Source organism: Chaetodon auriga, unplaced genomic scaffold, assembly GCF_051107435.1.
Source record: "Chaetodon auriga isolate fChaAug3 unplaced genomic scaffold, fChaAug3.hap1 Scaffold_214, whole genome shotgun sequence".
Lineage (NCBI taxonomy): Eukaryota > Metazoa > Chordata > Actinopteri > Chaetodontiformes > Chaetodontidae > Chaetodon > Chaetodon auriga.
This window is the reverse complement of record NW_027481984.1, coordinates 457,304-529,392: the sequence shown is the minus strand read 5'-3', so window position 1 is coordinate 529,392 and position 72,089 is coordinate 457,304.

The window sequence follows — 72,089 nt, the reverse complement described above, 5'->3', positions numbered from 1 at the left end:
TCGGATACATAATCCCCTTCATTACCCGTGCCAAAGTCCTGGTCCAGGCTTTGTGGGCTACAGAAAGACAGTGGGACGAGCCCATCGCAGACGAGCTGCTTCCAGTGTGGCAGGCATGGGAAGGTGAGCTCCCTCAGTTGCAGAACATAGTTCTCCCCCGTTGTTATGTTCCAGCAGCTGCCGACAACGACTCATCAGTGAGGCAGATTCACATCTTCTGTGATGCCTCGGAGAAGGCGTACGGATCAGTCGCCTACCTGCGAGTGGAGGATCCAGAGGGACGCATCACCGTGTCATTCATCATGGCCAGGTCGCGGGTCGCACCCAGGCGACAACAGACAATGCCCCGACTGGAATTATGCGCCACACTCACAGGAGCTCAGCTGGCCAAGGTGTTACAGACCGAACTGACTTTGTCCATCCAATCCGTGGTGCTGTGGTCTGATTCAACAACCGTACTGAGCTGGATACAGTCGGAGTCCAACCAGTACAAAGTATTCGTTGGTAAAAGAGTTACTGAAATACTGGACCTCACCACACCCGGATCATGGAGATACATCAACACCGACTTGAATCCTGCTGATGATATCACTCGCGGGAAGACTCTCGAACTATCCCAGCCAAGTAGTTGGAGTCAAGGGCCTTCGTTTCTGTATCAGTCCCCAGATCACTGGCCAGTGAATCCCTCAGTACACACAGAAGAACCTGACGAGTTGAAAGCCCAAACCTTCTGTGGTCACATCTCCATCACCAGCAGCGATGAGCCTGATCCTGCTAAATACAGTACATGGACTGAACTACTGCAGGCTACCTACCAGTCCCTTCACGGGGCGGCCACTCCAGCTATGTCCGCCGCTGACCATATTGAGATGGAGACTACTCTGCTGAGAAGGATACAATCCGACAGCTTCCCGGAGGAACTAAAGGCACTTAAACAGGGTAAACCAGTCCGTTCAGGCAGCCGCCTAAGTGCTCTCAGCCCCGAATACGATCAAGTACTAGGCCTCATCCGAGTTGGTAGTCGCCTACGTAAAGCAGAGAGCCTGCTGGGAGACAGCCTTCACCCTGTGGTTATCAGCCCTGATCACCCAATCACACAGCTCCTAGTGAAGGACTACGACCACCGTCTGCACCACGCTGGCCCTGAGAGAATCTTCGCAGAGATTCGTAGAAATTACTGGATCCTACGTGGTCGCCAGGTCATTAAGAAGCATCAGAAACACTGTGCAGAATGCTGTTTGTGGCGAAGCACCCCTGTAGCACCAAAGATGGCCGACCTGCCGGCAGCACAGCTCCAGATCGACAAACCCCCATTCTGGTCCACGGGGGTCGACTGCTTTGGGCCCTATACAGTGAAGATCAGAAGGAGGCATGAGAAACGCTGGGGCATTATATTTAAATGTCTTACATCAAGATGTGTCCACCTCGATCTGTTGCCACACATGGACACAGATTCGTTCCTACTGGCCTTACGTCGGTTTATCTCAAGACGAGGCAAGCCATACGAGATCTTATGCGACCGAGGCACCAACTTCCGAGGGGGAGAGTGAGAGCTTAAAGAATCACTGGAAGACCTCAAGCCATCATTAAAGCAGCAGTTGGCCGACCAAAGCATCACATTCAAGTTCAATCCTCCTCTTTCACCCCACTTCGGTGGCGCGTGGGAGAGGGAGGTAAGATCAGTCAAAGCCTCTCTCCAAGTTGTGCTGCGGGACCAAGTTGTATCAGAGGAGGTGCTGTCAACTGTCCTCGTGGAGGTAGAGGGTATATTAACTCCAAGCCCCTGGGATACTCCTCTTCTGACCTGGCTGACCCCGATCCCGTAACGCCTAACTTGCTGCCGATGGGCGGTATGACGCATCGCTTCCACAAGCCGCATATGGTTCCAGTGATTTTCTAGGCCGCCGCCGTTGGAGGCATAGCCAGGTCCTAGCAGACCGGTTCTGGAGCCAATTCACCCGCCAGTACCTTCCTGACCTTCAGCGTTGCCAGAAGTGGAGGACCCCTACGGCTAACCTTGCAGCAGACCAAGTGGTTATGGTAGTGGATCCCCAGCTTCCTAGGGCACTCTGGCCCATAGGAAAGGTCACCAAAGTTCACCCCGACGACGATGGGACAGTTCGTTCGGCGGATGTCAACATTAAAGGGACAGTTTACACTCGTCCGGTTACCAAGCTGGTACCACTCCCCAAGATGCCTGAAGATGACACGGTCACCAGGGTCTCTTAACAACAGCAGGGACTTCCTACCGGTGATATTCAGTATGACACGTTACATATGTCAGTTGTAATTCAGGTTTTGCTAACATTACTGCCACTGTAGGTTAATTATTATTAATACTGTTATTACTGTTGTCTTTGCAGACATCACAAACCACACACACATACAAATGCTACAGTGTCCTGTTTATTTGGAAACAAGTCAATAAAGCCATCAAAGGGAGAGAAGTTGCTGCGTCTTCCCTGACCAGAGGATTAGGCCAGCTTATGCACAGCCAGCGTATCATCACCGAAGCTGTTCCCTTACAGAGTCTGTTCTGACCTGACACGAAGGGGCCCCAGTCGTTGTGTCTGTCTCCGGTCTGCTCTGCAGTCCAACAGGGTAACCAGGTCGTACCACCGCGCTGAATCATTTTTGGACGAGATGTTTCAGGGGTCTGGATTTCCGGTGATGGTAACGGGCACAGAGTGGCTTCTGATGGTTATTTAAACCAGACAGGTGGATTGAGGCTGGCTACAGGTCTTCGGTGATGAGAGTTGCCAACAGTATGGCAAAACATTAGATGAATAATAAAATTGAGAGTCTCTTCGATGACCGGTTGAAAATGTCTCCAAAATTATTATTCCGTAACTAGAACTTTGGAAAAATTGTGCAGCTTAAGGTGGCGGGCAAAAATTTAGTTTTCATGAAAAAAAGACTTGAAAAGAGTGTATTCTGAATAACGAAATCAAGCTACTCAGCGTAACTATGAGCAGCAACAAAAGAGAGGACAACGAAACAAGACAAATAACTGGGAAATCAGAGAAGACTCATGAAAGACTTAAAAGAAACCAAAGACTGAGCAAAAGAAAAACGAAGACTTAAAAAGAAACTAAAGACTGAGCGTCCGCAGCACACTGCAGCCAGTATACTTGCTCAAGGGCGTGTCAATAGACTGTCACGCATGTGGGATGGTTCACAGGCGAGCGATGTGATTTCACCTTATAGAGCAAGAATTAACTAATGATTCGTACGAGTGACTCGTCTGCTTCTCACTATGGTCAATCACATATATTCTAAATGATCAATTTTCAAAGACATTTCGACATGCGTTAGACAATTCTTATAAATAATGACAACATTCAACAATAATCATTAATCATGATAACATTTTCTAATACTCATCCATGTACATGATGTGTAAGGGTATAACTAACTTAATATAACAAAGAAATAAAAAAAAGGCAGACTATATTTGCCAAAATGATTATCACTACTATCGTTACTACTAATAACTGTCTCATGTCAAGCATATACAACCTAACCGCTATGAACCTCTAGATGGCAGTATGGTTCCATTGTAGAAACTCAGACAAACTTCTTAGGAGAATTAAAATCACAGTTTTGTCATTTTATAAGCTAGAAACACAAGAAAAACATTGATAGCATACAGATTATGGGTTTAATACTGTAAGAAGATCCAAAGGTAACTCAAAAATATAGATTTCGTTTTCCTGGTGTGATAGAAAAGAGGCACACAGTCATACAAAAGTCTGCTTCAGGAATGTCTAATTTACAACCTATCAGCAGTATCTGATTTTGGAGATTCTTCTGAGGCCTGGCACTTATACATCCAGACGGTTTTGTTGTCTGTATCTGTTGTGGAGGTGTAAAGAAGAATTAAGATAAGATAAGATAGACTTTATTTATCCCACAATGGGGGGAAATTCACATGTTACAGCAGCAAAAAGACAGAGTGCAAGAAGTCAGAGGACAAGAAGACCAGAAAATATTGCAGTGTTATATACCCTATGGTAATTTACAATATAAACAATACGTACACACTTATTTACTTATACGTACTACTCATTTAGAAATGACGATTGCAGATGAAAAACAGGAGAAATGTGAGATGTGATCAGTACAACTTGCATTTGAGTTGATGTTATTGTGCATTGTTATACAGTCTGAGGTCTGTGGGCAGGAATGACCTGCGGTAGCGCTACTTCCTGCACTGGGGATGTAAAAGTCTTGTGCTGAAGGAGCTGCTCAAGGTCCTCACAGTGTGGTGCAGGGGGTGGGAGGAGTTGTCCATGATGGATGTCAGGTTGGCTAACATCCTTCTGTCCACCACCTCCTCGATGAGTCCCGTGGGCAGCCCAGGACAGAACTGGCTCTCTTAACCAGTTTGTTCAGTCTCTTCCTGTCTCTGTCAGTGCTGCCCCCTCCCCAGCACACTATGGCATAAAACACTGCAGTGTGCTGGGGAGGGGGCAGCACTGCCAGAGACAGGAAGAGACTGAACAGCATCTCCATGGGAGACACTCTAGGTGAAAGGTAACCTTTGAAGTTGACCTGTCTGTATCTCCTGCTTTTCTGAAGGAATCTGGAAAGGTGTTCCTCAGCCAGACATCTTGTCTCTCTCTGAATTCAGGCTGCCCTGTAAACAGTTCAAATAGTCAATAGCTCTTAAAAGTTGGGAAGCTTTATGACTCCATTTCTCCTGAAGTAACGGGGGGAAAGAGAGGGTCAGTTATAGGTCAGTTCTGCTACATTGGACACCAAGTCTACTAATGGCATTATTTGAATACAAAGGCTATGAAGGCTCTCTCTCTCTCTCTCACTCTCTCTCTCTCTCTCTCTCTCTCTCTCTCGAAATGCGCAATATAGGTGGCAGGTAGCTTATATTTGCTACTGGTGCCGCTTGCAGACAAAAATGTCTCAAATGTCCACAGACGGACACTTTTGCCTGGAGGGGAAGGCTGAGAGATTTCATTGGACTAACCCATTGTCCTTCAAGAAAATCAAGTAATGCGCCGCGTTTTGTGTCTTAAATATGTTTCGCTTTTGAAATGTTCCCTGTAGAAATCAAATGTTTATTTTTGTGCCTCTGACACTGAGGTCATATGATGTTGACACCAGAGATGTTCACAAGTCTTTTTTTGCAAGTCCAAGTCAAGTCTCAAGTCTTTGGTCACGAGTCCAAGTCAAGTCTCAAGTCTTTGTGGGGTGAGACTTGGTCAAGTCTCAAGTCTTTGGTCATGAGTCCAAGTCAAGTCTTAAGTCTCTAGAAAATAAATCTCTCATGTCTCTTGTTTTAATGAGCCTTCTATCATCTGCTGCTATTCGGTCTACTAAGAATACTGCACAGCTATATCTAAGAAATTCAAAGTATCTACTGTATTATTATCCCTCCTTTATCTATTAGCATTAAGTATCAGTACTGATTAGTTGTTTGTTATATGATCACTTTAAACAGGGTACTGCAATGCAACATGAAGAAAAGACACAATGAATGATTTCCTTTAAAGGAGACTGTATTCTTCCAACATGAACATACAGTTACATTATATCTTTCCCCCTATTGTGCAGGCTCAGTCGGACCATAATAAGAACAAAAATATAGAAAATGTTACACCTCACCCAGTCAAAAGCATTGTAGGAATGTAGATAAATAATGTTGCCCAATAAACATCATGTTAACATCGCTCCATGCAAATAAGTGTGACAAGCAAACTAACATTCGCTCATCTATTCAAATATTCGGTTACAAAGCTGGTAGCAAGCTAAGTTAAACATAGCTGATGCTGAGCTAAACATGTTTGCTAAATGTCCATATGCGGTAATGTGACTTATCCGGGTGAGTTTTCAGGTGCCTGATAAAATTTGATGTAGTTGATCCAGCATCCTTAATCTTGGGACCTCAGACTTTGCAGTCAGCGCTTCTTTTGTTGGTTCCGTCTTGTTTGAAGTTTTTATAACCAAACGTAATTACAAAGGGTAGGAGCAGGAGCTGCGGGTGTGTTGGTTGCCATAGTGTCATCTGAGGTAGTAATGTATGTATTGATCTATTCATTTATTTCATTACTTGCGCCATTGTACTGGGAAAAGCGCTGCATAAGATCTAGCTTTAAGATATTATTTTGACTATTTTTTTTTAATAATAATTAGGGGTGGGACTTTAACGCGTTAATTACGATTAATTAATTACAAAGAAAAAAACGCGTCAAAAAAATTAACGCATTTAATCGCAGTTTGCACTCCAGACAACACGGAACGTTTGTAAGTGCACGAGTTCCTGGTCCACCGATCACACTGATGCACAAAACGCGTCAGAGCTAGGGTCATTTCTCTATACCAAGTACACCAAGTTCGGAGTTACGAACTTGGCAGTTCGGACTTACGAACTTGGCAGTTCGGACTTAACAAGTTGGACCTGGGAGTACAGTCTCTCCAGGACGGAAGGACGCAGGACGGTCATTCTGCAATAGGGAAGGCAGCGTACTTGATGACGTCACCATTGCAGCTCGTCTGCCGGTTATCTCCGAAAACTTTGGAGCAAATTTTAAACTACGCGCTATTGTGATAAATTGACTACAGATTTTAAGTTTTAACATCCACTTTCTCACATAAAATAATCTTAAAATTCATTCCGTACTACTAAAACAGTAGTATTTCGAGACTTGTAACTTTACAGTTGTGAGTCCTCTCCTCCGCTATCGTTGCTACGAAATGCATTCTGGGATACGTGGCTGCCCAAGTCCAAGATAAGAGCGTGGTTTTGTGCAAATTGTGCAAAAAAGAATTTGCCTACCACTAAAGCACATTAAGCCTAAGGTACCACCTGAATGCAAAGCATGTTGCAGTGAGCACAGAAACCGCCGGAGCTGTTAGTGCTAGCAGTCCTGGTCCGAGTATAAGCAAGTGGTGCCGGCAACCCACACTGGAGCAAATGAAGCAAAATGTGGCTTCTTGTGGCAAATATTGTTATACCATTAAACTGCCATTAATTGAGATTAATTAATCACAAAGCCTCTAATTAATTAGATTAATTTTTTTAATCGAGTCCCACCCCTAATAATAATGTAATTATTTACTTCTGTATTGCTTTTTTTCATTAGCCTCCTCACATTGTGGAACGACATGGAGCGAAACACAGTGATCCAGGATCCCTTTCATCTGAGGAGGGTGTGAGCCACTGCTCATCTTACTTGATCATACCTGTGGCTGCGTCGGATGGAACAGATGAGCTTCATGAGATCTCTACAAAATACACATTCTACAGAAAAACATTCAAGTGTGAATGTTTTTGAATGACAGCATGGCCAATCTGACTTCCTTTGCAGTTACTGTGACAAAAACAACATATGTTCGTTATGCTTATCTTGCTCATATATTGTGATTTGGAGAGCAAAAATAAATGATCACCATTTAAGATTCAGCTGTTGCTACGTGTCAAACTGTCTAATAAGGACAATTCCACTTTAGAAACACTCAAATGTGAATGTTTTTGAAAGACAACATGGTTTCATTAGACTTCTATTTCAGTTGCTGTGAAAAATACAAATGTTCATTTTGTGCTCCTGTCTCTCATATGTAGTGATTTAGACTGTAAAATCAAATGAGCGTCACCATTTAACGTTCATTTGTTTTTATGTGTCAAACTGTCTTAGAATGACAATTCCACTTTCGAAACATTCAACTGTGAATGTTAATGAAGGACAACATGTTTTAATTTGACTTCCTTCACAGTTTCTGTGAAAAATACCAGTGTTGATGTAGTGCTTCTGTCGCTCGTGTAGTGTGATGTTGACTGTGAAATCAAATGAGCGTCACTATTTAAGATTCATGTGTTTTTATGTGTCACACTGTCTCAGAATGACAATTCCACTTTAGAAACATTCACCTGTGAATGTTTATGACAGACATCATGTTTCATGTTCATTTTGTGCTCCTGTCGCTCATATGTAATGATTTTGACTGTAAAATCAAATCAGCGTCACTATTTAAGATTCATGTGTTTTTATGTGCCACACTGTCTCAGAATGACAATTCCACCTGAGAAACACTCAAATGTGAATGTTTATGAAGGACAATATGTTTTAATTTGACTTCCTTCACAGTTAATGTGAAAAATACAAGTGTTGATGTTGTGCTCCTGTCACTCATGTAGTATGATGTTGACTGTAAAATCAAATGAGCGTCACCATTTAAGATTCATTTGTTTTTATGTCTCATACTGGCTCAGACTGACACTTGCACTTGAGAAACAATCAAATGTTAACGATTTTAAAGCACAGCATTATTTAATTTGACTACTTATTCAGATACTGTGAAAAGTATGACAAGTGTTCAGTTTGTGCTCGTCTCACTCATGTAGTGTGATGTTGACTGTGAAATCAATTGAGTGTCACCATTTAAGATTCATGTGTTTTTATGTCTCACACTGTCTCAGAATGACAATTCCACCTGAGAAACACTCAAATGTGAATGTGTATGAAGGACAGCATTACTTAATTTGACATCTTTTTCAGATGCTGTGAAAAGTACGATAAATGTTCAATTTGTTCTCCTGTCGCTCATGTAGTGTGATTCTGACTGTAAAATCAAAGGAGCGTCACCATTTAAGATTCATTTGTTTTTATGTGTCACACTGTCTAAGAAAGACAATTCCACTTTAGAAACACTCAAATGTGAATGTGTATGAAGGACAGCATTATTTCATTTGACTTCTTTTTCAGATACTGTGAAAAGAACGACAAATGTTCAGTTTGTGCGTGTCTCGCTCATGTAGTGTGATTTTGACTGTAAAATCAAATGAGCGTCACTATTTAAGATTCATTTGTTTTGATGTGTCACGCTGTCTCAGAATGACAATTCCACTTTAGAAAAACTCAAATGTGAATGTTTATGAAGGACAATATGTTTTAATTTGATTTCTTTTTCAGATACTGTGAAAAGTACGACAAATGTTCAGTTTGTGCATGGCTCGCTCATGTAGTTTGATTTTGACTGTAAAATCAAATGAGCGTCACCATTTAAGATTCATTTGTTTTTATGTGTCACACTGTCTCAGAATGAAAATTCCACTCTGGAAACATTCTGTAGGGGAATTACAGAATCAGAATCAGAATCAGAAAAAGCTTTATTGCCAAGTACGCTTTTACACATATGAGGAATTTTTTCTGGTGAAATTGGTGCATGACACATCTACTAAAATAAGAGCATAAAATATAACAATTTAAATATATATACATAAGTCTGTTTTTTGTCGCTGCTATTTACCGGAAACACAGCCTGTTTTTCAGAAAGAAGTCCAAGTTAATGTAACGCATAGAGTTATATTATATCAATCGATGTGACAGAACGAGTCCGAGGTGGGATGTGAAGAGTGTCAGGGGGGGTTCCGGGCCTTGTTGGTAAGGCTGACAGCAGACAGGAAAAAACTGTTCTTGTGGCGTGAGGTTTTGGTCCTGATGGACCGCAGCCTCCTGCCAGAGGGGAGTGACTCAAAGAGTTTGTTTCCGGGGTGAGAGGGATCAGCCACAATCTTTTCTGCACGCCTCAGGGTCCTGGAGGCGTACAGGTCCTGAAGAGATGGGAGATTGCAGCCAATCACCTTCTCTGCAGACCGAATGACATGCTGCAGTCTGCCCTTGTCCTTGGCGGTGACAGCAGCGTACCAGACAGTGATGGAGGAGGTGAGGATGGACTCAATGATGGCTGTGTAGAAGTGCACCATCATTGTCTTTGGCAGGCTGAATTTCTTCAGCTGCCGTAGGAAGTACATCCTCTGCTGTGCTTTCCTGATGAGGGAGCTGATGTTCGGCTCCCATTTGAGGTCCTGGGAGATGATAGTTCCCAGGAAGCGGAAAGACTCCAGTGTCAATAGTGGAGTCACAGAGGGTGATGGGGGCGGGTGAGGCTGGGTTCTTCCTGTAGTCCACAACCATCTCCACTGTCTTTAGAGCATTGAGCTCCAGGTTGTTCTGATTGCACCAGGTCACCAGATGGTCAGCCTCCCACCTGTAGGCGGACTCGTCGCCATCAGAGATGAGTCCGATGAGGGTGGTGTCGTCCGCAAACTTCAGGAGCTTGACAGACTGGTGATTGGAGGTGCAGCTGTTCGTGTACAGGGAGAAGAGCAGAGGAGAAAGAACACAGCCCTGGGGGGATCCGGTGCTGATGGTCTTAGCGTCGGAGAAGTGTTTCCCCAGCTTCACGCACTGTTTCCTGTCAGACAGGAAGTCTGTAATCCACCTGCAGGTGGAGTCAGGCACGCTCATCTGGGAGAGCTTCTCCTGAAGCAGAGTTGGGACAATGGTGTTGAAGGCAGAGCTGAAATCCACAAACAGGATCCTAGCGTAGGTTCCTGCGGAGTCCAGGTGCTGGAGGATGAAGTGGAGGGCCAAGTTGACTGCATCGTCTACAGACCTGTTGGTTCTGTAGGCAAACTGCAGGGGGTCCAGGAGAGGGTCAGTGATGTCTCTGATGTGTGAGAGCACAAGGCGCTCAAAGGACTTCATGACCACAGAGGTCAGGGCGACGGGTCTGAAGTCATTAAGTCCTGTGGTCCTTGGCTTCTTGGGAACAGGGATGATGGTTGAAGACTTGAAGCAGGCTGGCACGTGACATGTCTCCAATGAAGTGTTAAAAATGTCTGTGAATGCTGGAGACAGCTGATCAGCGCAGTGCTTCAAGGCAGATGGGGAGACAGAATCCGGTCCAGCTGCTTTCCGGGGGTTCTGTCTCCTGAAGAGTCTGTTGACGTCCCTTTCATGGATGGAAAGAGTCGTCACTGAGGTGGGTGGGGATGGGGGGGGGGGCTTTAAGGTGGGCATTGGTGGAGATGACTGGAGCTGGAGCTGTTCAGAGGTGTCGTGGGGGATGGTTGCTGGACTGTCCCTTTGTCTTTCAAAGCGGCAGTAGAACTGGTTCAGGTCGTTGGCTAGGCGTCGATCGTTGATGGAGTGGGGGGCTTTAGGCTTGTAGTTAGTGATCTGCCTGAGCCCTTTCCAGACAGACGCAGAGTCGTTAGCTGAGAATTGGTGTTGGAGCTTCTCAGAGTACAGCCATTTAGCCTCTTTCACCGCCTTGCTAAACTTGTACTTCGACTCTTTGTATCTGTCTTTGTCCCCACTCCTGAAGGCCTCTTCCTTTGCCAACCTTAGCTGCCTGAGTTGGGCTGTGAACCAGGGTTTGTCATTGTTGTAACTCACCCTGGTGTGTGATGGAACACAGCAGTCCTCACAGAAGCTGATGTAGGACGTCACAGTCTCCGTGTACTCATCCAGACTGTTGGTAGCAGTCCTGAACACATCCCAGTCAGTGGAGTCCAAACACGCCTGGAGATCCTCCACAGCCTCACTGGTCCACTTCCTTGATGTCCTCACTACAGGTTTGCAGAGCTTTAGTTTCTGCCTGTACGCAGGAATCAGGTGTACAATGACGTGGTCAGAGTGGCCCAGTGCAGCACGGGGGATGACGTGATAAGCATCGCTGACGGTGGTGTAACAGTGATCCAGAATATTCTCCTGTCTGGTCGGGCATTTGATAAACTGTCTGTATTTAGGGAGTTCGTGGGTGAGGTTACCTTTGTTAAAGTCGCCAAGGACAATAACTAAGGAGTCCGGGTTGGTCCGCTCCACACGCAGTATCTGGTCCGCGAGCATACGCTGTGCGTCCTGCACGTTGGCTTGTGGCGGGATGTAAACGCCGACCAGAATGAATGAAGCGAACTCGCGGGGTGAATAAAAAGGCTTACAGTTAATGGTGAAAGATTCCAGGTCAGGAGAACAGTGCTACTGGATCACTGTCACGTCGTTGCACCAGCCACTGTTGATGTAGAAACAGATTCCTCCACCTTTAGTTTTGCCGGAAAGTTCCATGTCTCTGTCCGCGCGGTGGAGTTGGAAGCCAGCCAGCTGCAGCGCAGAGTCCGGTATTAATCCACAGAGCCACGTCTCGATGAAGCTCAAAACCGCAGATGAAGAAAAGTCCCTGTTTTTACCCAACAGCAGTTGCAATTCCTCCAGTTTGTTGGGCAGTGAACGCACGTAAGAGAGAAATATTCCCGGTAACGCTGTACGTAGTCCGCGCTGGCGAAGGCGCACGAGCGCGCCGGCCCGTTTTCCTCTCCTCCGGCGTTTCACTGCGTGAGCAAGGGTGAGCACACCTTTGACCAGTATGTCCAAAATTTCCACTGTTGGGAGCATAAATTTAGGAAATAAATCCTCTGGTGTTGTTCCCCTGATGTTCATGAGCTCTTCTCTGGTGAAAGAGCTCCGGGTACCGTCACAAAAAACAGGGTTAAAACACAAAACAAAACAACGCGCACCAACACACTGAGGCAGCCGTCCACGGCGCCATCTTGATCTATACCTTTAAATTAATGTTGCATTCGTTAATAAATACCGGGCACCAACCTTCCTCAGCTCAGAAGGATTTTGTATATCGTGTCTTGTAATGCTGATGTAGTGAACGTGGTTGAATGAACCAACAGTAGATCAGTCTGACAATCTAAGGCGTAAACTCTCAGTACAGGGATTGCTTATATCCAGCTCAAAAGGGCACCGTCTGACAACGACTTGTATGCAAAAGATTATTAAACACAATAATGAAATGAATATGAATCATGGATAATGCAATAGATTATATGGATGAGGTGAATTAACACAAACACTGCACAGAGGAACTTATGGCAAGAGAATGGTAAAATGAGTTTGGCGATAGTGAGAAGTGGGTTTTTAAAGGGGAAAGGGTACGCGAATATGAAGTTAATTTGTTGAATGAACAATTAAGAGAATTTAAACAAATTGACAATATCTCAACCTCACGGACCAACTCTTATTCACAACCGCTTAAGTATGCCTACTTTGTAAGCGACGTTCCTAGATGTCTGCCCCGAACTGACACGAAGAGGCTCCGCGTCGTCGTCCATCACTCTGATCTGCACAGCGGTCTGCCAGACGAATCAAGCGAACCACTGTTGAGAGCCAGTGTTGGACAGTGATGTCTCGGGAGCTGAGGGTCTTCGGTGTTGGTTACAGACGAGGAATGGCTTCCGATGGTTATTTAACCCGGACCAGCTGGTCAGCAGCAGGCTACAGGTCTTCGGTGCAGTCAGTTAGTAGTTGGCCGTTTGGCAAGGCTTTTGATTTCTAATAATAAGATTGAGAAACTCTTCGATGGCCAGTCGAAAATGTCTTCAAAATTATTATTACGTGACTAGACTTTAACAACAAAAATAGGAATTATGCGGCTTGGCGTGGCGAGCAAAAATGAAAGTTTCACGAAGATTAGAAAAGTGCGTTTTCTGCAGAATTAAATCAGGCCACTGTGTAGTTGTGAGCAGCAACAAAAAGACTGAGAAAACGACGGAGCGGAAAAATACTTGAAAACTAAAGAACAGAAATTAACACAAACTAAGACAAAACAAGACGAAAGAAAAACAAAACTAGACTAGAAGAAAGAAGAAACTAAAAACTCAACTAGCGTCCGTTGCGCGTGGCTAACTTTATCATCGCTCCAGGGCGTGTCTAATCAATAGGACGTCATGCATGTGGGATGGTTCACAGACGCGCAACATGATTTCATTTCACAGAGCGAGAATTAATTAATGATTCATACGAGGGCTCATCTGCTTCTCACTATGGTCAATCGAATATATTTTAAATGATCAATTTTCAGTGGCACAACAACAACATGCGTGTTCACTACATTCATTCATTCATCTTCTTTACCCGCGCATCCCATTTCGGGGTTGCGGGGGGCTGGAGCCTATCCCAGCTAGCAATGGGGGAGAGGCGGGGTACACCCTGAACCGGTCGCCAGCCGATCGCAGGGCAACATAGACAGACACACAGACAGACAACTCACACACTCACACTCACACCTACGGACAATTTGGAGACCAATTAACCTAACGAGCATGTTTTTGGTCTGTGGGAGGAAGCTGGAGTGCCCGGAGAGAACCCACACATGCCTGTTCACTACATGCATTAGACAATTCTTATGAATAACGACAACATTAAACAATGAACATGGTGACATTTTCTAATACTAATCCTAATAAACATGATGACTAAGGGTATAACAACTTTAATATGATGAAGGAATAAAGACTATATTTGCCGAAATGATTATCGCTATTATGGTAACTTATTAATAAATGTCTTCCGCTGAGCACCTTCAGCCTAACCGCTATGAACCTCTAGATGGCAGTATGGTTACATGGTAGAAACTCAGAGAAAACCTTTGAAATAGTTAAATTCACAGTTTCGTCATCCTGTAAGTTAGAAAAACCAGGAAAGCATTGTTATTGTACAGATCACGAGCTTAGCAATGTTATAACATCTACAGTTAAATCAAACATTGAGATTTGGTTAATTTGGTAGGTTAAGCAAAAAGGCACACAGACATAAAGAACAGTTTGCTTCAGGAATGTCTAATTTACAACCCATCAGCATTATCTGATTTGAAGATTCCTTTGAGACATGGCATTTGTCCATCCAGGCAGTTTTATTGTCCTTAACTCCCATGGGCTATCAAGAAAGAGTTAGCACCTCCATGAGAACGTCTTGACCAGATGTAAATTAGAAGTAAAAGTGGTATCAGTGACTCTTGTTGCCCTGAAAGAGTGTGAGAAGATGTCTCTAAACCAGACATCCTGTCTCTGCCTGGGTTCACACCTTCCTGTGAACCTTCCAGATGGTCAATAACTCTTAAAAGTCTGATTGTTTTATCACTACACTTCTCCTGAGCAATGCAAAGAGGGGAGAAGAGGGTCAGCGACAGACCAGTTCTGCTACAATTCAACTGTGAATGTTTATGAAGGACAATATGTTTTAATTTGACTTCTTTTTCAGATGCTGTGAAAAGTACAACAAGTGTTCAGTTTGTGCGTCTCGCTCATGTAGTGTGATTTTGACTGTAAAATCAAATGAGCGTTACGATTTAAGATTTATGTGTTTTTATGTGCCACACTGTCTCAGAATGACAATTCCACCTGAGAAACACTCAAATGTGAATGTTTATGAAGGACAATATGTTTTAATTTGAGTTCCTTCACAGTTAATGTGAAAAATACAAGTGTTGATGTTGTGCTCCTGTCACTCATGTAGTACGATTTTGACTGTAAAATCAAATGAGCATCACCATTTAAAATTCATTTGCTTTTATGTGTCACACTGTCTCAGAATGACAATTCCACTTTAGAAACACTCAAATGTGAATGTTTATGAAGGACAGCATTATTTTATTTGACTTCTTTTTCAGGTACTCTGAAAAGTACGACAAGTGTTCAGTTTGTGCGTGTCTCGCTCATGTAGTGTGATTTTGACTCTAAATTCAAATGAGCATCACCATTTAAGATTCATTTGTTTTTATGTGTCACACTGTCTCAGAATGACAATTCCACTTGAGAAACACTCAAATGTGAATGTGTATGAAGGCCACCATTACTTAATTTGACGTCTTTTTCAGATACTGTGAAAAGTACAAGTGTTCAGTTTGTGCTTGTCTCTCTCATGCAGTGTTCAATTCCACTTTGGAAACATTCAACTGTGAATGTTTATGAAGGACAACATGTTTTAATTTGACTTCCTTCACAGTTAATGTGAAAAATACAAGTGTTGATGTTATGCTCCTATCACTCATGTAGTACGATGTTGACTGTAAAATCAAATGAGCGTCACCATTTAAGATTCATTTGTTTTTATGTGTCACACTGTTTCAGAATGACAATTCCACTTTAGAAACACTCAAATGTGAATGTTTATGGAGGACAGCATTATTTAATTAGACTTCTTTTTCAAGTACTCTGAAAAATTCGACAAGTGTTCAGTTTGTGCGTGTCTCGCTCATGTAGTGTGATTTTGACTTTAAATCAAATGAGCGTCACCAATTAAGATTCATTTGTTTTTATGTGTCACACTGTCTCAGAAAGACAACTCCACTTTGGAAACATTCAACTGTGAATGTTTATGAAGGACAACATGTTTTAATTTGACTTCCTTCACAGTCAATGTGAAAAATACAAGTGTTGATGTTGTGCTCCTGTCACTCATGTGGTATGATTTTGACTGTAAAATCAAATGAGCGTCACCATTTAAAATTCATTTGTTTGTATGTGTCACACTTTCTCAGAATGACAATTCCACTTTTGAAACATTCAACTGTGAATGTTTATGAAGAACAACATGTTTTAATTTGACTTCCTTCACAGTTAATGTGAAAAATACAAGTGTTGATGTTCTGCTCCTATCACTCATGTAGTACGATGTTGACTGTAAAATCAAATGAGCGTCACCATTTAAGATTCATTTGTTTTTATGTGTCACACTGTGTCAGAATGACAATTCCACTTTAGAAAAATTCAAACGTGAATGTGTATGAAGGCCACCATTACTTAATTTGACGTCTTTTTCAGATACTGTGAAAAGTATGACAAATGTTCAATTTGTGCTTTTCTCGCTCTTGTAGTGTGATTTTGACAGTAAAATCAAATGATCGTCACCATTTAAGATTAATTTGTTTTTATGTGTCACACTGTGTCGGAATGACAATTCCACATTAGAAAGACTCAAATGTGAATGTTTATGAAGGACAATATGTTTTAATTTGACTTCTTTTTCAGATGCTGTGAAAAGTACAAGTGTTCAGTTTGTGCGTCTCGCTCATGTAGTGTGATTTAGCTTCATGAGATCTCTACAAAATACACATTCTACAGAAAAACATTCAAGTGTGAATGTTTTTGAATGACAGCATGGCCAATCTGACTTCCTTTGCAGTTACTGTGACAAAAACAACATATGTTCGTTATGCTTATCTTGCTCATATATTGTGATTTGGAGAGCAAAAATAAATGATCACCATTTAAGATTCAGCTGTTGCTACGTGTCAAACTGTCTAATAAGGACAATTCCACTTTAGAAACACTCAAATGTGAATGTTTTTGAAAGACAACATGGTTTCATTAGACTTCTATTTCAGTTGCTGTGAAAAATACAAATGTTCATTTTGTGCTCCTGTCTCTCATATGTAGTGATTTAGACTGTAAAATCAAATGAGCGTCACCATTTAACGTTCATTTGTTTTTATGTGTCAAACTGTCTTAGAATGACAATTCCACTTTCGAAACATTCAACTGTGAATGTTAATGAAGGACAACATGTTTTAATTTGACTTCCTTCACAGTTTCTGTGAAAAATACCAGTGTTGATGTAGTGCTTCTGTCGCTCGTGTAGTGTGATGTTGACTGTGAAATCAAATGAGCGTCACTATTTAAGATTCATGTGTTTTTATGTGTCACACTGTCTCAGAATGACAATTCCACTTTAGAAACATTCACCTGTGAATGTTTATGACAGACATCATGTTTCATGTTCATTTTGTGCTCCTGTCGCTCATATGTAATGATTTTGACTGTAAAATCAAATCAGCGTCACTATTTAAGATTCATGTGTTTTTATGTGCCACACTGTCTCAGAATGACAATTCCACCTGAGAAACACTCAAATGTGAATGTTTATGAAGGACAATATGTTTTAATTTGACTTCCTTCACAGTTAATGTGAAAAATACAAGTGTTGATGTTGTGCTCCTGTCACTCATGTAGTATGATGTTGACTGTAAAATCAAATGAGCGTCACCATTTAAGATTCATTTGTTTTTATGTCTCATACTGGCTCAGACTGACACTTGCACTTGAGAAACAATCAAATGTTAACGATTTTAAAGCACAGCATTATTTAATTTGACTACTTATTCAGATACTGTGAAAAGTATGACAAGTGTTCAGTTTGTGCTCGTCTCACTCATGTAGTGTGATGTTGACTGTGAAATCAATTGAGTGTCACCATTTAAGATTCATGTGTTTTTATGTCTCACACTGTCTCAGAATGACAATTCCACCTGAGAAACACTCAAATGTGAATGTGTATGAAGGACAGCATTACTTAATTTGACATCTTTTTCAGATGCTGTGAAAAGTACGATAAATGTTCAATTTGTTCTCCTGTCGCTCATGTAGTGTGATTCTGACTGTAAAATCAAAGGAGCGTCACCATTTAAGATTCATTTGTTTTTATGTGTCACACTGTCTAAGAAAGACAATTCCACTTTAGAAACACTCAAATGTGAATGTGTATGAAGGACAGCATTATTTCATTTGACTTCTTTTTCAGATACTGTGAAAAGAACGACAAATGTTCAGTTTGTGCGTGTCTCGCTCATGTAGTGTGATTTTGACTGTAAAATCAAATGAGCGTCACTATTTAAGATTCATTTGTTTTGATGTGTCACGCTGTCTCAGAATGACAATTCCACTTTAGAAAAACTCAAATGTGAATGTTTATGAAGGACAATATGTTTTAATTTGATTTCTTTTTCAGATACTGTGAAAAGTACGACAAATGTTCAGTTTGTGCATGGCTCGCTCATGTAGTTTGATTTTGACTGTAAAATCAAATGAGCGTCACCATTTAAGATTCATTTGTTTTTATGTGTCACACTGTCTCAGAATGAAAATTCCACTCTGGAAACATTCTGTAGGGGAATTACAGAATCAGAATCAGAATCAGAAAAAGCTTTATTGCCAAGTACGCTTTTACACATATGAGGAATTTTTTCTGGTGAAATTGGTGCATGACACATCTACTAAAATAAGAGCATAAAATATAACAATTTAAATATATATACATAAGTCTGTTTTTTGTCGCTGCTATTTACCGGAAACACAGCCTGTTTTTCAGAAAGAAGTCCAAGTTAATGTAACGCATAGAGTTATATTATATCAATCGATGTGACAGAACGAGTCCGAGGTGGGATGTGAAGAGTGTCAGGGGGGGTTCCGGGCCTTGTTGGTAAGGCTGACAGCAGACAGGAAAAAACTGTTCTTGTGGCGTGAGGTTTTGGTCCTGATGGACCGCAGCCTCCTGCCAGAGGGGAGTGACTCAAAGAGTTTGTTTCCGGGGTGAGAGGGATCAGCCACAATCTTTTCTGCACGCCTCAGGGTCCTGGAGGCGTACAGGTCCTGAAGAGATGGGAGATTGCAGCCAATCACCTTCTCTGCAGACCGAATGACATGCTGCAGTCTGCCCTTGTCCTTGGCGGTGACAGCAGCGTACCAGACAGTGATGGAGGAGGTGAGGATGGACTCAATGATGGCTGTGTAGAAGTGCACCATCATTGTCTTTGGCAGGCTGAATTTCTTCAGCTGCCGTAGGAAGTACATCCTCTGCTGTGCTTTCCTGATGAGGGAGCTGATGTTCGGCTCCCATTTGAGGTCCTGGGAGATGATAGTTCCCAGGAAGCGGAAAGACTCCAGTGTCAATAGTGGAGTCACAGAGGGTGATGGGGGCGGGTGAGGCTGGGTTCTTCCTGTAGTCCACAACCATCTCCACTGTCTTTAGAGCATTGAGCTCCAGGTTGTTCTGATTGCACCAGGTCACCAGATGGTCAGCCTCCCACCTGTAGGCGGACTCGTCGCCATCAGAGATGAGTCCGATGAGGGTGGTGTCGTCCGCAAACTTCAGGAGCTTGACAGACTGGTGATTGGAGGTGCAGCTGTTCGTGTACAGGGAGAAGAGCAGAGGAGAAAGAACACAGCCCTGGGGGGATCCGGTGCTGATGGTCTTAGCGTCGGAGAAGTGTTTCCCCAGCTTCACGCACTGTTTCCTGTCAGACAGGAAGTCTGTAATCCACCTGCAGGTGGAGTCAGGCACGCTCATCTGGGAGAGCTTCTCCTGAAGCAGAGTTGGGACAATGGTGTTGAAGGCAGAGCTGAAATCCACAAACAGGATCCTAGCGTAGGTTCCTGCGGAGTCCAGGTGCTGGAGGATGAAGTGGAGGGCCAAGTTGACTGCATCGTCTACAGACCTGTTGGTTCTGTAGGCAAACTGCAGGGGGTCCAGGAGAGGGTCAGTGATGTCTCTGATGTGTGAGAGCACAAGGCGCTCAAAGGACTTCATGACCACAGAGGTCAGGGCGACGGGTCTGAAGTCATTAAGTCCTGTGGTCCTTGGCTTCTTGGGAACAGGGATGATGGTTGAAGACTTGAAGCAGGCTGGCACGTGACATGTCTCCAATGAAGTGTTAAAAATGTCTGTGAATGCTGGAGACAGCTGATCAGCGCAGTGCTTCAAGGCAGATGGGGAGACAGAATCCGGTCCAGCTGCTTTCCGGGGGTTCTGTCTCCTGAAGAGTCTGTTGACGTCCCTTTCATGGATGGAAAGAGTCGTCACTGAGGTGGGTGGGGATGGGGGGGGGGCTTTAAGGTGGGCATTGGTGGAGATGACTGGAGCTGGAGCTGCTCAGAGGTGTCGTGGGGGATGGTTGCTGGACTGTCCCTTTGTCTTTCAAAGCGGCAGTAGAACTGGTTCAGGTCGTTGGCTAGGCGTCGATCGTTGATGGAGTGGGGGGCTTTAGGCTTGTAGTTAGTGATCTGCCTGAGCCCTTTCCAGACAGACGCAGAGTCGTTAGCTGAGAATTGGTGTTGGAGCTTCTCAGAGTACAGCCATTTAGCCTCTTTCACCGCCTTGCTAAACTTGTACTTCGACTCTTTGTATCTGTCTTTGTCCCCACTCCTGAAGGCCTCTTCCTTTGCCAACCTTAGCTGCCTGAGTTGGGCTGTGAACCAGGGTTTGTCATTGTTGTAACTCACCCTGGTGTGTGATGGAACACAGCAGTCCTCACAGAAGCTGATGTAGGACGTCACAGTCTCCGTGTACTCATCCAGACTGTTGGTAGCAGTCCTGAACACATCCCAGTCAGTGGAGTCCAAACACGCCTGGAGATCCTCCACAGCCTCACTGGTCCACTTCCTTGATGTCCTCACTACAGGTTTGCAGAGCTTTAGTTTCTGCCTGTACGCAGGAATCAGGTGTACAATGACGTGGTCAGAGTGGCCCAGTGCAGCACGGGGGATGACGTGATAAGCATCGCTGACGGTGGTGTAACAGTGATCCAGAATATTCTCCTGTCTGGTCGGGCATTTGATAAACTGTCTGTATTTAGGGAGTTCGTGGGTGAGGTTACCTTTGTTAAAGTCGCCAAGGACAATAACTAAGGAGTCCGGGTTGGTCCGCTCCACACGCAGTATCTGGTCCGCGAGCATACGCTGTGCGTCCTGCACGTTGGCTTGTGGCGGGATGTAAACGCCGACCAGAATGAATGAAGCGAACTCGCGGGGTGAATAAAAAGGCTTACAGTTAATGGTGAAAGATTCCAGGTCAGGAGAACAGTGCTACTGGATCACTGTCACGTCGTTGCACCAGCCACTGTTGATGTAGAAACAGATTCCTCCACCTTTAGTTTTGCCGGAAAGTTCCATGTCTCTGTCCGCGCGGTGGAGTTGGAAGCCAGCCAGCTGCAGCGCAGAGTCCGGTATTAATCCACAGAGCCACGTCTCGATGAAGCTCAAAACCGCAGATGAAGAAAAGTCCCTGTTTTTACCCAACAGCAGTTGCAATTCCTCCAGTTTGTTGGGCAGTGAACGCACGTAAGAGAGAAATATTCCCGGTAACGCTGTACGTAGTCCGCGCTGGCGAAGGCGCACGAGCGCGCCGGCCCGTTTTCCTCTCCTCCGGCGTTTCACTGCGTGAGCAAGGGTGAGCACACCTTTGACCAGTATGTCCAAAATTTCCACTGTTGGGAGCATAAATTTAGGAAATAAATCCTCTGGTGTTGTTCCCCTGATGTTCATGAGCTCTTCTCTGGTGAAAGAGCTCCGGGTACCGTCACAAAAAACAGGGTTAAAACACAAAACAAAACAACGCGCACCAACACACTGAGGCAGCCGTCCACGGCGCCATCTTGATCTATACCTTTAAATTAATGTTGCATTCGTTAATAAATACCGGGCACCAACCTTCCTCAGCTCAGAAGGATTTTGTATATCGTGTCTTGTAATGCTGATGTAGTGAACGTGGTTGAATGAACCAACAGTAGATCAGTCTGACAATCTAAGGCGTAAACTCTCAGTACAGGGATTGCTTATATCCAGCTCAAAAGGGCACCGTCTGACAACGACTTGTATGCAAAAGATTATTAAACACAATAATGAAATGAATATGAATCATGGATAATGCAATAGATTATATGGATGAGGTGAATTAACACAAACACTGCACAGAGGAACTTATGGCAAGAGAATGGTAAAATGAGTTTGGCGATAGTGAGAAGTGGGTTTTTAAAGGGGAAAGGGTACGCGAATATGAAGTTAATTTGTTGAATGAACAATTAAGAGAATTTAAACAAATTGACAATATCTCAACCTCACGGACCAACTCTTATTCACAACCGCTTAAGTATGCCTACTTTGTAAGCGACGTTCCTAGATGTCTGCCCCGAACTGACACGAAGAGGCTCCGCGTCGTCGTCCATCACTCTGATCTGCACAGCGGTCTGCCAGACGAATCAAGCGAACCACTGTTGAGAGCCAGTGTTGGACAGTGATGTCTCGGGAGCTGAGGGTCTTCGGTGTTGGTTACAGACGAGGAATGGCTTCCGATGGTTATTTAACCCGGACCAGCTGGTCAGCAGCAGGCTACAGGTCTTCGGTGCAGTCAGTTAGTAGTTGGCCGTTTGGCAAGGCTTTTGATTTCTAATAATAAGATTGAGAAACTCTTCGATGGCCAGTCGAAAATGTCTTCAAAATTATTATTACGTGACTAGACTTTAACAACAAAAATAGGAATTATGCGGCTTGGCGTGGCGAGCAAAAATGAAAGTTTCACGAAGATTAGAAAAGTGCGTTTTCTGCAGAATTAAATCAGGCCACTGTGTAGTTGTGAGCAGCAACAAAAAGACTGAGAAAACGACGGAGCGGAAAAATACTTGAAAACTAAAGAACAGAAATTAACACAAACTAAGACAAAACAAGACGAAAGAAAAACAAAACTAGACTAGAAGAAAGAAGAAACTAAAAACTCAACTAGCGTCCGTTGCGCGTGGCTAACTTTATCATCGCTCCAGGGCGTGTCTAATCAATAGGACGTCATGCATGTGGGATGGTTCACAGACGCGCAACATGATTTCATTTCACAGAGCGAGAATTAATTAATGATTCATACGAGGGCTCATCTGCTTCTCACTATGGTCAATCGAATATATTTTAAATGATCAATTTTCAGTGGCACAACAACAACATGCGTGTTCACTACATTCATTCATTCATCTTCTTTACCCGCGCATCCCATTTCGGGGTTGCGGGGGGCTGGAGCCTATCCCAGCTAGCAATGGGGGAGAGGCGGGGTACACCCTGAACCGGTCGCCAGCCGATCGCAGGGCAACATAGACAGACACACAGACAGACAACTCACACACTCACACTCACACCTACGGACAATTTGGAGACCAATTAACCTAACGAGCATGTTTTTGGTCTGTGGGAGGAAGCTGGAGTGCCCGGAGAGAACCCACACATGCCTGTTCACTACATGCATTAGACAATTCTTATGAATAACGACAACATTAAACAATGAACATGGTGACATTTTCTAATACTAATCCTAATAAACATGATGACTAAGGGTATAACAACTTTAATATGATGAAGGAATAAAGACTATATTTGCCGAAATGATTATCGCTATTATGGTAACTTATTAATAAATGTCTTCCGCTGAGCACCTTCAGCCTAACCGCTATGAACCTCTAGATGGCAGTATGGTTACATGGTAGAAACTCAGAGAAAACCTTTGAAATAGTTAAATTCACAGTTTCGTCATCCTGTAAGTTAGAAAAACCAGGAAAGCATTGTTATTGTACAGATCACGAGCTTAGCAATGTTATAACATCTACAGTTAAATCAAACATTGAGATTTGGTTAATTTGGTAGGTTAAGCAAAAAGGCACACAGACATAAAGAACAGTTTGCTTCAGGAATGTCTAATTTACAACCCATCAGCATTATCTGATTTGAAGATTCCTTTGAGACATGGCATTTGTCCATCCAGGCAGTTTTATTGTCCTTAACTCCCATGGGCTATCAAGAAAGAGTTAGCACCTCCATGAGAACGTCTTGACCAGATGTAAATTAGAAGTAAAAGTGGTATCAGTGACTCTTGTTGCCCTGAAAGAGTGTGAGAAGATGTCTCTAAACCAGACATCCTGTCTCTGCCTGGGTTCACACCTTCCTGTGAACCTTCCAGATGGTCAATAACTCTTAAAAGTCTGATTGTTTTATCACTACACTTCTCCTGAGCAATGCAAAGAGGGGAGAAGAGGGTCAGCGACAGACCAGTTCTGCTACAATTCAACTGTGAATGTTTATGAAGGACAATATGTTTTAATTTGACTTCTTTTTCAGATGCTGTGAAAAGTACAACAAGTGTTCAGTTTGTGCGTCTCGCTCATGTAGTGTGATTTTGACTGTAAAATCAAATGAGCGTTACGATTTAAGATTTATGTGTTTTTATGTGCCACACTGTCTCAGAATGACAATTCCACCTGAGAAACACTCAAATGTGAATGTTTATGAAGGACAATATGTTTTAATTTGAGTTCCTTCACAGTTAATGTGAAAAATACAAGTGTTGATGTTGTGCTCCTGTCACTCATGTAGTACGATTTTGACTGTAAAATCAAATGAGCATCACCATTTAAAATTCATTTGCTTTTATGTGTCACACTGTCTCAGAATGACAATTCCACTTTAGAAACACTCAAATGTGAATGTTTATGAAGGACAGCATTATTTTATTTGACTTCTTTTTCAGGTACTCTGAAAAGTACGACAAGTGTTCAGTTTGTGCGTGTCTCGCTCATGTAGTGTGATTTTGACTCTAAATTCAAATGAGCATCACCATTTAAGATTCATTTGTTTTTATGTGTCACACTGTCTCAGAATGACAATTCCACTTGAGAAACACTCAAATGTGAATGTGTATGAAGGCCACCATTACTTAATTTGACGTCTTTTTCAGATACTGTGAAAAGTACAAGTGTTCAGTTTGTGCTTGTCTCTCTCATGCAGTGTTCAATTCCACTTTGGAAACATTCAACTGTGAATGTTTATGAAGGACAACATGTTTTAATTTGACTTCCTTCACAGTTAATGTGAAAAATACAAGTGTTGATGTTATGCTCCTATCACTCATGTAGTACGATGTTGACTGTAAAATCAAATGAGCGTCACCATTTAAGATTCATTTGTTTTTATGTGTCACACTGTTTCAGAATGACAATTCCACTTTAGAAACACTCAAATGTGAATGTTTATGGAGGACAGCATTATTTAATTAGACTTCTTTTTCAAGTACTCTGAAAAATTCGACAAGTGTTCAGTTTGTGCGTGTCTCGCTCATGTAGTGTGATTTTGACTTTAAATCAAATGAGCGTCACCAATTAAGATTCATTTGTTTTTATGTGTCACACTGTCTCAGAAAGACAACTCCACTTTGGAAACATTCAACTGTGAATGTTTATGAAGGACAACATGTTTTAATTTGACTTCCTTCACAGTCAATGTGAAAAATACAAGTGTTGATGTTGTGCTCCTGTCACTCATGTGGTATGATTTTGACTGTAAAATCAAATGAGCGTCACCATTTAAAATTCATTTGTTTGTATGTGTCACACTTTCTCAGAATGACAATTCCACTTTTGAAACATTCAACTGTGAATGTTTATGAAGAACAACATGTTTTAATTTGACTTCCTTCACAGTTAATGTGAAAAATACAAGTGTTGATGTTCTGCTCCTATCACTCATGTAGTACGATGTTGACTGTAAAATCAAATGAGCGTCACCATTTAAGATTCATTTGTTTTTATGTGTCACACTGTGTCAGAATGACAATTCCACTTTAGAAAAATTCAAACGTGAATGTGTATGAAGGCCACCATTACTTAATTTGACGTCTTTTTCAGATACTGTGAAAAGTATGACAAATGTTCAATTTGTGCTTTTCTCGCTCTTGTAGTGTGATTTTGACAGTAAAATCAAATGATCGTCACCATTTAAGATTAATTTGTTTTTATGTGTCACACTGTGTCGGAATGACAATTCCACATTAGAAAGACTCAAATGTGAATGTTTATGAAGGACAATATGTTTTAATTTGACTTCTTTTTCAGATGCTGTGAAAAGTACAACAAGTGTTCAGTTTGTGCGTCTCGCTCATGTAGTGTGATTTTGACTGTAAAATCAAATTATGTGTTTTTATGTGCCACACTGTCTCAGAATGACAATTCCACCTGAGAAATACTCAAATGTGAATGTTTATGAAGGACAATATGTTTTAATTTGACTTCCTTCACAGTTAATGTGAAAAATACAAGTGTTGATGTTGTGCTCCTGTCACTCATGTAGTACGATTTTGACTGTAAAATCAAATGAGCATCACCATTTAAAATTCATTTGCTTTTATGTGTCACACTGTCTCAGAATGACAATTCCACTTTAGAAACACTCAAATGTGAATGTTTATGAAGGACAGCATTATTTTATTTGACTTCTTTTTCAGGTACTCTGAAAAGTACGACAAGTGTTCAGTTTGTGCGTGTCTCGCTCATGTAGTGTGATTTTGACTCTAAATTCAAATGAGCGTCACCATTTAAGATTCATTTGTTTTTATGTGTCACACTGTCTCAGAATGACAATTCCACTTGAGAAACACTCAAATGTGAATGTTTATGAAGGACAACATGTTTTAATTTGACTTCTTTTTCAGATGCTGTGAAAAGTACGACAAGTGTTCAGTTTGTGCGTGTCTCGCTCATGTAGTGTGATTTTGACAGTAAAATCAAATGAGCGTCACCATTTAAGATTCATTTGTTTTTATGTGTCACACAGTCTCAGAATGACAATTCCACTTTTGAAACATTCAACTGTGAATGTTTATGAAGAACAACATGTTTTAATTTGACTTCCTTCACAGTTAATGTGAAAAATACAAGTGTTGATGTTATGCTCCTATCACTCATGTAGTACGATGTTGACTGTAAAATCAAATGAGCGTCACCATTTAAGATTCATTTGTTTTTATGTGTCACACTGTGTCAGAATGACAATTCCACTTTAGAAAAATTCAAATGTGAATGTGTATGAAGGCCACCATTACTTAATTTGACGTCTTTTTCAGATCCTGTGAAAAGTATGACAAATGTTCAATTTGTGCTTTTCTCGCTCTTGTAGTGTGATTTTGACAGTAAAATCAAATGATCGTCACCATTTAAGATTAATTTGTTTTTATGTGTCACAGTCTCAGAATGACAATTCCACCTGAGAAACACTCAAATGTGAATGTTAATAAAGGACAGCATTATTTAATTTGACTTCTTTTTCAGATACTCTGAAAAGTACGACAAGTGTTCAGTATGTACGTGGCTCGCTCATGTAGCGTGATTTTGACTGTAAAATCAAATGAGCGTCACCATTTAAGATTCATTTGTTTTTATGTGTCACACAGTCTCAGAATGACAATTCCACTTTTGAAACATTCAACTGTGAATGTTTATGAAGAACAACATGTTTTAATTTGACTTCCTTCACAGTTAATGTGAAAAATACAAGTGTTGATGTTATGCTCCTATCACTCATGTAGTACGATGTTGACTGTAAAATCAAATGAGCGTCACCATTTAAGATTCATTTGTTTTTATGTGTCACACTGTGTCAGAATGACAATTCCACTTTAGAAAAATTCAAATGTGAATGTGTATGAAGGCCACCATTACTTAATTTGACGTCTTTTTCAGATATTGTGAAAAGTATGACAAATGTTCAATTTGTGCTTTTCTCGCTCTTGTAGTGTGATTTTGACAGTAATATCAAATGATCGTCACCATTTAAGATTAATTTGTTTTTATGTGTCACAGTCTCAGAATGACAATTCCACCTGAGAAACACTCAAATGTGAATGTTAATAAAGGACAGCATTATTTAATTTGACTTCTTTTTCAGATACTCTGAAAAGTACGACAAGTGTTCAGTATGTACGTGGCTCGCTCATGTAGCGTGATTTTGACTGTAAAATCAAATGAGCGTCACCATTTAAGATTCATTTGTTTTTATGTGTCACACAGTCTCAGAATGACAATTCCACTTTTGAAACATTCAACTGTGAATGTTTATGAAGAACAACATGTTTTAATTTGACTTCCTTCACAGTTAATGTGAAAAATACAAGTGTTGATGTTATGCTCCTATCACTCATGTAGTACGATGTTGACTGTAAAATCAAATGAGCGTCACCATTTAAGATTCATTTGTTTTTATGTGTCACACTGTGTCAGAATGACAATTCCACTTTAGAAACCCTCAAATGTTTATAGAGGACAACGTGTTTTAATTTGACTTCTTTTTCAGATACTGTGAAAAGTACAAGTGTTCAGTTTGTGCTTGTCTCTCTCATGCAGTGTTCAATTCCACTTTGGAAACATTCAACTGTGAATGTTTATGAAGGACAACATGTTTTAATTTGACTTCCTTCACAGTTAATGTGAAAAATACAAGTGTTGATGTTATGCTCCTATCACTGATGTAGTACGATGTTGACTGTAAAATCAAATGAGCGTCACCATTTAAGATTCATTTGTTTTTATGTGTCACACTGTTTCAGAATGACAATTCCACTTTAGAAACACTCAAATGTGAATGTTTATGGAGGACAGCATTATTTAATTTGACTTATTTTTCAAGTACTCTGAAAAATTCGACAAGTGTTCAGTTTGTGCGTGTCTCGCTCATGTAGTGTGATTTTGACTTTAAATCAAATGAGCGTCACCAATTAAGATTCATTTGTTTTTATGTGTCACACTGTCTCAGAAAGACAACTCCACTTTGGAAACATTCAACTGTGAATGTTTATGAAGGACAACATGTTTTAATTTGACTTCCTTCACAGTCAATGTGAAAAATACAAGTGTTGATGTTGTGCTCCTGTCACTCATGTGGTATGATTTTGACTGTAAAATCAAATGAGCGTCACCATTTAAAATTCATTTGTTTGTATGTGTCACACTTTCTCAGAATGACAATTCCAATTTTGAAACATTCAACTGTGAATGTTTATGAAGAACAACATGTTTTAATTTGACTTCCTTCACAGTTAATGTGAAAAATACAAGTGTTGATGTTATGCTCCTATCACTCATGTAGTACGATGTTGACTGTAAAATCAAATGAGCGTCACCATTTAAGATTCATTTGTTTTTATGTGTCACACTGTGTCAGAATGACAATTCCACTTAAGAAAAATTCAAACGTGAATGTGTATGAAGGCCACCATTACTTAATTTGACGTCTTTTTCAGATACTGTGAAAAGTATGACAAATGTTCAATTTGTGCTTTTCTCGCTCTTGTAGTGTGATTTTGACAGTAAAATCAAATGATCGTCACCATTTAAGATTAATTTGTTTTTATGTGTCACACTGTGTCGGAATTACAATTCCACATTAGAAAGACTCAAATGTGAATGTTTATGAAGGACAATATGTTTTAATTTGACTTCTTTTTCAGATGCTGTGAAAAGTACAACAAGTGTTCAGTTTGTGCGTCTCGCTCATGTAGTGTGATTTTGACTGTAAAATCAAATGAGCGTTACGATTTCAAATTTATGTGTTTTTATGTGCCACACTGTCTCAGAATGACAATTCCACCTGAGAAACACTCAAATGTGAATGTTTATGAAGGACAATATGTTTTAATTTGACTTCCTTCACAGTTAATGTGAAAAATACAAGTGTTGATGTTGTGCTCCTGTCACTCATGTAGTACGATTTTGACTGTAAAATCAAATGAGCATCACCATTTAAAATTCATTTGCTTTTATGTGTCACACTGTCTCAGAATGACAATTCCACTTTAGAAACACTCAAATGTGAATGTTTATGAAGGACAGCATTATTTTATTTGACTTCTTTTTCAGGTACTCTGAAAAGTACGACAAGTGTTCAGTTTGTGCGTGTCTCGCTCATGTAGTGTGATTTTGACTGTAAAATCAAATGAGCGTCACCATTTTAGATTCATTTGTTTTTATGTGTCACACAGTCTCAGAATGACAATTCCACTTTTGAAACATTCAACTGTGAATGTTTATGAAGAACAACATGTTTTAATTTGACTTCCTTCACAGTTAATGTGAAAAATACAAGTGTTGATGTTTTGCTCCTATCACTCATGTAGTACGATGTTGACTGTAAAATGAAATGAGCGTCACCATTTAAGATTCATTTGTTTTTATGTGTCACACTGTGTCAGAATGACAATTCCACTTTAGAAAAATTCAAATGTGAATGTGTATGAAGGCCACCATTACTTAATTTGACGTCTTTTTCAGATACTGTGAAAAGTATGACAAATGTTCAATTTGTGCTTTTCTCGCTCTTGTAGTGTGATTTTGACAGTAAAATCAAATGATCGTCACCATTTAAGATTAATTTGTTTTTATGTGTCACACTGTCTCAGAATGACAATTCCACTTGAGAAACACTCAAATGTGAATGTTAATAAAGGACAGCATTATTTAATTTGACTTCTTTTTCAGATACTCTGAAAAGTACGACAAGTGTTCAGTTTGTACGTGGCTCGCTCATGTAGCGTGATTTTGACTGTAAAATCAAATGAGCGTCACCATTTAAGATTCATTTCTTTTTATGTGTCACACTGTGTCAGAATGACAATTCCACTTTAGAAACCCTCAAATGTTTATAGAGGACAACATGTTTTAATTTGACTTCTTTTTCAGATACTGTGAAAAGTACAAGTGTTCAGTTTGTGCTTGTCTCTCTCATGCAGTGTTCAATTCCACTTTGGAAACATTCAACTGTGAATGTTTATGAAGGACAACATGTTTTAATTTGACTTCCTTCACAGTTAATGTGAAAAATACAAGTGTTGATGTTATGCTCCTATCACTGATGTAGTACGATGTTGACTGTAAAATCAAATGAGCGTCACCATTTAAGATTCATTTGTTTTTATGTGTCACACTGTTTCAGAATGACAATTCCACTTTAGAAACACTCAAATGTGAATGTTTATGGAGGACAGCATTATTTAATTAGACTTCTTTTTCAAGTACTCTGAAAAATTCGACAAGTGTTCAGTTTGTGCGTGTCTCGCTCATGTAGTGTGATTTTGACTTTAAATCAAATGAGCGTCACCAATTAAGATTCATTTGTTTTTATGTGTCACACTGTCTCAGAAAGACAACTCCACTTTGGAAACATTCAACTGTGAATGTTTATGAAGGACAACATGTTTTAATTTGACTTCCTTCACAGTTAATGTGAAAAATACAAGTGTTGATGTTATGCTCCTATCACTCATGTAGTACGATGTTGACTGTAAAATCAAATGAGCGTCACCATTTAAGATTCATTTGTTTTTATGTGTCACACTGTGTCAGAATGACAATTCCACTTTAGAAAAATTCAAACGTGAATGTGTATGAAGGCCACCATTACTTAATTTGACGTCTTTTTCAGATACTGTGAAAAGTATGACAAATGTTCAATTTGTGCTTTTCTCGCTCTTGTAGTGTGATTTTGACAGTAAAATCAAATGATCGTCACCATTTAAGATTAATTTGTTTTTATGTGTCACACTGTCTCAGAATGACAATTCCACTTGAGAAACACTCAAATGTGAATGTTAATAAAGGACAGCATTATTTAATTTGACTTCTTTTTCAGATACTCTGAAAAGTACGACAAGTGTTCAGTTTGTACGTGGCTCGCTCATGTAGCGTGATTTTGACTGTAAAATCAAATGAGCGTCACCATTTAAGATTCATTTGTTTTTATGTGTCACACAGTCTCAGAATGACAATTCCACTTTTGAAACATTCAACTGTGAATGTTTATGAAGAACAACATGTTTTAATTTGACTTCCTTCACAGTTAATGTGAAAAATACAAGTGTTGATGTTATGCTCCTATCACTCATGTAGTACGATGTTGACTGTAAAATCAAATGAGCGTCACCATTTAAGATTCATTTGTTTTTATGTGTCACACTGTGTCAGAATGACAATTCCACTTTAGAAACCCTCAAATGTTTATAGAGGACAACGTGTTTTAATTTGACTTCTTTTTCAGATACTGTGAAAAGTACAAGTGTTCAGTTTGTGCTTGTCTCTCTCATGCAGTGTTCAATTCCACTTTGGAAACATTCAACTGTGAATGTTTATGAAGGACAACATGTTTTAATTTGACTTCCTTCACAGTTAATGTGAAAAATACAAGTGTTGATGTTATGCTCCTATCACTGATGTAGTACGATGTTGACTGTAAAATCAAATGAGCGTCACCATTTAAGATTCATTTGTTTTTATGTGTCACACTGTTTCAGAATGACAATTCCACTTTAGAAACACTCAAATGTGAATGTTTATGGAGGACAGCATTATTTAATTTGACTTATTTTTCAAGTACTCTGAAAAATTCGACAAGTGTTCAGTTTGTGCGTGTCTCGCTCATGTAGTGTGATTTTGACTTTAAATCAAATGAGCGTCACCAATTAAGATTCATTTGTTTTTATGTGTCACACTGTCTCAGAAAGACAACTCCACTTTGGAAACATTCAACTGTGAATGTTTATGAAGGACAACATGTTTTAATTTGACTTCCTTCACAGTCAATGTGAAAAATACAAGTGTTGATGTTGTGCTCCTGTCACTCATGTGGTATGATTTTGACTGTAAAATCAAATGAGCGTCACCATTTAAAATTCATTTGTTTGTATGTGTCACACTTTCTCAGAATGACAATTCCAATTTTGAAACATTCAACTGTGAATGTTTATGAAGAACAACATGTTTTAATTTGACTTCCTTCACAGTTAATGTGAAAAATACAAGTGTTGATGTTATGCTCCTATCACTCATGTAGTACGATGTTGACTGTAAAATCAAATGAGCGTCACCATTTAAGATTCATTTGTTTTTATGTGTCACACTGTGTCAGAATGACAATTCCACTTAAGAAAAATTCAAACGTGAATGTGTATGAAGGCCACCATTACTTAATTTGACGTCTTTTTCAGATACTGTGAAAAGTATGACAAATGTTCAATTTGTGCTTTTCTCGCTCTTGTAGTGTGATTTTGACAGTAAAATCAAATGATCGTCACCATTTAAGATTAATTTGTTTTTATGTGTCACACTGTGTCGGAATTACAATTCCACATTAGAAAGACTCAAATGTGAATGTTTATGAAGGACAATATGTTTTAATTTGACTTCTTTTTCAGATGCTGTGAAAAGTACAACAAGTGTTCAGTTTGTGCGTCTCGCTCATGTAGTGTGATTTTGACTGTAAAATCAAATGAGCGTTACGATTTCAAATTTATGTGTTTTTATGTGCCACACTGTCTCAGAATGACAATTCCACCTGAGAAACACTCAAATGTGAATGTTTATGAAGGACAATATGTTTTAATTTGACTTCCTTCACAGTTAATGTGAAAAATACAAGTGTTGATGTTGTGCTCCTGTCACTCATGTAGTACGATTTTGACTGTAAAATCAAATGAGCATCACCATTTAAAATTCATTTGCTTTTATGTGTCACACTGTCTCAGAATGACAATTCCACTTTAGAAACACTCAAATGTGAATGTTTATGAAGGACAGCATTATTTTATTTGACTTCTTTTTCAGGTACTCTGAAAAGTACGACAAGTGTTCAGTTTGTGCGTGTCTCGCTCATGTAGTGTGATTTTGACTGTAAAATCAAATGAGCGTCACCATTTTAGATTCATTTGTTTTTATGTGTCACACAGTCTCAGAATGACAATTCCACTTTTGAAACATTCAACTGTGAATGTTTATGAAGAACAACATGTTTTAATTTGACTTCCTTCACAGTTAATGTGAAAAATACAAGTGTTGATGTTTTGCTCCTATCACTCATGTAGTACGATGTTGACTGTAAAATGAAATGAGCGTCACCATTTAAGATTCATTTGTTTTTATGTGTCACACTGTGTCAGAATGACAATTCCACTTTAGAAAAATTCAAATGTGAATGTGTATGAAGGCCACCATTACTTAATTTGACGTCTTTTTCAGATACTGTGAAAAGTATGACAAATGTTCAATTTGTGCTTTTCTCGCTCTTGTAGTGTGATTTTGACAGTAAAATCAAATGATCGTCACCATTTAAGATTAATTTGTTTTTATGTGTCACACTGTCTCAGAATGACAATTCCACTTGAGAAACACTCAAATGTGAATGTTAATAAAGGACAGCATTATTTAATTTGACTTCTTTTTCAGATACTCTGAAAAGTACGACAAGTGTTCAGTTTGTACGTGGCTCGCTCATGTAGCGTGATTTTGACTGTAAAATCAAATGAGCGTCACCATTTAAGATTCATTTCTTTTTATGTGTCACACTGTGTCAGAATGACAATTCCACTTTAGAAACCCTCAAATGTTTATAGAGGACAACATGTTTTAATTTGACTTCTTTTTCAGATACTGTGAAAAGTACAAGTGTTCAGTTTGTGCTTGTCTCTCTCATGCAGTGTTCAATTCCACTTTGGAAACATTCAACTGTGAATGTTTATGAAGGACAACATGTTTTAATTTGACTTCCTTCACAGTTAATGTGAAAAATACAAGTGTTGATGTTATGCTCCTATCACTGATGTAGTACGATGTTGACTGTAAAATCAAATGAGCGTCACCATTTAAGATTCATTTGTTTTTATGTGTCACACTGTTTCAGAATGACAATTCCACTTTAGAAACACTCAAATGTGAATGTTTATGGAGGACAGCATTATTTAATTAGACTTCTTTTTCAAGTACTCTGAAAAATTCGACAAGTGTTCAGTTTGTGCGTGTCTCGCTCATGTAGTGTGATTTTGACTTTAAATCAAATGAGCGTCACCAATTAAGATTCATTTGTTTTTATGTGTCACACTGTCTCAGAAAGACAACTCCACTTTGGAAACATTCAACTGTGAATGTTTATGAAGGACAACATGTTTTAATTTGACTTCCTTCACAGTTAATGTGAAAAACACAAGTGTTGATGTTATGCTCCTATCACTCATGTAGTACGATGTTGACTGTAAAATCAAATGAGCGTCACCATTTAAGATTCATTTGTTTTTATGTGTCACACTGTGTCAGAATGACAATTCCACTTTAGAAAAATTCAAACGTGAATGTGTATGAAGGCCACCATTACTTAATTTGACGTCTTTTTCAGATACTGTGAAAAGTATGACAAATGTTCAATTTGTGCTTTTCTCGCTCTTGTAGTGTGATTTTGACAGTAAAATCAAATGATCGTCACCATTTAAGATTAATTTGTTTTTATGTGTCACACTGTCTCAGAATGACAATTCCACTTGAGAAACACTCAAATGTGAATGTTAATAAAGGACAGCATTATTTAATTTGACTTCTTTTTCAGATACTCTGAAAAGTACGACAAGTGTTCAGTTTGTACGTGGCTCGCTCATGTAGCGTGATTTTGACTGTAAAATCAAATGAGCGTCACCATTTAAGATTCATTTCTTTTTATGTGTCACACTGTGTCAGAATGACAATTCCACTTTAGAAACCCTCAAATGTTTATAGAGGACAACATGTTTTAATTTGACTTCTTTTTCAGATACTGTGAAAAGTACAAGTGTTCAGTTTGTGCTTGTCTCTCTCATGCAGTGTTCAATTCCACTTTGGAAACATTCAACTGTGAATGTTTATGAAGGACAACATGTTTTAATTTGACTTCCTTCACAGTTAATGTGAAAAATACAAGTGTTGATGTTATGCTCCTATCACTGATGTAGTACGATGTTGACTGTAAAATCAAATTAGCGTCACCATTTAAGATTCATTTGTTTTTATGTGTCACACTGTTTCAGAATGACAATTCCACTTTAGAAACACTCAAATGTGAATGTTTATGGAGGACAGCATTATTTAATTAGACTTCTTTTTCAAGTACTCTGAAAAATTCGACAAGTGTTCAGTTTGTGCGTGTCTCGCTCATGTAGTGTGATTTTGACTTTAAATCAAATGAGCGTCACCAATTAAGATTCATTTGTTTTTATGTGTCACACTGTCTCAGAAAGACAACTCCACTTTGGAAACATTCAACTGTGAATGTTTATGAAGGACAACATGTTTTAATTTGACTTCCTTCACAGTTAATGTGAAAAATACAAGTGTTGATGTTATGCTCCTATCACTCATGTAGTACGATGTTGACTGTAAAATCAAATGAGCGTCACCATTTAAGATTCATTTGTTTTTATGTGTCACACTGTGTCAGAATGACAATTCCACTTTAGAAAAATTCAAACGTGAATGTGTATGAAGGCCACCATTACTTAATTTGACGTCTTTTTCAGATACTGTGAAAAGTATGACAAATGTTCAATTTGTGCTTTTCTCGCTCTTGTAGTGTGATTTTGACAGTAAAATCAAATGATCGTCACCATTTAAGATTAATTTGTTTTTATGTGTCACACTGTCTCAGAATGACAATTCCACATTAGAAAGACTCAAATGTGAATGTTTATGAAGGACAATATGTTTTAATTTGACTTCTTTTTCAGATACTGTGAAAAGTACGACAAATGTTCAGTTTGTGCTTGTCTCGCTCATGTAGTGTGATTTTGACTGTAAAATCAAATGAGCGTCACCATTTAAGATTCATTTGTTTGTATATGTCACACTGTCTCAGAATGACATCTCCACTTGAGAAACATTCAATTGTGATTGTTTATGAAGGACAACAGGTTTTAATTTGACTTCCATCACAGTTTCTGTGAAAAATACAAGTGTTGATGTTGTGCTCCTGTCACTCACATGTAGTGATATTGACCGTAAAATCAAATGAGCGTCACCATTTAAGATTCATTTGTTTGTACGTGTCACACTGTCTCAGAATGGCAATTCCACTTTAGAAACGTTCAACTGTGAATGTTTATGAAGGACAACATGTTTAAATTTGACTTCCGTCCCAGTTAATGTAAAAATACAAGTGTTGATGTTGTGCTCCTGTCACTCATGTAGTATGATTTTGACTGTATAATCAAATGAGCGTCACCATTTAAGATTCATTTATTTTTATGTGTCACACTGTCTCAGAATGACAATTCCACTTTAGAAACACTCAAATCTGAATGTGTATGAAGGACAGCATTATTTCATTTGACTTCTGTTTCAGATACTGTGAAAAGTATGACAAAATGTTCAGTTTATGCGTGTCTCGCTCATGTCGTGTGATTTTGACGGTGAAATCAAATGAGCGTCACCATTTCAGATTCATTTGTTTTTATGTGTCACACTGTGTCGGAATTACAATTCCACATTAGAAAGACTCAAATGTGAATGTTTATGAAGGACAATATGTTTTAATTTGACTTCTTTTTCAGATGCTGTGAAAAGTACAACAAGTGTTCAGTTTGTGCGTCTCGCTCATGTAGTGTGATTTTGACTGTAAAATCAAATGAGCGTTACGATTTCAAATTTATGTGTTTTTATGTGCCACACTGTCTCAGAATGACAATTCCACCTGAGAAACACTCAAATGTGAATGTTTATGAAGGACAATATGTTTTAATTTGACTTCCTTCACAGTTAATGTGAAAAATACAAGTGTTGATGTTGTGCTCCTGTCACTCATGTAGTACGATTTTGACTGTAAAATCAAATGATCATCACCATTTAAAATTCATTTGCTTTTATGTGTCACACTGTCTCAGAATGACAATTCCACTTTAGAAACACTCAAATGTGAATGTTTATGAAGGACAGCATTATTTTATTTGACTTCTTTTTCAGGTACTCTGAAAAGTACGACAAGTGTTCAGTTTGTGCGTGTCTCGCTCATGTAGTGTGATTTTGGCTGTAAAATCAAATGAGCGTCACCATTTTAGATTCATTTGTTTTTATGTGTCACACAGTCTCAGAATGACAATTCCACTTTTGAAACATTCAACTGTGAATGTTTATGAAGAACAACATGTTTTAATTTGACTTCCTTCACAGTTAATGTGAAAAATACAAGTGTTGATGTTTTGCTCCTATTACTCATGTAGTACGATGTTGACTGTAAAATGAAATGAGCGTCACCATTTAAGATTCATTTGTTTTTATGTGTCACACTGTGTCAGAATGACAATTCCATTTTAGAAAAATTCAAATGTGAATGTGTATGAAGGCCACCATTACTTAATTTGACGTCTTTTTCAGATACTGTGAAAAGTATGACAAATGTTCAATTTGTGCTTTTCTCGCTCTTGTAGTGTGATTTTGACAGTAAAATCAAATGATCGTCACCATTTAAGATTAATTTGTTTTTATGTGTCACACTGTCTCAGAATGACAATTCCACTTGAGAAACACTCAAATGTGAATGTTAATAAAGGACAGCATTATTTAATTTGACTTCTTTTTCAGATACTCTGAAAAGTACGACAAGTGTTCAGTTTGTACGTGGCTCGCTCATGTAGCGTGATTTTGACTGTAAAATCAAATGAGCGTCACCATTTAAGATTCATTTCTTTTTATGTGTCACACTGTGTCAGAATGACAATTCCACTTTAGAAACCCTCAAATGTTTATAGAGGACAACATGTTTTAATTTGACTTCTTTTTCAGATACTGTGAAAAGTACAAGTGTTCAGTTTGTGCTTGTCTCTCTCATGCAGTGTTCAATTCCACTTTGGAAACATTCAACTGTGAATGTTTATGAAGGACAACATGTTTTAATTTGACTTCCTTCACAGTTAATGTGAAAAATACAAGTGTTGATGTTATGCTCCTATCACTGATGTAGTACGATGTTGACTGTAAAATCAAATGAGCGTCACCATTTAAGATTCATTTGTTTTTATGTGTCACACTGTTTCAGAATGACAATTCCACTTTAGAAACACTCAAATGTGAATGTTTATGGAGGACAGCATTATTTAATTAGACTTCTTTTTCAAGTACTCTGAAAAATTCGACAAGTGTTCAGTTTGTGCGTGTCTCGCTCATGTAGTGTGATTTTGACTTTAAATCAAATGAGCGTCACCAATTAAGATTCATTTGTTTTTATGTGTCACACTGTCTCAGAAAGACAACTCCACTTTGGAAACATTCAACTGTGAATGTTTATGAAGGACAACATGTTTTAATTTGACTTCCTTCACAGTTAATGTGAAAAATACAAGTGTTGATGTTATGCTCCTATCACTCATGTAGTACGATGTTGACTGTAAAATCAAATGAGCGTCACCATTTAAGATTCATTTGTTTTTATGTGTCACACTGTGTCAGAATGACAATTCCACTTTAGAAAAATTCAAACGTGAATGTGTATGAAGGCCACCATTACTTAATTTGACGTCTTTTTCAGATACTGTGAAAAGTATGACAAATGTTCAATTTGTGCTTTTCTCGCTCTTGTAGTGTGATTTTGACAGTAAAATCAAATGATCGTCACCATTTAAGATTAATTTGTTTTTATGTGTCACACTGTCTCAGAATGACAATTCCACATTAGAAAGACTCAAATGTGAATGTTTATGAAGGACAATATGTTTTAATTTGACTTCTTTTTCAGATACTGTGAAAAGTACGACAAATGTTCAGTTTGTGCTTGTCTCGCTCATGTAGTGTGATTTTGACTGTAAAATCAAATGAGCGTCACCATTTAAGATTCATTTGTTTGTATATGTCACACTGTCTCAGAATGACATCTCCACTTGAGAAACATTCAATTGTGATTGTTTATGAAGGACAACAGGTTTTAATTTGACTTCCATCACAGTTTCTGTGAAAAATACAAGTGTTGATGTTGTGCTCCTGTCACTCACATGTAGTGATATTGACCGTAAAATCAAATGAGCGTCACCATTTAAGATTCATTTGTTTGTACGTGTCACACTGTCTCAGAATGGCAATTCCACTTTAGAAACGTTCAACTGTGAATGTTTATGAAGGACAACATGTTTAAATTTGACTTCCGTCCCAGTTAATGTAAAAATACAAGTGTTGATGTTGTGCTCCTGTCACTCATGTAGTATGATTTTGACTGTATAATCAAATGAGCGTCACCATTTAAGATTCATTTATTTTTATGTGTCACACTGTCTCAGAATGACAATTCCACTTTAGAAACACTCAAATCTGAATGTGTATGAAGGACAGCATTATTTCATTTGACTTCTGTTTCAGATACTGTGAAAAGTATGACAAAATGTTCAGTTTATGCGTGTCTCGCTCATGTCGTGTGATTTTGACGGTGAAATCAAATGAGCGTCACCATTTCAGATTCATTTGTTTTTATGTGTCACACTGTGTCGGAATTACAATTCCACATTAGAAAGACTCAAATGTGAATGTTTATGAAGGACAATATGTTTTAATTTGACTTCTTTTTCAGATGCTGTGAAAAGTACAACAAGTGTTCAGTTTGTGCGTCTCGCTCATGTAGTGTGATTTTGACTGTAAAATCAAATGAGCGTTACGATTTCAAATTTATGTGTTTTTATGTGCCACACTGTCTCAGAATGACAATTCCACCTGAGAAACACTCAAATGTGAATGTTTATGAAGGACAATATGTTTTAATTTGACTTCCTTCACAGTTAATGTGAAAAATACAAGTGTTGATGTTGTGCTCCTGTCACTCATGTAGTACGATTTTGACTGTAAAATCAAATGATCATCACCATTTAAAATTCATTTGCTTTTATGTGTCACACTGTCTCAGAATGACAATTCCACTTTAGAAACACTCAAATGTGAATGTTTATGAAGGACAGCATTATTTTATTTGACTTCTTTTTCAGGTACTCTGAAAAGTACGACAAGTGTTCAGTTTGTGCGTGTCTCGCTCATGTAGTGTGATTTTGGCTGTAAAATCAAATGAGCGTCACCATTTTAGATTCATTTGTTTTTATGTGTCACACAGTCTCAGAATGACAATTCCACTTTTGAAACATTCAACTGTGAATGTTTATGAAGAACAACATGTTTTAATTTGACTTCCTTCACAGTTAATGTGAAAAATACAAGTGTTGATGTTTTGCTCCTATTACTCATGTAGTACGATGTTGACTGTAAAATGAAATGAGCGTCACCATTTAAGATTCATTTGTTTTTATGTGTCACACTGTGTCAGAATGACAATTCCATTTTAGAAAAATTCAAATGTGAATGTGTATGAAGGCCACCATTACTTAATTTGACGTCTTTTTCAGATACTGTGAAAAGTATGACAAATGTTCAATTTGTGCTTTTCTCGCTCTTGTAGTGTGATTTTGACAGTAAAATCAAATGATCGTCACCATTTAAGATTAATTTGTTTTTATGTGTCACACTGTCTCAGAATGACAATTCCACTTGAGAAACACTCAAATGTGAATGTTAATAAAGGACAGCATTATTTAATTTGACTTCTTTTTCAGATACTCTGAAAAGTACGACAAGTGTTCAGTTTGTACGTGGCTCGCTCATGTAGCGTGATTTTGACTGTAAAATCAAATGAGCGTCACCATTTAAGATTCATTTCTTTTTATGTGTCACACTGTGTCAGAATGACAATTCCACTTTAGAAACCCTCAAATGTTTATAGAGGACAACATGTTTTAATTTGACTTCTTTTTCAGATACTGTGAAAAGTACAAGTGTTCAGTTTGTGCTTGTCTCTCTCATGCAGTGTTCAATTCCACTTTGGAAACATTCAACTGTGAATGTTTATGAAGGACAACATGTTTTAATTTGACTTCCTTCACAGTTAATGTGAAAAATACAAGTGTTGATGTTATGCTCCTATCACTGATGTAGTACGATGTTGACTGTAAAATCAAATGAGCGTCACCATTTAAGATTCATTTGTTTTTATGTGTCACACTGTTTCAGAATGACAATTCCACTTTAGAAACACTCAAATGTGAATGTTTATGGAGGACAGCATTATTTAATTAGACTTCTTTTTCAAGTACTCTGAAAAATTCGACAAGTGTTCAGTTTGTGCGTGTCTCGCTCATGTAGTGTGATTTTGACTTTAAATCAAATGAGCGTCACCAATTAAGATTCATTTGTTTTTATGTGTCACACTGTCTCAGAAAGACAACTCCACTTTGGAAACATTCAACTGTGAATGTTTATGAAGGACAACATGTTTTAATTTGACTTCCTTCACAGTTAATGTGAAAAATACAAGTGTTGATGTTATGCTCCTATCACTCATGTAGTACGATGTTGACTGTAAAATCAAATGAGCGTCACCATTTAAGATTCATTTGTTTTTATGTGTCACACTGTGTCAGAATGACAATTCCACTTTAGAAAAATTCAAACGTGAATGTGTATGAAGGCCACCATTACTTAATTTGACGTCTTTTTCAGATACTGTGAAAAGTATGACAAATGTTCAATTTGTGCTTTTCTCGCTCTTGTAGTGTGATTTTGACAGTAAAATCAAATGATCGTCACCATTTAAGATTAATTTGTTTTTATGTGTCACACTGTCTCAGAATGACAATTCCACATTAGAAAGACTCAAATGTGAATGTTTATGAAGGACAATATGTTTTAATTTGACTTCTTTTTCAGATACTGTGAAAAGTACGACAAATGTTCAGTTTGTGCTTGTCTCGCTCATGTAGTGTGATTTTGACTGTAAAATCAAATGAGCGTCACCATTTAAGATTCATTTGTTTGTATATGTCACACTGTCTCAGAATGACATCTCCACTTGAGAAACATTCAATTGTGATTGTTTATGAAGGACAACAGGTTTTAATTTGACTTCCATCACAGTTTCTGTGAAAAATACAAGTGTTGATGTTGTGCTCCTGTCACTCACATGTAGTGATATTGACCGTAAAATCAAATGAGCGTCACCATTTAAGATTCATTTGTTTGTACGTGTCACACTGTCTCAGAATGGCAATTCCACTTTAGAAACGTTCAACTGTGAATGTTTATGAAGGACAACATGTTTAAATTTGACTTCCGTCCCAGTTAATGTAAAAATACAAGTGTTGATGTTGTGCTCCTGTCACTCATGTAGTATGATTTTGACTGTATAATCAAATGAGCGTCACCATTTAAGATTCATTTATTTTTATGTGTCACACTGTCTCAGAATGACAATTCCACTTTAGAAACACTCAAATCTGAATGTGTATGAAGGACAGCATTATTTCATTTGACTTCTGTTTCAGATACTGTGAAAAGTATGACAAAATGTTCAGTTTATGCGTGTCTCGCTCATGTCGTGTGATTTTGACGGTGAAATCAAATGAGCGTCACCATTTCAGATTCATTTGTTTTTATGTGTCACACTGTCTCAGAATGACAATTCCACCTGAGACACACTCAAATGTGAATGTTTATGAAGGACAGCATTATTTAATTTGACTTCTTTTTCAAATACTCTGAAAAGTTCGACAAGTGTCCAGTTTGTGCGTGTCTCGCTCATGTCGTGTGATGTTGACTGTAAAATCAAATGAGCGTCACCATTTAAGATTCATTTGTTTTTATGTGTCACACTGTCTCAGAATGACAATTCCACTTTGGAAACAGTCAACTGTGAATGTTTATGAAGGACAGCATTATTTCATTTGACTTCTTTTTCAGATACTCTAAAAAGTACGACAAGTGTTCAGTTTGTACTTGTCTCGCTCATGTAGTGTGATTTTGACGGTAAAATCAAATGAGCGTCACCATTTAAGATTCATTTGTTTTTATGTGTCACACTGTCTCAGAATGACAATTCCACTTTGGAAACATTCAACTGTGAATGTTTATGAAGGACAGCATTATTTAATTTGACTTCTTTTTCAGATACTCTGAAAAGTACGACAAGTGTTTCTGTGAAAAATACAAGTGTTGATGTTGTGCTCCTGAATGTTTATGAAGGACAGCATTATTTAATTTGACTTCTGTTTCAAATACTCTGAAAAGTACGACAAGTGTTCAGTTTGTGCGTGTCTCGCTCATGTCGTGTGATGTTGACTGTAAAATCAAATGAGCGTCACCATTTAAAATTCCTTTGTTTTTATGTGTCACACTGTCTCAGAATGACAATTCCACTTTGGAAACATTCAACTGTGAATGTTTATGAAGGACCACATGTTTTAATTTGACGTCCTTCACAGTTACTGTGAAAAATACAAGTGTTGATGTTGTGCTTTTGTCGCTCATGTAGTGTGATTTTGACTGTAAAATCAAATGAGCGTCACCATTTAAGATTCATTTGTTTTTATATGTCACACTGTCTCAGAATGACATCTCCACTTGAGAAACATTCAATTGTGATTGTTTATGAAGGACAACAGGTTTTAATTTGACTTCCATCACAGTTTCTCTGAAAAATACAAGTGTTGATGTTGTGCTCCTGTCACTCACATGTAGTGATATTGACCGTAAAATCAAATGAGCGTCACCATTTAAGATTCATTTGTTTGTACGTGTCACACTGTCTCAGAATGGCAATTCCACTATAGAAACGTTCAACTGTGAATGTTTATGAAGGACAACATGTTTAAATTTGACTTCCGTCCCAGTTAATGTGCAAATACAAGTGTTGATGTTGTGCTCCTGTCACTCATGTAGTATGATTTTGACTGTATAATCAAATGAGCGTCACCATTTAAGATTCATTTGTTTTTATGTGTCACACTGTCTCAGAATGACAATTCCACTTTAGAAACACTCAAATGTGAATGTGTATGAAGGACAGCATTATTTCATTTGACTTCTGTTTCAGATACTGTGAAAAGTACCACAAAATGTTCAGTTTATGCGTGTCTCGCTCATGTAGTGTGATTTTGATGGTAAAATCAAATGAGCGTCACCATTTCAGATTCTTTTGTTTTTATGTGTCACACTGTCTCAGAATGACAATTCCACCTGAGACACACTCAAATGTGAATGTTTATGAAGGACAGCATTATTTAATTTGAATTCTTTTTCAAATACTCTGAAAAGTACGACAAGTGTCCAGTTTGTGCGTGTCTCGCTCATGTCGTGTGATGTTGACTGTAAAATCAAATGAGCGTCACCATTTAAGATTCATTTGTTTTTATGTGTCACACTGTCTCAGAATGACAATTCCACTTTGGAAACATTCAACTGTGAATGTTTATGAAGGACAGCATTATTTAATTTGACTTCTTTTTCAGATACTCTGAAAAGTACGACAAGTGTTTCTGTGAAAAATACAAGTGTTGATGTTGTGCTCCTGTCACTCACATGTAGTGATATTGACCGTAAAATCAAATGAGCGTCACCATTTAAGATTCATTTGTTTGTACGTGTCACACTGTCTCAAAATGACAATTCCACCTGAGACACACTCAAATGTGAATGTTTATGAAGGACAGCATTATTTAATTTGAATTCTTTTTCAAATACTCTGAAAAGTACGACAAGTGTCCAGTTTGTGCGTGTCTCGCTCATGTCGTGTGATGTTGACTGTAAAATCAAATGAGCGTCACCATTTAAGATTCATTTGTTTTTATGTGTCACACTGTCTCAGAATGACAATTCCACTTTGGAAACATTCAACTGTGAATGTTTCTGAAGGACATCATTATTTAATTTGACTTCTTTTTCAGATACTCTGAAAAGTACGACAAGTGTTTCTGTGAAAAATACAAGTGTTGATGTTGTGCTCCTGTCACTCACATGTAGTGATATTGACCGTAAAATCAAATGAGCGTCACCATTTAAGATTCATTTGTTTGTACGTGTCACACTGTCTCAGAATGGCAATTCCACTTTAGAAACGTTCAACTGTGAATGTTTATGAAGAACAACATGTTTTAATTTGACGTCCTTCACAGTTACTGTGAAAAATACAAGTGTTGATGTTGTGCTTTTGTCGCTCATGTAGTGTGATTTTTGACTGTAAAATCAAATGAGCGTCACCATTTAAGATTCATTTGTTTGTACGTGTCACACTGTCTCAGAATGGCAATTCCACTTTAGAAACATTCAATTGTGATTTTTTATGAAGGACAACAGGTTTTAATTTGACTTCCATCACAGTTTCTCTGAAATATACAAGTGTTGATGTTGTGCTCCTGTCACTCACATGTAGTGATATTGACCGTAAAATCAAATGAGCGTCACCATTTAAGATTCATTTGTTTGTACGTGTCACACTGTCTCAGAATGGCAATTCCACTTTAGAAACGTTCAACTGTGAATGTTTATGAAGGACAACATGTTTAAATTTGACTTCCGACCCAGTTAATGTGAAAATACAAGTGTTGATGTTGTGCTCCTGTCACTCATGTAGTATGATTTTGACTGTATAATCAAATGAGCGTCACCATTTAAGATTCATTTGTTTTTATGTGTCACACTGTCTCAGAATGACAATTCCACTTTAGAAACACTCAAATGTGAATGTGTATGTTCAGATACTTTGAAAAGTACGACAAAATGTTCAATTTATGCGTGTCTCGCTCATGTAGTGTGATTTTGACGGTAAAATCAAATGAGCGTCACCATTTAAGATTCATTTGTTTGTATGTGTCACACTGTCTCAGAATGACAATTCCACTTTAGAAACACTCAAATCTGAATGTGTATGAAGGACAGCATTATTTCATTTGACTTCTGTTTCAGATACTGTGAAAAGTACGACAAAATGTTCAGTTTATGCGTGTCTCGCTCATGTCGTGTGATTTTGACGGTGAAATCAAATGAGCGTCACCATTTCAGATTCATTTGTTTTTATGTGTCACACTGTCTCAGAATGACAATTCCACCTGAGACACACTCAAATGTGAATGTTTATGAAGGACAGCATTATTTAATTTGACTTCTTTTTCAAATACTCTGAAAAGTTCGACAAGTGTTCAGTTTGTGCGTGTCTCACTCATGTAGAGTGATTTTGACTGTAAAATCAAATGAGCGTCACCATTTCAGATTCTTTTGTTTTTATGTGTCACACTGTCTCAGAATTACAATTCCACCTGAGACACACTCAAATGTGAATGTTTATGAAGGACAGCATTATTTCATTTGACTTCTTTTTCAAATACTCTGAAAAGTACGACAACTGTTCAGTTTGTGCGTGTCTCGCTCATGTCGTGTGATGTTGACTGTAAAATCAAATGAGCGTCACCATTTAAGATTCGTTTGTTTTTATGTGTCACACTGTCTCAGAATGACAATTCCACTTTGGAAACATTCAACTGTAAATGTTTATGAAGAACAACATGTTTTAATTTGACGTCCTTCACAGTTACTGTGAAAAATACAAGTGTTGATGTTGTGCTTTTGTCGCTCATGTAGTGTGATTTTGACGGTAAAATCAAATTAGCGTCACCTTTTAAGATTCATTTGTTTTTATGTGTCACACTGTCTCAGAATGACAATTCCACTTTGGAAACATTCAACTGTGAATGTTTATGAAGGACAGCATTATTTAATTTGACTTCTTTTTCAGATACTCTGAAAAGTACGACAAGTGTTCAGTTTGTGCGTGTCTCACTCATGTAGAGTGATTTTGACTGTAAAATCAAATGAGCGTCACCATTTAAGATTCATTTGTTTTTATGTGTCACACTGTCTCAGAATGACAATTCCACTTTGGAAACATTCAACTGTGAATGTTTATGAAGGACCACATTTTTTAATTTGACTTCTTTTTCAGATACTGTGAAAAGTACGACAAATGTTCAGTTTGTGCTTGTCTCGCTCATGTAGTGTGATTTTGACGGTAAAATCAAATGAGCGTCACCATTTAAGATTCGTTTCTTTTTATGTGTCACACTGTCTCAGAATGACAATTCCACTTTGGAAACATTCAACTGTGAATGTGTATGAAGGACAGCATTATTTAATTTGACTTCTTTTTCAGATACTTTGAAAAGTACGAGAAGTGTTCAGTTTGTGCGTGTCTCACTCATGTAGAGTGATTTTGACTGTAAAATCAAATGAGCGTCACCATTTAAGATTCATTTGTTTTTATGTGTCACACTCTGTCGGAATGACAATTCCACTTTGGAAACATTCAACCGTGAATGTTTATGAAGGACAATATGTTTTAATTTGACTTCTTTTTCAGATACTGTGAAAAGTACGACAAATGTTCAGTTTTTGTGTGGCTCGCTCATGTAGTGTGATTTTGACTGTAAAATCAAATGATCGTCACCATTTAAGATTCATTTGTTTTTATGTGTCACACTGTCTCAGAATGACAATTCCACTCTGGAAAGATTCAACTGTGAATGTTTATGAAGGACAACATGTTTTAATTTGACTTCTTTTTCAGATACTGTGAAAAGTACGACAAATGTTTCTGTGAAAAATACAAGTGTTGATGTTGTGCTCCTGTCACTCACATGTAGTGATATTGACCGTAAAATCAAATGAGCGTCAGCATTTAAGATTCATTTGTTTGTACGTGTCACACTGTCTCAAAATGGCAATTCCACTTTAGAAACGTTCAACTGTGAATGTTTATGAAGGACAATATGTTTAAATTTGACTTCCGTCCCAGTTAATGTGAAAATACAAGTGTTGATGTTGTGCTCCTATCACTCATGTAGTATGATTTTGACTGTAAAATCAAATGAGCGTCACCATTTAAGATTCATTTGTTTTTATGTGTCACACTGTCAGAATGACAGTTCCACTTCAGAAACACTCATCTATGAATGTTTATGAAGGACAGCATTGCTTAATTTGACGTCTTTTTCAGATACTGTGAAAAGTACGACAAGTGTTCAGTTTGTGCATGGCTCTCTCATGTAGTGTGATTTTGACTGTAAAATCAAATGAGCGTCACCATTTAAAATTCATTTGTTTTTATGTGTCACACTGTCTCAGAATGACAATTCCACTTTGGAAACATTCAACCGTGAATGTTTATGAAGGACCACATGTTTTAATTTGACTTCTTTTTCAGATACTGTGAAAAATACAACAAATGTTCAGTTTGTGCTTGTCTCGCTCATGTAGTGTGATTTTGACGGTAAAGTCAAATGGGCGTCACCATTTAAGATTCATTTGTTTTTATGTGTCACACTGTCTCAGAATGACAATTCCACTTTAGAAACACTCAAATGTGAATGTGTATGTTCAGATACTTTGAAAAGTACGACAAAATGTTCAGTTTATGCGTGTCTCGCTCATGTAGTGTGATTTTGACGGTAAAATCAAATGAGCGTCACCATTTAAGATTCATTTGTTTGTATGTGTCACACTGTCTCAGAATGACAATTCCACTTTAGAAACACTCAAATCTGAATGTGTATGAAGGACAGCATTATTTCATTTGACTTCTGTTTCAGATACTGTGAAAAGTACGACAAAATGTTCAGTTTATGCGTGTCTCGCTCATGTCGTGTGATTTTGACGGTGAAATCAAATGAGCGTCACCATTTCAGATTCATTTGTTTTTATGTGTCACACTGTCTCAGAATGACAATTCCACCTGAGACACACTCAAATGTGAATGTTTATGAAGGACAGCATTATTTAATTTGACTTCTTTTTCAGATACTCTGAAAAGTACGACAAGTGTTCAGTTTGTGCGTGTCTCACTCATGTAGAGTGATTTTGACTGTAAAATCAAATGAGCGTCACCATTTAAGATTCATTTGTTTTTATGTGTCACACTGTCTCAGAATGACAATTCCACTTTGGAAACATTCAACTGTGAATGTTTATGAAGAACAACATGTTTTAATATGACGTCCTTCACAGTTACTGTGAAAAATACAAGTGTTGATGTTGTGCTTTTGTCGCTCATGTAGTGTGATTTTGACGGTAAAATCAAATGAGCGTCACCATTTAAGATTCATTTGTTTTTATGTGTCACACTGTCTCAGAATGACAATTCCACTTTGGAAACATTCAACTGTGAATGTTTATGAAGGACAGCATTATTTAATTTGACTTCTTTTTCAGATACTCTGAAAAGTACGACAAGTGTTCAGTTTGTGCGTGTCTCACTCATGTAGAGTGATTTTGACTGTAAAATCAAATGAGCGTCACCATTTAAGATTCATTTGTTTTTATGTGTCACACTGTCTCAGAATGACAATTCCACTTTGGAAACATTCAACTGTGAATGTTTATGAAGGACCACATGTTTTAATTTGACTTCTTTTTCAGATACTGTGAAAAGTACGACAAATGTTCAGTTTGTGCTTGTCTCGCTCATGTAGTGTGATTTTGACGGTAAAATCAAATGAGCGTCACCATTTAAGATTCATTTGTTTTTATGTGTCACACTCTGTCGGAATGACAATTCCACTTTGGAAACATTCAACCGTGAATGTTTATGAAGGACAATATGTTTTAATTTGACTTCTTTTTCAGATACTGTGAAAAGTACGACAAATGTTCAGTTTTTGTGTGGCTCGCTCATGTAGTGTGATTTTGACTGTAAAATCAAATGATCGTCACCATTTAAGATTCATTTGTTTTTATGTGTCACACTGTCTCAGAATGACAATTCCACTCTGGAAAGATTCAACTGTGAATGTTTATGAAGGACAACATGTTTTAATTTGACTTCTTTTTCAGATACTGTGAAAAGTACGACAAATGTTTCTGTGAAAAATACAAGTGTTGATGTTGTGCTCCTGTCACTCACATGTAGTGATATTGACCGTAAAATCAAATGAGCGTCAGCATTTAAGATTCATTTGTTTGTACGTGTCACACTGTCTCAAAATGGCAATTCCACTTTAGAAACGTTCAACTGTGAATGTTTATGAAGGACAATATGTTTAAATTTGACTTCCGTCCCAGTTAATGTGAAAATACAAGTGTTGATGTTGTGCTCCTATCACTCATGTAGTATGATTTTGACTGTAAAATCAAATGAGCGTCACCATTTAAGATTCATTTGTTTTTATGTGTCACACTGTCAGAATGACAGTTCCACTTCAGAAACACTCATCTATGAATGTTTATGAAGGACAGCATTGCTTAATTTGACGTCTTTTTCAGATACTGTGAAAAGTACGACAAGTGTTCAGTTTGTGCATGGCTCTCTCATGTAGTGTGATTTTGACTGTAAAATCAAATGAGCGTCACCATTTAAAATTCATTTGTTTTTATGTGTCACACTGTCTCAGAATGACAATTCCACTTTGGAAACATTCAACCGTGAATGTTTATGAAGGACCACATGTTTTAATTTGACTTCTTTTTCAGATACTGTGAAAAATACAACAAATGTTCAGTTTGTGCTTGTCTCGCTCATGTAGTGTGATTTTGACGGTAAAGTCAAATGGGCGTCACCATTTAAGATTCTTTTGTTTTTATGTGTCACACTGTCTCAGAATGACAATTCCACTTTAGAAACACTCAAATGTGAATGTGTATGTTCAGATACTTTGAAAAGTACGACAAAATGTTCAGTTTATGCGTGTCTCGCTCATGTAGTGTGATTTTGACGGTAAAATCAAATGAGCGTCACCATTTAAGATTCATTTGTTTGTATGTGTCACACTGTCTCAGAATGACAATTCCACTTTAGAAACACTCAAATCTGAATGTGTATGAAGGACAGCATTATTTCATTTGACTTCTGTTTCAGATACTGTGAAAAGTACGACAAAATGTTCAGTTTATGCGTGTCTCGCTCATGTCGTGTGATTTTGACGGTGAAATCAAATGAGCGTCACCATTTCAGATTCATTTGTTTTTATGTGTCACACTGTCTCAGAATGACAATTCCACCTGAGACACACTCAAATGTGAATGTTTATGAAGGACAGCATTATTTAATTTGACTTCTTTTTCAGATACTCTGAAAAGTACGACAAGTGTTCAGTTTGTGCGTGTCTCACTCATGTAGAGTGATTTTGACTGTAAAATCAAATGAGCGTCACCATTTAAGATTCATTTGTTTTTATGTGTCACACTGTCTCAGAATGACAATTCCACTTTGGAAACATTCAACTGTGAATGTTTATGAAGAACAACATGTTTTAATATGACGTCCTTCACAGTTACTGTGAAAAATACAAGTGTTGATGTTGTGCTTTTGTCGCTCATGTAGTGTGATTTTGACGGTAAAATCAAATGAGCGTCACCATTTAAGATTCATTTGTTTTTATGTGTCACACTGTCTCAGAATGACAATTCCACTTTGGAAACATTCAACTGTGAATGTTTATGAAGGACAGCATTATTTAATTTGACTTCTTTTTCAGATACTCTGAAAAGTACGACAAGTGTTCAGTTTGTGCGTGTCTCACTCATGTAGAGTGATTTTGACTGTAAAATCAAATGAGCGTCACCATTTAAGATTCATTTGTTTTTATGTGTCACACTGTCTCAGAATGACAATTCCACTTTGGAAACATTCAACTGTGAATGTTTATGAAGGACCACATGTTTTAATTTGACTTCTTTTTCAGATACTGTGAAAAGTACGACAAATGTTCAGTTTGTGCTTGTCTCGCTCATGTAGTGTGATTTTGACGGTAAAATCAAATGAGCGTCACCATTTAAGATTCATTTGTTTTTACGTGTCACAGTCTCAGAATGACAATTCCACCTGAGAAACACTCAAATGTGAATGTTTATGAAGGACAACATGGTTTAATTGGACTTCCTTTAGAGTTAATGTGAAAAATACAAGTGTTGATGTTGTGCTCTTATCACTCATGTAGTATGATGTTGACTGTAAAATCAAATGAGCGTCACCATTTAAGATTCATTTGTTTTTATGTGTCACATTGTGTCAGAATGACAATTCCACTATAGAAACACTCAAATGTGAATGTGTATGAATGACAGCATTGCTTAATTTGACGTCTTTTTCAGATACTGTGAAAAGTAAGACAAATGTTCAATTTGTTCTTTTCTCACTCTTGTAGTGTGATTTTAACTGTAAAATCAAATGAGCGTCACCATTTAAGATTCATTTGTTTTTATGTGTCACACTGTGTCGGAATGACAATTCCACTATAGAAACACTCAGATGTGAATGTGTATGAAGGACAGCATTGCTTAATTTGACGTCTTTTTCAGATACTGTGAAAAGTACGACAAATGTTCAATTTGTGCTTTTCTCACTCTTGTAGTGTGATTTTAACTGTAAAATCAAATGAGCGTCACCATTTAAGATTCATTTGTTTTTACGTGTCACAGTCTCAGAATGACAATTCCACCTGAGAAACACTCAAATGTGAATGTTTATGAAGGACAACATGGTTTAATTGGACTTCCTTTAGAGTTAATGTGAAAAATACAAGTGTTGATGTTGTGCTCTTATCACTCATGTAGTACGATGTTGACTGTAAAATCAAATGAGCGTCACCATTCAAGATTCATTTGTTTTTATGTGTACACTGTCTCAGAATGACAATTCCACTCTGGAAACGTTCAACTGTGAATGTTTATGAAGGACAACATGTTTTAATTTGACTTCATTTTCAGATACTGTGAAAAGTACGACAAATGTTCAATTTGTGCGTGGCTCGCTCATGTAGTGTGATTTTGACTGTAAAATCAAATGAGCATCACCATTTAAGATTTATTTGTTTTTGTCTCACACTGTGTCGGAATGACAATTCCACCTGAGAAACACTCAAATGTGAATGTGTATGAAGGACAGCATTATTTCATTTGACTTCTTTTTCAGATACTGTGAAAAGTACGACAAATGTTCAATTTGTGCTTGTCTCGCTCATGTAGTGTGATTTTGACTGTGAAATCAAATGAGCGTCACCATTTAAGATTCATTTGTTTTTATGTGTCACACTGTCTCAGAATGTCAATTCCACTCTGGAAACGTTCAACTGTGAATGTTTATGAGGGAAAACATGTTTTAATTTGACTTCTTTTTCAGATACTGTGAAAAGTACGACAAATGTTCAATTTGTGCTTTTCTCGCTCATGTAGTGTGATTTTGACTGTAAAATCAAATGAGCGTCACCATTTAAGATTCATTTGTTTTTATGTATCACACTGTCTCAGAATGACAATTCCACCTGAGCAACACTCAAATGTGAATGTGTATGAAGGACAGCATTATTTCATTTGACTTCTTTTTCGGATACTCTGAAAAGTACGACAAGTGTTCAGTTTGTGTGTGTCTTGCTCATGTAGTGTGATTTTGACTGTAAAATCAAATGAGCATCACCGTTTAAGATTAATTTGTTTTTATGTGTCACAGTCTCAGAATGACAATTCCACCTGAGAAACACTCAAATGTGAATGTTTATGAAGGACAACATGTTTTAATGTGACTTCTTTTTCAGATACTGTGAAAAGTACGACAAGTGTTCAGTTTGTGCATGGCTCTCTCATGTAGTGTGATTTTGACTGTAAAATCAAATGAGCATCACCATTTAAGATTCATTTGTTTTTATGTGTCACACTGTGTCGGAATGACAATTCCACTTTGGAAACATTCAACCGTGAATGTTTATGAAGGACAATATGTTTTAATTTGACTTCTTTTTCAGGTACTGTGAAAAGTACGACAAATGTTCAGTTTTTGTGTGGCTCGCTCATGTAGTGTGATTTTGACTAAAATCAAATGATCGTCACCATTCAAGATTCATTTGTTTTTATGTGTCACACTGTCTCAAAATGACAATTCCACCTGAGCAACACTCAAATGTGAATGTTTATGAAGGACAACATGGTTTAATTGGACTTCTTTTAGAGTTAATGTGAAAAATACAAGTGTTGATGTTGTGCTCTTATCACTCATGTAGTGTGATTTTGACTGTAAAATCAAATGAGCGTCACCATTTAAGATTCATTTGTTTTTATGTGTCACACTGTCTCAGAATGACAATTCCACTCTGGAAAGATTCAACTGTGAATGTTTATGAAGGACAACATGTTTTAATTTGACTTCTTTTTCAGATACTGTGAAAAGTACGACAAATGTTCAATTTGTGCTTTTGTCGCTCATGTAGTGTGATTTTGACTGTAAAATCAAATGAGCGTCACCATTTAAGATTTATTTGTTTTTGTCTCACACTGTGTCGGAATGACAATTCCACTTTAGAAACACTCAAATGTGAATGTGTATGAAGGACAGCATTATTTCATTTGACTTCTTTTTCAGATACTCTGAGAATTACGACAAGTGTTCAGTTTGTGCGTGTCTCGCTCATGTAGTGTGATTTTGACTGTAAAATCAAATGAGCGTCACCATTTAAGATTCATTTGTTTTTATGTCACACTGTCTCAGAATGACAATTCCACTTTAGAAACACTCAAATGTGAATGTGTATGAAGGAAAGCATTGCTTAATTTGACGTCTTTTTCAGATACTGTGAAAAGTACGACAAATGTTCAATTTGTGCTTTTCTCGCTCTTGTAGTGTGATTTTAACTGTAAAATCAAATGAGCGTCACCATTTAAGATTCATTTGTTTTTACGTGTCACAGTCTCAGAATGACAATTCCACCTGAGAAACACTCAAATGTGAATGTTTATGAAGGACAACATGGTTTAATTGGACTTCCTTTAGAGTTAATGTGAAAAATACAAGTGTTGATGTTGTGCTCTTATCACTCATGTAGTACGATGTTGACTGTAAAATCAAATGAGCGTCACCATTCAAGATTCATTTGTTTTTATGTGTACACTGTCTCAGAATGACAATTCCACTCTGGAAACGTTCAACTGTGAATGTTTATGAAGGACAACATGTTTTAATTTGACTTCATTTTCAGATACTGTGAAAAGTACGACAAATGTTCAATTTGTGCTTGTCTCGCTCATGTAGTGTGATTTTGACTGTGAAATCAAATGAGCGTCACCATTTAAGATTCATTTGTTTTTATGTGTCACACTGTCTCAGAATGACAATTCCACTCTGGAAACGTTCAACTGTGAATGTTTATGAGGGAAAACATGTTTTAATTTGACTTCTTTTTCAGATACTGTGAAAAGTACGACAAATGTTCAATTTGTGCGTGTCTCGCTCATGTCGTGTGATTTTGACTGTAAAATCAAATGAGCGTCACCATTTAAGATTTATTTGTTTTTGTCTCACACTGTGTCGGAATGACAATTCCACCTGAGAAACACTCAAATGTGAATGTGTATGAAGGACAGCATTATTTCATTTGACTTCTTTTTCAGATACTGTGAAAAGTACGACAAATGTTCAATTTGTGCTTGTCTCGCTCATGTAGTGTGATTTTGACTGTGAAATCAAATGAGCTTCACCATTTAAGATTCATTTGTTTTTATGTGTCACACTGTCTCAGAATGACAATTCCACTCTGGAAACGTTCAGCTGTGAATGTTTATGAGGGAAAACATGTTTTAATCTGACTTCTTTTTCAGATACTGTGAAAAGTACGACAAATGTTCAATTTGTGCTTTTCTCGCTCATGTAGTGTGATTTTGACTGTAAAATCAAATGAGCGTCACCATTTAAGATTCATTTGTTTTTGTGTATCACACTGTCTCAGAATGACAATTCCACCTGAGCAACACTCAAATGTGAATGTGTATGAAGGACAGCATTATTTCATTTGACTTCTTTTTCGGATACTCTGAAAAGTACGACAAGTGTTCAGTTTGTGTGTGTCTTGCTCATGTAGTGTGATTTTGACTGTAAAATCAAATGAGCATCACCGTTTAAGATTAATTTGTTTTTATGTGTCACAGTCTCAGAATGACAATTCTACCTGAGAAACACTCAAATGTGAATGTTTATGAAGGACAACATGTTTTAATGTGACTTCTTTTTCAGATACTGTGAAAAGTACGACAAGTGTTCAGTTTGTGCATGGCTCTCTCATGTAGTGTGATTTTGACTGTAAAATCAAATGAGCGTCACCATTTAAGATTCATTTGTTTTTGTGTATCACACTGTCTCAGAATGACAATTCCACCTGAGCAACACTCAAATGTGAATGTGTATGAAGGACAGCATTATTTCATTTGACTTCTTTTTCGGATACTCTGAAAAGTACGACAAGTGTTCAGTTTGTGTGTGTCTTGCTCATGTAGTGTGATTTTGACTGTAAAATCAAATGAGCATCACCGTTTAAGATTGATTTGTTTTTATGTGTCACAGTCTCAGAATGACAATTCTACCTGAGAAACACTCAAATGTGAATGTTTATGAAGGACAACATGTTTTAATGTGACTTCTTTTTCAGATACTGTGAAAAGTACGACAAGTGTTCAATTTGTGCATGGCTCTCTCATGTAGTGTGATTTTGACTGTAAAATCAAATGAGCGTCACCATTTAAGATTCATTTGTTTTTATGTGTCACACTGTGTCGGAATGACAATTCCACTTTGGAAACATTCAACCGTGAATGTTTATGAAGGACAATATGTTTTAATTTGACTTCTTTTTCAGGTACTGTGAAAAGTACGACAAATGTTCAGTTTTTGTGTGGCTCGCTCATGTAGTGTGATTTTGACTGTAAAATCAAATGATCGTCACCATTCAAGATTCATTTGTTTTTATGTGTCACACTGTCTCAGAATGACAATTCCACTCTGGAAACGTTCAACTGTGAATGTTTATGAGGACAACATGTTTTAATTTGACTTCCTTTTCAGGTGCTGTGACAAGTACGACAAATGTTCAGTTTTTGTGTAGCTCGCTCATGTAGTCTGATTTTGACTGTAAAATCAAATGAGCGTCACCATTTAAGATTCATTTGTTTTTATGTGTCACACTGTCTCAGAATGACAATTCCACTCTGGAAACGTTCAACTGTGAATGTTTATGAAGGACAACATGTTTTAATTTGACTTCTTTTTCAGATACTGTGAAAAGTACGAGAAATGTTCAATTTGTGCTTGTCTCGCTCTTGTAGTGTGATTTTGACTGTGAAATCAGATGAGCGTCACCATTTAAGATTCATTTGTTTTTATGTGTCACACTGTGTCAGAATGACAATTCCACTTTAGAATCACTCAAATGTGAATGTGTATGAAGGACAGCATTATTTCATTTGACTTCTGTTTCAGATACTGTGAAAAGTACCACAAAATGTTCAGTTTATGCGTGTCTCGCTCATGTAGTGTGATTTTGATGGTAAAATCAAATGAGCGTCACCATTTCAGATTCTTTTGTTTTTATGTGTCACACTGTCTCAGAATGACAATTCCACCTGAGACACACTCAAATGTGAATGTTTATGAAGGACAGCATTATTTAATTTGACTTCTTTTTCAAATACTCTGAAAAGTACGACAAGTGTCCAGTTTGTGCGTGTCTCGCTCATGTCGTGTGATGTTGACTGTAAAATCAAATGAGCGTCACCATTTAAGATTCATTTGTTTTTATGTGTCACACTGTCTCAGAATGACAATTCCACTTTGGAAACATTCAACTGTGAATGTTTATGAAGGACAGCATTATTTAATTTGACTTCTTTTTCAGATACTCTGAAAAGTACGACAAGTGTTTCTGTGAAAAATACAAGTGTTGATGTTGTGCTCCTGTCACTCACATGTAGTGATATTGACCGTAAAATCAAATGAGCGTCACCATTTAAGATTCATTTGTTTGTACGTGTCACACTGTCTCAGAATGGCAATTCCACTTTAGAAACGTTCAACTGTGAATGTTTATGAAGGACAACATGTTTAAATTTGACTTCCGTCACAGTTAATGTGAAAATATAAGTGTTGATGTTGTGCTCCTGTCACTCATGCAGTATGATTTTGACTGTAAAATCAAATGAGCGTCACCATTTAAGATTCATTTGTTTTTATGTGTCACACTGTTTCAGAATGACAATTCCACTTAAGAAACACTCAAATGTGAATGTGTATGTTCAGATACTTTGAAAAGTACGACAAAATGTTCAGTTTATGCGTGTCTCGCTCATGTAGTGTGATTTTGACGGTAAAATCAAATGAGCGTCACCATTTAAGATTCATTTGTTTTTATGTGTCACACTGTCTCAGAATGACAATTCCACTTTGGAAACATTCAACTGTGAATGTTTATGAAGGACAGCATTATTTAATTTGACTTCTTTTTCAGATACTCTGAAAAGTACGACAAGTGTTCAGTTTGTGCGTGTCTCACTCATGTAGAGTGATTTTGACTGTAAAATCAAATGAGCGTCACCATTTAAGATTCATTTGTTTTTATGTGTCACACTGTCTCAGAATGACAATTCCACTTTGGAAACATTCAACTGTGAATGTTTATGAAGGACAGCAATATTTAATTTGACTTCTTTTTCAGATACTCTGAAAAGTACGACAAGTGTTTCTGTGAAAAATACAAGTGTTGATGTTGTGCTCTTGTCACTCATGCAGTGTGATTTTGACTGTAAAATCAAATGAGCGTCACCATTTAAGATTCATTTGTTTTTATGTGTCACACTGTCTCAGAATGACAATTCCACTCTGGAAAGATTCAACTGTGAATGTTTATGAAGGGCAACATGTTTTAATTTGACTTCTTTTTCAGATACTGTGAAAAGTACGACAAATGTTCAATTTGTGCTTTTGTCGCTCATGTAGTGTGATTTTGACTGTAAAATCAAATGAGCGTCACCATTTAAGATTCATTTGTTTTTATGTGTCACACTGTCTCAGAATGACAATTCCACCTAAGAAACACTCAAATGTGAATGTTCATGAAGGACAATATGTTTTAATTTGACTTCTTTTTCAGGTACTGTGAAAAGTACGACAAATGTTCAGTTTTTGTGTGGCTCGCTCATGTAGTGTGATTTTGACTGTAAAATTAAAGGAGCATCACCATTTAAGATTCCTTTGTTTTTATGTGTCACACTGTCTCAGAATGACAATTCCACTTTAGAAACACTCAAATGTGAATGTGTATGAAGGACAGCATTATTTCATTTGACTTCTGTTTCAAATACTCTGAAAAGTACGACAAGTGTTCAGTTTGTGCGTGTCTCGCTCATGTTGTGTGATGTTGACTATAAAATCAAATGAGCGTCACCATTTAAGATTCCTTTGTTTTTATGTGTCACACTGTCTCAGAATGACAATTCCACTTTGGAAACATTCAACTGTGAATGTTTATGAAGGACAACATGGTTTAATTGGACTTCCTTTAGAGTTAATGTGAAAAATACAAGTGTTGATGTTGTGCTCTTATCACTCATGTAGTACGATGTTGACTGTAAAATCAAATGAGCGTCACCATTTAAGATTCATTTGTTTTTATGTGTTACACTGTGTCAGAATGACAATTCCACTATAGAAACACTCAAATGTGAATGTGTATGAAGGACAGCATTGCTTAATTTGACGTCTTTTTCAGATACTGTGAAAAGTACGACAAGTGTTCAGTTTGTGCGTGGCTCGCTCATGTAGTGTGATTTTGACTGTAAAATCAAATGATCGTCACCATTTAAGATTCATTTGTTTTTATGTGTCACACTGTCTCAGAATGACAATTCCACTTTAGAAACACTCAAATATGAATGTGTTTGAAAGACAGCAATATTTCATTTGACTTCTTTTTCAGATACTGTGAAAAGTACTACAAATGTTCAATTTGTGCGTGGCTCGCTCATGTAGTGTGATTTTGACTGTAAAATCAAATGAGCGTCACCATTTAAGATTTATTTGTTTTTGTCTCACACTGTGTCGGAATGACAATTCCACTTTAGAAACACTCAAATGTGAATGTGTATGAAGGACAGCATTATTTCATTTGACTTCTTTTTCAGATACTCTGAGAATTACGACAAGTGTTCAGTTTGTGCGTGTCTCGCTCATGTAGTGTGATTTTGACTGTAAAATCAAATGAGCGTCACCATTTAAGATTCATTTGTTTTTATGTCACACTGTCTCAGAATGACAATTCCACTTTAGAAAAACTCAAATGTGAATGTGTATGAAGGACAGCATTGCTTAATTTGACGTCTTTTTCAGATACTGTGAAAAGTACGACAAATGTTCAATTTGTGCTTTTCTCGCTCTTGTAGTGTGATTTTAACTGTAAAATCAAATGAGCGTCACCATTTAAGATTCATTTGTTTTTACGTGTCACAGTCTCAGAATGACAATTCCACCTGAGAAACACTCAAATGTGAATGTTTATGAAGGACAACATGGTTTAATTGGACTTCCTTTAGAGTTAATGTGAAAAATACAAGTGTTGATGTTGTGCTCTTATCACTCATGTAGTACGATGTTGACTGTAAAATCAAATGAGCGTCATCATTCAAGATTCATTTGTTTTTATGTGTACACTGTCTCAGAATGACAATTCCACTCTGGAAACGTTCAACTGTGAATGTTTATGAAGGACAACATGTTTTAATTTGACTTCATTTTCAGATACTGTGAAAAGTACGACAAATGTTCAATTTGTGCGTGGCTCGCTCATGTAGTGTGATTTTGACTGTAAAATCAAATGAGCGTCACCATTTAAGATTTATTTGTTTTTGTCTCACACTGTGTCGGAATGACAATTCCACCTGAGAAACACTCAAATGTGAATGTGTATGAAGGACAGCATTATTTCATTTGACTTCTTTTTCAGATACTGTGAAAAGTACGACAAATGTTCAATTTGTGCTTGTGTCGCTCATGTAGTGTGATTTTGACTGTGAAATCAAATGAGCGTCACCATTTAAGATTCATTTGTTTTCATGTGTCACACTGTGTCAGAATGACAATTCCACTTTGGAAACATTCAACCGTGAATGTTTATGAAGGACAATATGTTTTAATTTGACTTCTTTTTCAGATACTGTGAAAAGTATGACAAATGTTCAGTTTTTGTTTGGCTCGCTCATGTAGTGTGATTTTGACTGTAAAATCAAATGATCGTCACCATTTAAGATTCATTTGTTTTTATGTGTCACACTGTCTCAGAATGACAATTCCACCTGAGCAACACTCAAATGTGAATGTTTATGAAGGTCAACATGTTTTAATTTAACTTCTTTTTCAGATACTGTGAAAAGTACGACAAATGTTCAATTTGTGCGTGGCTCGCTCATGTAGTGTGATTTTGACTGCAAAATCAAATGAGCGTCACCATTTAAGATTCATTTGTTTTTATGTGTCACACTATCTCAGAATGACAATTCCACTCTGGATACATTCAACCGTGAATGTTTATGAAGGACAACATGTTTTAATTTGACTTCTTTTTCAGGTACTGTGAAAAGTACAACAAATGTTCAGTTTTTGTTTGGCTCGCTCATGTAGTGTGATTTTGACTGTAAAATCAAATGATCGTCACCATTTAAGATTCATTTGTTTTTATGTGTCACACTGTGTCAGAATGACAATTCCACCTGAGACACACTCAAATGTGAATGTTTATGAAGGACAACATGTTTTAATTTGACTTCTTTTTCAGATACTGTGAAAATTACGACAAATGTTCAATTCGTGCGTGGCTCGCTCATGTAGTGTGATTTTGACTGTAAAATCAAATGAGCGTCACCATTTAAGATTCATTTGTTTTCATGTGTCACACTGTCTCAGAATGACAATTCCACTTTGGAAACATTCAACCGTGAATGTTTATGAATGACAACATGTTTTAATTTGACTTCTGCTTCAGGGACTGTGAAAAGTACGACAAATGTTCAGTTTTTATTTGGCTCCCTCATGTAGTGTGATTTTGACTGTAAAATCAAATGATCGTCACCATTTAAGATTCATTTGTTTTTATGTGTCACACTGTGTCAGAATGACAATTCCACCTGAGCAACACTCAAATGTGATTGTTTATGAAGGACAACATGTTTTAATTTGACTTCTTTTTCAGATACTGTGAAAAGCACGACAAATGATCAATTCGTGCGTGGCTCGCTCATGTAGTGTGATTTTGACTGTAAAATCAAATGAGCGTCACCATTTAAGATTCATTTGTTTTCATGTGTCACACTGTCTCAGAATGACAATTCCACTTTGGAAACATTCAACCGTGAATGTTTATGAATGACAACATGTTTTAATTTGACTTCTGCTTCAGGTACTGTGAAAAGTACGACAAATGTTCAGTTTTTGTGTGGCTCACTCATGTAGTGTGATTTTGACTGTAAAATCAAATGATCGTCACCGTTTAAGATTCATTTGTTTTTATGTGTCACAGTCTAAGAATGACAATTCCACCTGAGCAACATTCAAATGTGAATGTTTATGAAGGACAACATGGTTTAATTGGACTTCCTTTAGAGTTAATGTGAAAAATACAAGTGTTGATGTTGTGCTCTTATCACTCATGTAGTACGATGTTGACTGTAAAATCAAATGAGCGTCACCATTTAAGATCCATTTGTTTTTATGTGTCACACTGTGTCAGAATGACAATTCCACTTTAGAAACACTCAAATGTGAATGTGTATGAAGGACAGCATTGCTTAATTTGAAATCTTTTTCAGATACTGTGAAAAGTAAGACAAATGTTCAATTTATGCTTTTCTCACTCTTGTAGTGTGATTTTAACTGTAAAATCAAATGAGCGTCACCATTTAAGATTCATTTGTTTTTATGTGTCACACTGTCTCAGAATGACAATTCGACCTAGGAAAAACTCAAATGTGAATGTTTATGAAGGTCAACATGTTTTAATTTGACTTCTTTTTTAGATACTGTGAAAAGTACGACAAGTGTTCAGTCTGTGCGTAGCTCGCTCATGTAGTATGATTTTGACTGTAAAATCAAATGAGCGTCACCATTTAAGATTCATTTGTTTTTATGTGTCACACTATCTCAGAATGACAATTCCACTCTGGAAACATTCAACCGTGAATGTTTATGAAGGACAATATGTTTTAATTTGACTTCTTTTTCAGGTACTGTGAAAAGTACGACAAATGTTCAGTTTTTATTTGGCTCGCTCATGTAGTGTGATTTTGAATGTAAAATCAAATGATCGTCACCATTTAAGATTCATTTGTTTTTATGTGTCACACTGTCTCAGAATGACAATTCCACCTAAGAAACACTCAAATGTGAATGTGTATGAAGGACAGCATTATTTCATTTGACTTCTTTTTCAGATACTGTGAAAAGTACGACAAATGTTCAATTTGTGCTTGTCTCGCTCATGTAGTGTGATTTTGACTGTGAAATCAGATGAGCGTCACCATTTAAGATTCATTTGTTTTTATGTGTCACACTGTGTCAGAATGACAATTCCACTTTAGAAACACTTCAAATGTGAATGTGTATGAAGGACAGCATTATTTCATTTGACTTCTTTTTCAGATACTGTGAAAAGTACGACAAATGTTCAATTTGTGCTTGTCTCGCTCATGTAGTGTGATTTTGACTGTAAAATTAAATGAGCGTCACCGTTTAAGATTAATTTGTTTTTATGTGTCACACTGTCTCAGAATGACAATTCCACCCGAGAAACACTCAAATGTGAATGTTTATGAAGGACAATATGTTTTAATGTGACTTCTTTTTCAGATACTGTGAAAAGTACGACAAATGTTCAATTTGTGCTTGTCTCGCTCATGTAGTGTGATTTTGACTGTGAAATCAGATGAGCATCACCATTTAAGATTCATTTGTTTTTATGTGTCACACTGTCTCAGAATGACAATTCCACCTAAGAAACACTCAAATGTGAATGTTCATGCAGGACAATATGTTTTAATTTGACTTCTTTTTCAGGTACTGTGAAAAGTACGACAAATGTTCAGTTTTTGTGTGGCTCGCTCATGTAGTGTGATTTTGACTGTAAAATCAAATGATCGTCACCATTTAAGATTCATTTGTTTTTATGTGTCACACTGTCTCAGAATGACAATTCCACCTGAACAACACTCAAATGTGAATGTTTATGAAGGACAATATGTTTTAATTTGACTTCTTTTTCAGGTGCCGTGAAAAGTACGACAAATGTTCAGTTTTTGTGTGGCTCGCTCATGTAGTCTGATTTTGACTGTGAAATCAAATGAGCGTCACCATTTAAGATTCATTTGTTTTTATGTGTCACACTGTCTCAGAATGACAATTCCACTCTGGAAACATTCAACTGTGAATGTTTATGAAGGACAACATGTTTTAATTTGACTTCTTTTTCAGATACTGTGAAAAATACGACAAATGTTCAATTTGTGCTTGTCTCGCTCATGTAGTGTGATTTTGACTGTAAAATCAAATGAGCGTCACCATTTAAGATTCATTTGTTTTTATGTGTCACACTGTCTCAGAATGACAATTCCACCTAGGAAACACTCAAATGTGAATGTTCATGATGGACAATGTGTTTTAATTTGACTTCTTTTTCAGATACTGTGAAAAGTACGACAAGTGTTCAGTTTGTGCGTGGCTCGCTCATGTAGTATGATTTTGACTGTAAAATCAAATGAGCGTCACCATTTAAGATTCATTTGTTTTTATGTGTCACACTGTCTCAGAATGACAATTCCCCTCTGGAAACATTCAACCGTGAATGTTTATGAAGGACAATATGTTTTAATTTGACTTCTTTTTCAGGTACTGTGAAAAGTACGACAAATGTTCAGTTTTTATTTGGCTCGCTCATGTAGTGTGATTTTAACTGTAAAATCAAATGATCGTCACCATTTAAGATTCATTTGTTTTTATGTGTCACACTGTGTCAGAATGACAATTCCACGTTAGAAACAATCAAATGTGAATGTGTATGAAGGACAGCATTGCTTAATTTGACATCTTTTTCAGATACTGTGAAAAGTAAGACAAATGTTCAATTTATGCTTTTCTCACTCTTGTAGTGTGATTTTAACTGTAAAATCAAATGAGCGTCACCGTTAAAGATTAATTTGTTTTTATGTGTCACACTGTCTCAGAATGACAATTCCACCTAAGAAACACTCAAATGTGAATGTTCATGAAGGACAATATTTTTTAATTTGACTTCTTTTTCAGGTACTGTGAAAAGTACGACAAATGTTCAGTTTTTGTGTGGCTCGCTCAGGTAGTGTGATTTTGACTGTAAATTCAAATGATCGTCACCATTTAAGATTCATTTGTTTTTATGTGTCACACTGTCTCAGAGTGACAATTCCACCTGAACAACACTCAAATGTGAATGTTTATGAAGGACAATATGTTTTAATTTGACTTCTTTTTCAGGTGCTGTGAAAAGTACGACAAATGTTCAGTTTTTGTGTGGCTCGCTCATGTAGTGTGATTTTGACTGTAAAATCAAATGATCGTCACCATTTAAGATTCATTTGTTTTTATGTGTCACACTGTGTCAGAATGACAATTCCACTTTAGAAACACTCAAATGTGAATGTTTATGAAGGACAGCATTATTTCATTTGACTTCTTTTTCAGATACTGTGAAAAGTACGACAAGTGTTCAGTTTTTGTGTAGCTCGCTCATGTAGTCTGATTTTGACTGTAAAATCAAATGAGCGTCACCATTTAAGATTCATTTGTTTTTATGTGTCACACTGTCTCAGAATGACAATTCCACCTAGGAAACACTCAAATGTGAATGTTCATGAAGGACAATGTGTTTTAATTTGACTTCTTTTTCAGATACTGTGAAAAGTACGACAAGTGTTCAGTTTGTGCGTGGCTCGCTCATGTAGTATGATTTTGACTGTAAAATCAAATGATCGTCACCATTTAAGATTCATTTGTTTTTATGTGTCACACTGTGTCAGAATGACAATTCCACGTTAGAAACAATCAAATGTGAATGTGTATGAAGGACAGCATTGCTTAATTTGACATCTTTTTCAGATACTGTAAAAAGTAAGACAAATGTTCAATTTATGCTTTTCTCACTCTTGTAGTGTGATTTTAACTGTAAAATCAAATGAGCGTCACCATTTAAGATTCATTTGTTTTTATGTGTCACACTGTCTCAGAATGACAATTCCATCTGAACAACACTCAAATGTGAATGTTTATGAAGGACAATATGTTTTAATTTGACTTCTTTTTCAGGTGCTGTGAAAAGTACGACAAATGTTCAGTTTTTGTGTGGCTCGCTCATGTAGTCTGATTTTGACTGTAAAATCAAATGAGCGTCACCATTTAAGATTCATTTGTTTTTATGTGTCACACTGTGTCAGAATGACAATTCCACTTTAGAAACACTCAAATGTGAATGTGTATGAAGGACAGCATTATTTCATTTGACTTCTTTTTCAGATAATGTGAAAAGTACGACAAGTGTTCAGTTTGTGCGTGGCTCGCTCATGTAGTGTGATTTTGACTGTAAAATCAAATGATCGTCACCATTTAAGATTCATTTGTTTTTATGTGTCACACTGTCTCAGAATGACAATTCCACTTTAGAAACACTCAAATGTGAATGTGTATGAAGGACAGCATTATTTCGTTTGACTTCTTTTTCAGATACTGTGAAAAGTACGACAAGTGTTCAGTTTGTGCGTGGCTCGCTCATGTAGTGTGATTTTGACTGTAAAATCAAATGATCGTCACCATTTAAGATTCATTTGTTTTTATGTGTCACACTGTCTCAGAATGACAATTCCACCTGAACAACACTCAAATGTGAATGTTTATGAAGGACAATATGTTTTAATTTGACTTCTTTTTCAGGTGCTGTGAAAAGTGCGACAAATGTTCAGTTTTTGTGTAGCTCGCTCATGTAGTCTGATTTTGACTGTAAAATCAAATGAGCGTCACCATTTAAGATTCATTTGTTTTTATGTGTCACACTGTGTCAGAATGACAATTCCACTTTAGAAACACTCAAATGTGAATGTGTATGAAGGACAGCATTATTTCATTTGACTTCTTTTTCAGATAATGTGAAAAGTACGACAAGTGTTCAGTTTGTGCGTGGCTCGCTCATGTAGTGTGATTTTGACTGTAAAATCAAATGATCGTCACCATTTAAGATTCATTTGTTTTTATGTGTCACACTGTCTCAGAATGACAATTCCACCTGAACAACACTCAAATGTGAATGTTTATGAAGGACAATATGTTTTAATTTGACTTCTTTTTCAGGTGCTGTGACAAGTACGACAAATGTTCAGTTTTTGTGTGTCTCGCTCATGTAGTGTGATTTTGACTGTAAAATCAAATGAGCGTCACCATTTAAGATTCATTTGTTTTTATGTGTCACACTGTCTCAGAATGACAATTCCACTCTGGAAACATTCAACTGTGAATGTTTATGAAGGACAACATGTTTTAATTTGACTTCTTTTTCAGATACTGTGAAAAGTACGACAAGTGTTCAGTTTGTGTGTGTCTTGCTCATGTAGTGTGATTTTGACTGTAAAATCAAATGAGCGTCACCGTTAAAGATTAATTTGTTTTCATGTGTCACAGTCTCAGAATGACAATTCCACCCGAAAAACACTCAAATGTGAATGTTTATGAAGGACAATATGTTTTAATTTGACTTCTTTTTCAGATACTGTGAAAAGTACGACAAGTGTTCAGTTTGTGCGTGGCTCGCTCATGTAGTGTGATTTTGACTGTAAAATCAAATGATCGTCACCATTTAAGATTCATTTGTTTTTATGTGTCACACTGTGTCAGAATGACAATTCCACGTTAGAAACAATCAAATGTGAATGTGTATGAAGGACAGCATTGCTTAATTTGACATCTTTTTCAGATACTGTAAAAAGTAAGACAAATGTTCAATTTATGCTTTTCTCACTCTTGTAGTGTGATTTTAACTGTAAAATCAAATGAGCGTCACCATTTAAGATTTATTTGTTTTTATGTGTCACACTGTCTCAGAATGACAATTCCATCTGAACAACACTCAAATGTGAATGTTTATGAAGGACAATATGTTTTAATTTGACTTCTTTTTCAGGTGCTGTGAAAAGTACGACAAATGTTCAGTTTTTGTGTGGCTCGCTCATGTAGTCTGATTTTGACTGTAAAATCAAATGAGCGTCACCATTTAAGATTCATTTGTTTTTATGTGTCACACTGTGTCAGAATGACAATTCCACTTTAGAAACACTCAAATGTGAATGTGAATGAAGGACAGCATTATTTCATTTGACTTCTTTTTCAGATACTGTGAAAAGTACGACAAGTGTTCAGTTTGTGCGTGGCTCGCTCATGTAGTGTGATTTTGACTGTAAAATCAAATGATCGTCACCATTTAAGATTCATTTGTTTTTATGTGTCACACTGTCTCAGAATGACAATTCCACCTGAACAACACTCAAATGTGAATGTTTATGAAGGACAATATGTTTTAATTTGACTTCTTTTTCAGGTGCTGTGAAAAGTGCGACAAATGTTCAGTTTTTGTGTAGCTCGCTCATGTAGTCTGATTTTGACTGTAAAATCAAATGAGCGTCACCATTTAAGATTCATTTGTTTTTATGTGTCACACTGTCTCAGAATGACAATTCCACTCTGGAAACATTCAACTGTGAATGTTTATGAAGGACAACATGTTTTAATTTGACTTCTTTTTCAGATACTGTGAAAAGTACGACAAGTGTTCAGTTTGTGTGTGTCTTGCTCATGTAGTGTGATTTTGACTGTAAAATCAAATGAGCGTCACCGTTAAAGATTAATTTGTTTTTATGTGTCACAGTCTCAGAATGACAATTCCACCCGAAAAACACTCAAATGTGAATGTTTATGAAGGACAATATGTTTTAATTTGACTTCTTTTTCAGATACTGTGAAAAGTACGACAAGTGTTCAGTTTGTGCGTGGCTCGCTCATGTAGTGTGATTTTGACTGTAAAATCAAATGATCGTCACCATTTAAGATTCATTTGTTTTTATGTGTCACACTGTCTCAGAATGACAATTCCACCTGAACAACACTCAAATGTGAATGTTTATGAAGGACAATATGTTTTAATTTGACTTCTTTTTCAGGTGCTGTGACAAGTACGACAAATGTTCAGTTTTTGTGTGGCTCGCTCATGTAGTGTGATTTTGACTGTAAAATCAAATGAGCGTCACCATTTAAGATTCATTTGTTTTTATGTGTCACACTGTCTCAGAATGACAATTCCACTCTGGAAACATTCAAATGTGAATGTTTATGAAGGACAACATGTTTTAATTTGACTTCTTTTTCAGATACTGTGAAAATTATGACAAGTGTTCAGTTTGTGCGTGGCTCGCTCATGTAGAGTGATTTTGACTGTAAAATCAAATGAGCGTCACCATTTAAGATTCATTTGTTTTTATGTGTCACACTGTCTCAGAATGACAATTCCACTTTAGAAACACTCAAATGTGAATGTGTATGAAGGACAACATGTTTTAATTTGACTTCTTTTTCAGATACTGTGAAAAGTACGACAAATGTTCAGTTTGTGCTTTTGTCGCTCATGTAGTGTGATTTTGACTGTAAAATCAAATGAGCGTCACAATTTAAGATTCATTTGTTTTTATGTGTCACACTGTCTCAGAATGACAATTCCACCTAAGAAACACTCAAATGTGAATGTTCATGAAGGACAATATGTTTTAATTTGACTTCTTTTTCAGGTACTGTGAAAAGTACGACAAATGTTCAGTTTTTGTGTGGCTCGCTCATGTAGTGTGATTTTGACTGTAAAATCAAATGATCGTCACCATTTAAGATTCATTTGTTTTTATGTGTCACACTGTCTTAGAATGACAATTCCACCTGAACAACACTCAAATGTGATTGTTTATGAAGGACAATATGTTTTAATTTGACTTCTTTTTCAGGTGCTGTGAAAAGCACGACAAATGTTCAGTTTTTGTGTGGCTCGCTCATGTAGTCTGTTTTTGACTGTAAAATCAAATGAGCGTCACCATTTAAGATTCATTTGTTTTTATGTGTCACACTGTGTCAGAATGACAATTCCACTCTGGAAACATTCAACTGTGAATGTTTATGAAGGACAACATGTTTTAATTTGACTTCTTTTTCAGATACTGTGAAAAGTACGACAAGTGTTCAGTTTGTTTGTGTGTGTCTTGCTCATGTAGTGTGATTTTGACTGTGAAATCAAATGAGCGTCACCGTTAAAGATTAATTTGTTTTTATGTGTCACACTGTCTCAGAATGACAATTCCACCTAAGAAACACTCAAATGTGAATGTTCATGAAGGACAATATTTTTTAATTTGACTTCTTTTTCAGGTACTGTGAAAAGTACGACAAATGTTCAGTTTTTGTGTGGCTCGCTCAGGTAGTGTGATTTTGACTGTAAATTCAAATGATCGTCACCATTTAAGATTCATTTGTTTTTATGTGTCACACTGTCTCAGAGTGACAATTCCACCTGAACAACACTCAAATGTGAATGTTTATGAAGGACAATATGTTTTAATTTGACTTCTTTTTCAGGTGCTGTGAAAAGTACGACAAATGTTCAGTTTTTGTGTGGCTCGCTCATGTAGTCTGTTTTTGACTGTAAAATCAAATGAGCGTCACCATTTAAGATTCATTTGTTTTTATGTGTCACACTGTCTCAGAATGACAATTCCACTGTGGAAACATTCAACTGTGAATGTTTATGAAGGACAACATGTTTTAATTTGACTTCTTTTTCAGATACTGTGAAAAGTACGACAAATGTTCAATTTGTGCTTGTCTCGCTCATGTAATGTGATTTTGACTGTAAAATCAAATGAGCGTCACCATTTAAGATTCATTTGTTTTTATGTGTCACACTGTCTCAGAATGACAATTCCACCTAGGAAACACTCAAATGTGAATGTTCATGAAGGACAATGTGTTTTAATTTGACTTCTTTTTCAGATACTGTGAAAAGTACGACAAGTGTTCAGTTTGTGCGTGGCTCGCTCATGTAGTATGATTTTGACTGTAAAATCAAATAAGCGTCACCATTTAAGATTCATTTGTTTTTATGTGTCACACTATCTCAGAATGACAATTCCACTCTGGAAACATTCAACCGTGAATGTTTATGAAGGACAATATGTTTTAATTTGACTTCTTTTTCAGGTACTGTGAAAAGTACGACAAATGTTCAGTTTTTATTTGGCTCGCTCATGTAGTGTGATTTTGACTGTAAAATCAAATGATCGTCACCATTTAAGATTCATTTGTTTTTATGTGTCACACTGTGTCAGAATGACAATTCCACGTTAGAAACAATCAAATGTGAATGTGTATGAAGGACAGCATTGCTTAATTTGACATCTTTTTCAGATACTGTAAAAAGTAAGACAAATGTTCAATTTATGCTTTTCTCACTCTTGTAGTGTGATTTTAACTGTAAAATCAAATGAGCGTCACCATTTAAGATTCATTTGTTTTTATGTGTCACACTGTCTCAGAATGACAATTCCATCTGAACAACACTCAAATGTGAATGTTTATGAAG